Raw genomic sequence first — 70,844 nt, 5'->3', positions numbered from 1 at the left:
TGTCTCCCATGACTTCCAGCCTCTTCTGGGTCCCAGCATCCTCCAGGTGTCTGACCACTTGACACTGCTATGTGTTTGCACTGTGTTCCCCACCTCCGCCCTTACCCTCTCCCCCCCCCGCAAGGTTAATTCTTACACATCCTCGGGTCTACTAAAAACTTCTACAAAATGCCCGCGTTTTCCCAGCTACTACAGTCAAACCTTCCGGGTCAAGATTGCTACTTTGTCTACTGTCCCACTCCTCTCAAGTGTGGACGTAACTGGATCCCAATTATCTATCCCCCAAAGCCAGGGTGAGCAGGCAGGTTCTTAGGAGACCCTTGACGCAAAAGCGGAATGAATGGACGCATGGAAGACGCACTCGGCAGCCTCCAGACTGTTCAAAATGCAAAGTTTCTAACAGCCTAATCTTGTGTTTCTGACACAGCCCTTCTATTCCCAGCACACAGATGACCAAAAGGCAATGCTCCAAATCTGCCTTTCGCACTTTCACGAGTCCCGGACTCTCTCCCTCCCGGTGCCCCGCTCACCTGGCCGCCTGCATGAGCGCGCTCCAGCCATAGTGGTTGCGGCTGTTGACCGAGGCTCCGCGGCGCAGCAGGAACCGCACGAGTGGCTCATGGCCACCGGCCGCCGCCAGCTGCAGCGCCGAGTTGCCCGCCTCATCCGAGCAGTCCACCGGTACCGGCGCTCCGGCCTCCGCCGCCCGGGCCGCCTCGGGCCCTGCCTGCTCCCCTCCCGCCTCGGGTCCCACGGCCAGCTCTGCGCCGGGCTCCAGCAGGCGCCGCGCGGTGTCGGTGTCGCCCTGCTCGCAGGCGCGGAGCAGCAGCTGCAGGCCCGGGGCCAGGGCTCCCTCGCCCATCGCCGGCCGCCCGCCCGCTCAGCGCTCGGCGCCGCCGCCCGCTCCCACCCGCGTCCGCGCGCGCCCGCCGCCGTCCGCAGGCCCGCCCCCTGGGGGTGCGCGCGCGCCGCCGGGGCCGCGCCTGCTGGGTACGCGCGCGCAGGGCCCGCCTCTGGGCTTGGAGTGTGGGCCTGTGACTGTTCCGTCACTTCTCAGCCTTCCTGCCCTGTGCCAAGCCGACCTCTGGGCCTAGAGAACCTCGGAATCACCCCTGGATCACAACCCGCGGCTCCACCGACCCCAGATCACCCTGCACCTCCCTAGAACTTCCTAAACAGTCAGGGACTGAATCGGGACTATGGGTCCTCTCCTACCCTGTCTTTTGCCCCAGAAGCCCTGCAGTGCTGGGTTCTCTCTGTGCCAGGCTGTCCCTTGTCTTTGACGTGCGGCTCACATGGCAGCAGTAACTTTTACATGTTACAGATGGAGATTTTTCGAGCCACACCCCAGACCCACTGAGTCAGAAACCCAGTGTGGGGTCAGCAACTGTTATTTAACAAGCCCTCTGGTATGGACACCAAAGTTAGGACTCACTGAGTGATCTGCAGGGCAGTCCTGGCAGCCACCCTGGGGGTCCGGGTGATAATTCCAGTCTCCGGAAGAGTGGCCCAAGGAGACCGTATGTTGTATAGTCTGCACAGATCGGCAGATGCTGCTGTGGGTAGGACTCGGGCCTCCTGGCATCGAGTTCAGCTTCCTTTCCATGCTCAACAAGTATTTATTGGGCGCCTGCTCGTGCCAGGCACAGCTCCACATACTGAAAACATCTGAGAAGCAAGATAGCATCTCTGCCTTCCAGGAGCTGACACGCCCATTCCGGCTGCACAGATAGGGTGTGGAAATAACTTAGGTGCTGGATGGTAGTGAGTGCTGTTGGCACCGTGAACTGAACAGGAATCCAAGCAAACCAGGGCGGAGAGTGCAGTATTGTTTTACAGTTGAGCCGGCAAGGGAATCACTGCGAATGCAGCCCGTGCAAAAACCCGGAGGAAGGAAGGAAGTAAGCCGCGGTGACATTTGGGGAGACAGCCAGTCAAGCAGAGGGTCAGAGGCAGGCTCTAAGGAGCAGCCTGCCCACAAGCAGTTCATACTCTGCTTGTCAATACATCATGGACACTTCCATATGAAGGGACAACTGGTCTCCATAGATGGTTGGCAGAGGTGCCAAAGGCCAGCAAGAAGCCAGGCATACAGTCAGACAAGACCGTTACACCCCAAGTCCCACCGATGTATGACGGTAACAGCACAGCCGTGAGGTCTGGGTAAGCATGAGTCGCAGGTGCAGGTCACAGACAGGGGCAGGGTGTCCAGGCTGGAAGAAAAGGTGCTTTAGGTAAAGCATGAGGATGAGAAAATATCTTGAAGGTTTTCAGTGCCCTGTTGCAGACTGTGCAGTTTGTTCTGTGAGCAGGAAGCCTCGGGAAGTGTTTGGGCAGAGCTAACCACTCACGTACAAACAAACGTCCTAACTCATCCATATTCAACCCCAGCTACCGCAGTGGGATGGGGGTGGGAGACAACCCCCTTCGGAACGTCTAAGGAAGTAATTATTTCCCTGAAGATCTGAATAATTGCACCCCTGTCTTATTTTCTTTCTTGCCTTTCCTATGTTTTCACTAACAATTATCTCATTACGAAAGCAATATAAAAGTAAAAGATAAGACTAAGCTCAGTGGTATATGCCTGGCATCCCAGACCGTGTGAGACAGGGGAAGGAAGATCGTGAGTTCAAGGTCAGCCTGAGTTACTTAGTGAGATCTTGTCACCAAAAGCAAACAAATAGGGTCAAGAAACCGCTCTGTTGGTAAAGTGCCTGCCTTGTAAGTACAAGGACCTGAGTTCAGATCCCCAGCACCCACGTTAAAGCTGGGAGTTGTGGCGTGTGTGTGTGTGTGTGTGTGTGTGTGTGTGTGTGTGTGTGTGAGAGAGAGAGAGAGAGAGACAGAGAGAGAGAGAGACAGAGAGACAGAGAGACAGAGAGAGAGAGGAGAGAAGAGAGAGATGACCTCTGGTCTCCATGGACACATGTACATACACAAATGCCAGACAAACACACAGAATTTTAAAAAGAAAAAGGAATGGTAACGAGTAGAGGATAATCAACTCCAACAGTACATACAAGTGAAAGGCAGAAAGGAAAATGCCCTTTCCTGCTTTCCTTGATTTTCCAGGGCTATTCCCCACAAGTCACCGGTTTGCACATTCATCTCATTCCGAAAAGATTTCATGCTGTATTGTTTTACATCACTGTGACCAACACACCTGAGAGAGATGCCTCACAGGAAGGAAAGAGGTATGGGGTCATAACTTCAGAGCGTCACAGCCCCTCACAGCTTGGAGGGTACCCTTGAGTGGCTCCCTGTGTCAAAGCCAGAGCTGTCCAATCATGGTGGGCCAGGAAACAGAGTGGGCAGAGTCAGGGGCTAGCCAGTCACCTTCAAAAGCTTGGCTCGGGGGAGCTCCCTGGGCCAAGACCTAGCTGCTCCGACTGCAAGGACCTGAATTTGGATTTCCAGCACCCACGTAAGGAGTTGGGTGTGGCAGCACACACACGTAATCCCAGTACTAGATGATAGAAACATGAGCGAGCAGAGAGGCTGGCCGGCCAGCCAGTCTAGTTAGCCGATGAGCTCCCGCTTCAGTGAGAGAGCCTGTCTGAGAAAGGAAGAGCAAGGGCTGCTGAGATGGCTGAGTAACTAACTACACCTGCCCCAAGCCTGACGGAGGACCTGAGTTCAGGCTCTGGGACCCACGTAGAAAGAGAGAACCAGCTACTAAAAGTGTCCTCTGGCATGCCCCGCCCCCCAAATAAATATGTCAGGCATGGTGGAGCTTGCCTTTAATCCCAGTACTAGGGAGGCAGAGACAGGCAGATCTCTATGAGTTTGAGGTTACCATGGTCTGTATATTGAACTCCAGACCAGCCAAAACTACATAGTGAGACCCTGTCTCTGAAACAACAACAAAATAATAATAGTAAATATAATTTAAAATAAACGAAGTAGATTGCCATGGAGGAAGACATTCAACATTGATCTCTGGCTGCCACACACCCACATATAGTATATGCCTATAATCCCAGCACATAGTACATACGACACGCGCGCGCACATGCGCGCGCACACACACACACACACATATGCGTGCACGCACACACACACGAACAGAAAAATAATGCCAGCCTATAGCTGGATGTGGTGGGTCTGCCTATAATCTCAGCCCTGGAGTAGCAGAGGAAGGAGGAAGGTTAGGAGTTCAAGGTCATCTTTAGCTACATAGAAAGTTTGTGGCCAGCATAAAATAAACAAGCAAATAAAAGAATGGACTCCTAGTGACCTACTTCCTCCAGCTAGGGTTCATCTAAAAGTCCACAGCATCCTTAAATATTGCCATGCACTGAGAAACCAATATTCAACACACACACAAGGCTGTGGGGGAAATTTCTGATTAAAACCATGAATGTGCACGTATGTGTAGACATTGGCCAAGAATCTTGCTTTCAGGCACCAGAAACCAACCCTGGGGTCGCTGAAGCAGAAGGAGAATTTAGTAGAAGATTTTTTTTCCTAGTTCACAGTGGGTCCAAGTTTTAGAGACCTCAAACAAGGATGTCCAATCATGCCGTGGCTGTTCCCCACAACTCACTAGTATGCACTGGGACGGAGTATGCTTTTGTGTCACTGGCTTCAAAGTTAACAGCCTGCCACGGTAGTATCTGGCTGACCCGTCCTGGGTCACATGCTACACCTGAGGAAACAAGGAGGTTGGGAAGGCAAGTCATGGGTTTTCAGCATCTCGGGAGGGAGGAGCCTACGGTCCACAAGGGAGGGGCCACCCAGCATGGCAAAATGTTTCAGAGGCTTTGACATGTGGACTAACAAATGCTCACTGTACTCTATGCCTTCTCTATGCTTCTTCGGGAGTCTTCCTTGACTGACTCGATCCCTGGGGGCCAGTGGCCCAGCCAGGCTAATCGTCTTGGCTGGGGTGCTAACTTAATCAAAAGGGGCACCCCCCTCAGAAGGTTGACATTTGTCACACTGGAGTCACTCTGCCAGTACCTGAAGCCAGACTGCTTGCAAGTAAGGCTGTCACAAATGGCAGCAGGGCCGTCAGCAGCAAACGCTGCCCCTGCCTTTCTGGTGAGGGTTATTTTAGACAAGGCTGTCATCATAGTCAATCCAAACCTAGCGAGGGTAGCATTTACTGTTTTAAATACATAGGCTTGTATTTATGCTTTTTTTTTTCTTTTGTGACATTGGGCATTGGATCCAGGACCTTGCGCATGCTAGGTGACCATTCTCTCGCTGAGCTGCACCAAACCCATATTTATTTTTGCTAATTAGTGGCTTTGCTCAATGCAGGCTGTTCTGAGTTTTGCCTGGTTTTTGTTTTGTTTTTCCATTTGGCAAATGTCTTAGACACCATCCCATGTAGGTGAATGTAGATTAGAGACAACCTTTGCAATGGTTCATATATTGCCAACGAATAGGAAATGTAACATCACTCCATCTTTTTCTTTTTGTTTTATAAACAGGGTTTCTCTGTGTAGCCCTGGCTGTCCTGAAACTCTCTCTGTAGACCAGGCTGGCCTCGAACTCAGAGAGCTGCCTGCCTCTGCCATTTAACGCTGAGCCACTGTGCCTGCCCATTTAACTTTTCATTGAAAAAGGCACAGCTGGCTTGTTTCCAGTATTCTGCTAATATATACTAAATACATATTAATATATTATATGAAATGTATAACCATATATAGTTATATACAGATATATAATATATATACCTAATTGTAATACATACATTATACAATATAGTACACTAATATACAATTATATATAATAATGTAACTGTATATTGACCTTCAACTATATTAAATATATAGTTATATATTATAATACATACACACATATGTTATATATTTAGACATACATATATTTTATATATAAGTATGTATGTATAGTAAAGATGTATTGTCCAGGTATAGTGGAGTGCACCTGTAAATCCAGCACTCAGGACAAGACAGGAGAATCTTGAGCTCCAGGGCCAGCTTGGGCTATACAGTGAGACTCTTTTTGAAAAAAACACCACCAGGAAACCTTGTACTAAGCAATATTTATGGCTGCTGTCAGGGTCCTCACAGGGGACAGATGGCACACTTGGCTGACATTGACATACTGGACAAGCAGCTAGAGAGAAGACTCGGCAATTAAGAGCACTCACTGCTCTTGCAAAGGATTCTGATTTGGTTCCCAGCACCATTTGGGGCAGGTGATGGGCATTCACAACCACCTACAACTCCAGTTTCAGGTTTTTTGGCACCCTCTACTGGTCACAATGGGCACACACATACACACACACAGTAAGTAAATGAATGAATGAATAAACAAATAGATGTTTTTAAAAGCATTGATAACATTTAAAACAGATGCAGGATGCCAAAGCTGGTAACCCTCAGAGTAATTACCACCCCAGACCTGAAGGAGGAGGTGCAAGGCAGTTAAAAAATTCTGCTAAAGAGCAAAAGCAGGGAGCCACTTGACAGAGCTGTGGCGTTGAAGAGAAGGTCCACAGTCCATCACGGTTCAGCAGGAGATTCCTCCAGACGGTAACAAACACAAACTCCTCTGTCTCCTAGTCTCTGGCTGAACTTTTCTTCAGAACCCAGAGTCTAGGAGGGGTTGGTATTGTTCCCCTCTCACTCCAACTCAACCTCCCAACAGAGGGATGCCTTGCTGCCCAGCACGTGGCCCATGGGCACAGACACCAGCCGGGAGCCTGCTGGCAGGATGGCATCTTGGGCCCATGCCAGCTCTGCTAACCCAGAATCGCATGTCAACACAGACCTCAGGTGATTCCGACACGTATTAAAGTTCAAAGGGCAAAGACCAGCATCTCTTAGGCCAGGGTATCTACAGTCTTATCTATTTTTTATCACCTGTCTTTCAGAACTTTTTTTTTCCAGTTGTTCCCACTGTGTAGGAGTCTTCTAAAAAAATTAAATGTTTAAATATTTGCTCATGTGCTTCACTTCTAGGGAAAAATGCCTCCAAAGAATAAGAAAGGCAGAGAAACAAGGTGCTTCAGCCCACAGCCTAGCTCTGGGGAAACTCAGTCTGGTCTACCAGGAGTCCCAGCTGGCATTCCCACCACACGGAAGCCCTGCTGGGAAACTTGAGAACACCATCAAGGCCGGGCAGCTGTAGCATCTGGGAGCTCTCAGTCTCTGTTCCCCAATAGGCTGGGGTTACTGGCAGTTGTCAACCACTTGACATGGATGCCGGCAGCCAAACTCAGGTCCTCCGGAAAAGCAGGAAGTTCTCTCAACCACTGAGGAGCCTCTCCAGCCCTGTGCTTTAAGCTTCTGGTATGCCTCTTTTGAGAGCTTTTGGCTTATTTTTGGTGGCTAAATTCCTAGCTGTGGACTCACAGAATCAAAGGAATAGTAAGACTGATGTTGAAATAAACATTGCCTAAAAGCTGCACAAAGCTTACACCAGTCTGCCCACCCCAGGCACACAAGGACATGCTTAGTTAAAGCTTCATCAACAATAGTTACCATAGCAACCTTTTTAAAAATCACTGCCATTTTGACAGGTGAAAAATTAGGTGCTAGGAAGTTTAATTTGCCTGCATGTTGGGCAAAAAGATTGAGTTTCTCTTCTGTCTTCCTTAAACTATATCCTTTTGGGGAGGAATTGGCTATTCAAATCCTTCGACTCTTTTTATTTCTGTTTGTTCCTTGTATTTCCTTTTTGATGCACATACTGGGTAAATGTCACCTGAAGAAACCTTTTCTTGATTTGTCGTCTGACTCTGTGTTACCTTGGAGGCCTTATACTGATGGGAGATTTCATTCTGTAAATCTGTCTCTTATTGGTTGTTGAATAAAGCACTGTTGGCCAATAGGGAAGCAAGATAGGTGGGACTAGGAGTGGAGGAAGATTCTGGGAAAGAGAAACATAGGGAGTTACCATGTAGCCTCCAGAGGAGTAAAAGGTCTGGACCCTTTCTCTGGTAAGAGAAATACTTAGATTAACAATTATGGATTAAATACTTAAGTCAGAGATAGCCAGTAAGAAACCAAGCAAATGGCCAACAGCTTCATAATTAATATAGCATCTTGTGTGTTATTTGGGGACTGCAACTGTAGCAGGGCCAGGCAGATGGCGGGGGAGGCTACACTCAACATTATACAATATACACTTTTTTGTTGTCTTGTTTTTCTTGTTTTTTTAAATCAGGGTTTCTCTGTGTAGTTCTGGCTGTCCTGGAACTCTCTCTGTAGACCAGGCTAGCCTTGAACTCACAGAGATCCTCCTGTCTCTGTCTCCCGAGTGCTGGGATTAAAGATGTGTGCCACCATGCCCGACCTTCCATTCTTTTCTTTAAAGAGTTTTGTTTATCGACTTGTTTTGTGTGGATGGATGGGCGGGCATTTATGCGCCACAGCACCTGTGTGGAAGTCAGATGACAGCGTGTAGGAGGGGTCTCTCTTCCACCGTGTGGGTCTTGGGGTTTTGGGGACAGAGCTTGAGTCCACAGGACTGACAGTAAGTGCAGTTATTTGCTGAACCATTTTGCTGGCTTCTCCTCTACTCTTAATTTCTCTTTCCCTCTCCATCTTCTCTATTTCTGCCTCTCTCTCTCTCTCTCTCTCTTCTAAACTCCTCCCCCATTTCCCTCCTCCTTTCTTCCTTCCCTTCCTTTCCCATGTCCTTTACCCCCCAGAAGGCAGTTTCCTTTCTCTGTCTTTGCAAGATTACCATTAGGATGCAGAGGAGCAACGGGAAGAGTCAAGCCCAGCACTTTACAGCCCACACTGAGAGCCAATAACCATCTGCTGCTTTCTGCCAGTTATCAGGGCTCCAACCCCTGCCCCACCCCTCAAGCCTCTGCAGGGAAGCTTGGCAGTCAATCCAAGTCCTCACCAATTATAATCATTGTCTGTTCTCTAATCTAACCACAGATCTTAACTGTCTGGAGACTAGCCCAAAGGTGGGGCTCCAGGCTAGCCTACAGTACCAGGCTTTCCTGCACAGCTAAAGCCTTGGTACCTGGAGGCAGCAGGAGGCCCAGGGCACTGGGCGGAACCACCTGTAAGTTGTCCTTTGCAGGGTTCACCTGAGCCCTACACCCTCCTTGATTCTGGAGAGACTTCCTCCTCAGACTTTCTTCCAGAGCCTGCAAGTTGTTGGAGATCACCTTCTCACTCCGTGTCTGGAACTGGACCGCTTGTCTTGTGGTCCCCGAGAAAACAGTGGATAGAAAGCTGTGGACTGATTCCTTGATGGTTTATGACAAAGAAAGTCACAAATCAAAACACTTTCAAACACACGGGTGTGTACATCAGTTAAGCAGGTTTACAGTACAGTCAGAAAACCACAGCTGTAGACCTCAGATGCCAGGTGATGACATTCTTAGCTTTTAGATTTGTGGAAACAAGGGGTCTTTTTATACATTCCAAAAGGATTTACCTAACATTCACAAGGATTTTAGGCCACACACAGAAATGGGCATTAAATGGATGTTTAGGAGACTAAGACAGCCCCAGATAATTTGGCTTTGGAGCTGCATCATTCCAGCTCCCCATAATCACTGAAGTTCTTCAGTAAGCTGTGTAGAACAGTCAATGGCAGAGCAGCTACTTTCCAGGAACCTCAGTTAACAGTCTTGTGACAAAGCCTTGGGAGTTTGTGAATTAGACAGACTCTCTTGCCAGAGACAGACAGACAGACAGACAGACAGACAGACAGACAGACAGGAAGGGGGGACTAGGGCGACCCTCCAAGATGGCCGCCTTCTTTCTCACCCTCTTGATGTGAGACAAAAGCATGGCAGCTTACAACAAAGGCCTTACTGTAGGATGTCATCTCCCACAGGCAGGCCCCTGTTGATGGATAGATGAAACAAGTCCAAGGCTTGCTCCAGACATGTCACGCAGCGGTTCTGAGCCAGTCAACCATCCTAGCTTTCTTCAAACTGACCAAAACTAAATTGGTGGAGAAGAAAGTCTTCAGAGGCTTTCAAACCCCCAGCTCTTGGGAAGCTTCCCGAGTCCCTGCCCTGCTTCTCAGAGGGTCTTTTTCTCTGAGCGCCTGCTGCATGTGTGTGTTTCCGTGCCTCTAATAAACTCCTTTCTTCCACTGCTGATTCTGTGTGTGTGCACATGTGCGTGCGTGTGATTTTTTCCACTGCCCCCTGTTGCTCTGAGATTTTTCCTGCCTTTTAATTCTTTAACTGCAGAAAATCAGGACCCCTAGGCTATGTCAGCATCTCTCTCTGACCTAGCTTAGACAGGTATTAATTTCAAAGATGGAAGGAGAAAGACTACTGACCCAGATTATCATGGCCAAGTTAATTAAATCAAGAAATTAATTAAAGCAAGCTCTTTTATTTGGGGAGCTCTCTATGGGGAGCTGCCGCCCCATAAGGAGGGTTCGGGAGGTCATAATGGACATAGGGAAGATAAGAGTGTTATTCCCAGATCACAGAACCCCAAAAATCCACCACCAAGGAGGCAACACACCGAATGTGAAAACAAAGGTTTCTTTTTATTACAAGCTGCAGCTCGGATTCTGCCCATTTGGGAACAAGCAGAGTGCTACATTTTTGCTGAGGGGGTTTTTAAAGGGAAGTTCAAAAGACTGGATGTTTCAAGATTACAAAGCTTACATGGCTACACAGGACAAAACAATAACTGTATGTTATTATTAATTGCAGAATGCAATTAGGCAGGATGCTGTAGAGGAAGTAAGTTTGTTAATTATCTCCTGGGCCAGGGACTTTTACAATCATGAATTGACAGCTATCTGATCTTCTTTAGGACAGAGAAATGTTGACATAGCTGGGGTGTGTTATCTGTTCCCAAACTTCTGTACCTAGCTCTTTGTTTAGCCTTTATCTGTCCAGATGCCTTTTTGGGAACTCAGGGAGGCTTGAAAGTTTTTCTTTTTCTATTTGGGCTTTGTAGTCTAAGTTATTGGACATTTATTAATTTTTTCATTTCAAGATCTTTTATAGCTCAGGAATGTAAGTTTTCCAAATGGGGGATTTGGTGGACAAAATGTGCGGGGTTACAGGAGCAGAACATAAGCATAGCAAGTTAGTCCCTCCTGAAAAAAGGTGATTTCCAAGGTGGGCATAACAAGGTAGTCATGAGGGATAATATAGCCTTTTGAAACAAAGGTAGGGCTGCAAGATGGTTATGAACAACTTTTAAAAACAGACACAATCTCCATTCCTGGAACAGAACCACTTTTGTTAAGGTTACAGGTGGGGCATAGCCCGATCCTTGAGAAACACAGGTTTAATCATAAACAGGAATGAACCTAGTCTGTTTTCACCATCAGATGACTTTTCAGCCTAAGGTGGAGGCTGGTTGGTTCTTCACAGGCTCTTCTGAGTGTGTTTTTCAATCCGTGTCCCCAGGGTAGGGGGGCAGGTGGGTTGACACATTGCCCAAGCTGGTCTCAAACTCATGTTCCTCTTCACTCGGCCTCCAAGTGCTGGGGATTCAAGTATGTACAGATGCCCCACAGTGAGCATCATGCCTCCTGCTGAGCATCACCCTGGTCTGGGAACACTCCCTGCTTTGTCTCCCTGTCTCCTCCAAAGTTACATGACTAATGCCAGTACTAGCATAGTATCTAATAGGTAATACCCAGGCTAACCTGAGGAGCACCCTGACAAGTATCTGCCTAGGTTGCTGATGTAGCCAATTGGTCCTAAGTCCCCAACAAGACTTTCTCAGAGTATTTACTGCAAAAGTGTTCACACGCCTGAATCCTTCCTCTGTCCCTTTGAGATGTGTGTTTACTCCCGCAAATTAGGACAGATCATAGAGATATTCAGACCCAGACAGAGGGATTTAATGGAGAACCAATTTCAATGTTACATTATAAGGTTAGAGTGGAACAGCCTAAGGTTTTCAAACAACCAACTTTATTTATCTGGTCACCTTACAGGACTTGCCAAATGACAGATATCCCCAAAACTGTGCAAGAGTTAAATGAACTCCTGTGGAAATGTTAGATTTAAGGAGATTCAATGAAGTTATAGTCTCATATGGCATGAATTCTCCTTTTGTGAAGCAGATGTTAAACTTATGGTCAACTTGTAATAGAATTATCCCTAGAGACTGGAGAGACTTAGTTAATTCTGTTTTAGAGCCTTGTCCTCAATTACAATGGAGGACCTGGTTGAAAGATGAGGCTAAGACCATTAAACAACAAAGTAGGGCTAGAGGTATGGAAATCTTCCAAGACCAACTTCTTGGAGAGGGAGATTATGCTGATGTGCAAAGGCAATCTCTACATGATGACCACACCCTGAATTTATACTGCACAGCAGCTTTGAGTGCTTGGGACAGAATTGGAGAAGTAGAGAGTCATTTAATAAAGCTATACAGGGACCAAAGGAAGTCTTCACAGATTTCTTACAAAGACTGACTTCAGCAGTAAATAGAATGATACCAGACTCAGAAGCTAGACAAATAATAATTGAACATCTGACTTTTGAAAATGCTAATGAACAATGCAAAGGGATAATTAGGTCATTAAAGGCAAAGTCCACATCCTTGGAGGAAAGGGTCCGAGATTCAGTCAATATTGAATCTCATGACCACAATGATGCACAGATAGGAGAGGTGATTTCCAGAGGTTTGAAGAAAAATTGAAATGTCAGGTGTTTCAACTGTGGCAAACATGGTCACCTACCAAGGGATTGTAGGCAGGGCATTCCTAGAAACAATGTTTTTTCTAAGCATAATTCAAACAGAATGCCCTCCCTCATGGATTGCGTAGAAGGTGTGGCAAAGGCAGGCATTGTACACATGAATGTAGGGCAAAAAGGAACAGTAAAAGTAACTGCTTGCTGTCGGGAAACACCTTGAAGAGCCTCTGACAGGCTCCCATGTCAAATTTGGTTCAGTCATTTCCAGGTAATTGTGGAGGAAATTCCTTCCCAGAGCAATTAAAGAACTTAATGCCTAATATTAAAAAACCATACTGCCCTGGATAATAAAAAAGGAAACAAAAAATTCAGGAGAAACATAATGCAAATATTTCGGTAAACTTCTATAAATGAAAAATACAAATAAATGATGTCATTGAAGGCCTTATAGATACAGATATAGATGTCACAACAATTGCACCAGAATCTTGGCATCCAAACTGGCCTCTTCAGGAGATAAATGTTCAGCTTTTAGGGACTGGAAATTCATCTCATGTAAAACAGAGTGTGAGATGGGTCAAATGCATAAGGACAGAAGGACAGAGAGGAAAATTAAAGCCATGTGTGGCTGGCATACCAATGAACTTATGGGGATGTGATTGGTTACAGCAATGGAATACTCAGATTAACGTTCCTCCAATCTCAGAAACAAACCCTGAATTAACATGTCTCTGGGAAAAAGGTATTATAAAGAACAGTCACAAGCCATTTAGGTTGTATAAGAACAAGGCACAACAGCACTGATCTTTGGAAGGTATCAACAGCCCTATCTTTAAAATGGTTGATAAGCTTACCTGTATGGGTTAAGCAATGACCTTTAACAACAGAGAAACTACAGGCCTTAGAACAGCTGGTACAGGAGCAGGTAAATGCTCAACATATTGAGGAATCAACCAGCTCTTGGAATTTGTTATTAAAAAGGAATCTGGAGAATGGAGAATGGTATTAAGAGCTGCTAATAAGGTGATTTAACCATTGGGCTCTCTACAGTCTGGAATTCCTTTGTCTTCTTTATTACCTAAAGGATGGCCTCTTATAGTTATTGATTTATACCTTTACAAGAAAAAGACAGAAAAAAATTTGCCTTCATGTTGCCTATTTATAATAATTCTCAGCCTGTTAGGGGATATCAATGGAAGGTTCTCCCACAGACAATGTTAAATAGGTTCACACTGTGCCAATATTTTGTAAGTCAGCCATTGGAAATAATATGTAAGCAATTTCCTCAATCTATAGTTTATCATTATATGGATGATATTTTACTAGTTGACTCAAGTGTAGATACTTTAGAAAGAATGTTTGAAGAAGCATAGAAAATTTTGCCTTGTTGGGGATTACAAATTGCTCCTTAAAAAATACAAAAGGAGATTCTATTAATTATTTAGGATATAAAATAGGTCTAAAGAAAATTAGACTCCAAAAGGTGCAAATTAGAAGAGATCAATTGCTAACTCTTAATATCTTTCAAAGATTTCTAGAAGATATTTCCTATCTAAGGCCCACTATTGTAATAGAAAAAAAAATGAACTGAGGAAAATTTGATCAAAAGCTTAGGTGGTGACAAGGCTTAAATAGTCCATGAGAATTTTAAGCTGAAGCTGAGAGAGAATTGTCTTTGGTGAAAGAGAAATTACAGTATGCACATGTGGATCATTTGGATACAAAGCTTGATTGTATTTTGGTTACTTTACCTCCCAAGCATTCTTCTACAGGAATATTAATGCAGAGGGAAAACGTTACCTTAGAATGGATCTTTTTACCACATAAACCAAGTAAAAAATAAAAAATTTATGTGGAAAAGATCTCTGAGTTGATTCTAAAAGGAAAATCAAGACCTCCAGTTAGCAGGAATAGACCCAGGAGAACTTGTAGTACCTTTTACTAATGATGAAATTGACAAATTATGGGTAGACAGTGAACCCTGGCAAAAAGCTTACGGTAATCTTTTGGGAGAGATTAACAACAAATATCCTAAAAGCAAGAGAATTCAATTTATAAAGAGAACTAACTAGATCCTTCCTTACATTGTCCAGGGAACACCAATATCTGGATGCAAATAAATCAGGAACAGCAGGTTACAAATCAGAAAATGTAAGTAAAGTGGTTCAAAGTCCTCATGATTCTGTCCAAAAGTCAAAATTATATGCTATTCTCATGATATTAATAGATTTTATGGAAACTCTCAACATGGTTATTGATTTGCAATATGCAGAAAGAGTCGTTTTGCATATTGAAACTGCTGAATTTATACCAGATGATACAGAATTTAGTTTATTTATTATTTCTTCAGTTACAAGAAATAATCAGGAATATATATATCTACTTTGAAGAGAATAAAGGAGGACATAAAATATGATATATATATCACATCTGATCTCGTATGGGTCTGCCAGGCCCTCTAGCACTAGGTAATGATGAAATTAATAGGAAATGTGCTGGAGGCCTCAGAATTTCATTTATAAAAACCACCATGTCAATAGCAAAGGTTTGAAAAAGACTTTTCCATCACATGGTATCAAGTCAAGGAAATCATAAGGAAATATCTTACTCCACTACCTGCAGGAAGTAACCCAAAGGGTACCCAAAGGATTGAAAGCTGGCAGATGGATGTGTTTCATTTTGTAGAATTTGGAAAATTAAAATATGTGTACCACATCATTGATACCTATTAAGGATTTAAATAAGCAACTGCTTTGAGGTATGAAAAGACTGATTCTGTAATTACACATTTATTAAAAGTTATGGCCATCATGGGAATACCTGTACAAATTAAGACTGACAATGCTCCAGGATATGTCTCTAATAACATGAAACATTTTTTGATTGTTATAATATAAAGAATATTTCAGGCATACTGTAACATGAATAATTAAAACCCAGAGACAGATATTGGGGTTCAGCTGAAAGATCAGAAAAGCAAAGTAGCTACGCCACCAGAGAGCTCTCACTTCTACTAATGCTCAGACTGAAAGGGTGATCCACTGAACCTCAGATTACATCTCCAGATTGCACTGTTCTCCACCAAGCCTCAGAATCCCAGACTGCTGCTGAGACTGTACCGATCTCCTTATATACTCCCTAGTGATGGAATTAAAGGTGAGAGCTCTATTTCTCTTTTAGACTGACTCCCTCTCATTTACCCCTGGGTGGTCTTGAACTCAGAGAAATCCAACTGCCTCTGTCTCCTGAGTCCTGGGATTAAAGCTGTGTACCACCATTGCCTGGCCTCTATGGCTAACTAGTGTGGCTGACTTTGCATTCTGATCCCCAGGCAAGCTTTATTAAATCATAAATAATATACCCCCACAATATACCACACAATCCTACCGAGCAAGCAGTTATAAAAAGATCAAATAGAACGCTAAAGGATATGCTAAATAAACAGAAAGGGATAATGAAGACCCCCAGAAATCGATTGTATAATGGTTAATTAACTTTGAATTTTCTGAATGCTAATTAGAAAGGAACGACAGCTGTGGACAAACATTGGCTCATAGAAAAACTATGGAATTAAACCAGCCTGTATTCTTTAAAGATGTGCTGACCTCAGCATGGAAACCAGGATGTCTGTTACATTGGGGAAGGGTTTTGGGAAGAAGAACAGCGATGGATACCATCAAAATTGACTAAATTCTGATCCTTTAACCTCTTTGAAATCTGCTGTAAATGACATTTAAAATGTTGAAGTTTTCAATGAATCATGACCATGCATAACGGTGACCTTTGAAGTCTCAAAAGGATTATGGGGCCCCACAATGACGATTCCATCAGGACTGTGACATCTCCACTAAGCTGAAAACACCACCTAAAGATGGGATTTGGACTACAAACTGCTCAGGACAATTTCCAGGTGGCCAGCTGAGATGACCCAGCCTTGAAGACTACTCTAGCAGGACCTGAGACAGGTCCTACACTTTCCTGTTACACAGAGACTGGACAACAAATGATACAGCTACCTTACTAAGGACTTGGCAATTAACCCCAATTTTTCTTTTCAGGATCTCCTAAAGGTGCTGTCATCTCCAGACAGCAGGAAGTAAACTTAAAAATACTACTCCCACATTCCCTAAAGGTGGCTTTTTGTTGTTCAAAGGGTTATGGATATTTGGGTTGTTTAGGGGGGGTTTGTTGGTTACAAGTTGTTATTGGTAATGATCAGGAAAAAAGTTGAACAAAGGAGATCAGATTCAGTGTTCTTGTTTTGAAAAAAAAGGGGCGATATAGATATGATAGGATGTAAGGGTAGATTATTGAATCTACTTTGAAGAGAATAAAGGAGGATATAAAAATATGATAAAAAGGTAGGTTGTTGAATTTACTTTTAAATCAAAAAGCAATTACTAGTTTTAAATATGTTACATTGGCTTGGATTTGTTGTGTATTGATACAAATTTGAGATTTTTTTGTTAGAACATACTGTACACACATTTCTAATCTTATTCAGGGTATTGTACTTATGCAACTCATTTAATAATGTAATGCAAATTTCTAGCCCTTGAAAGTTATTAATACCAACTATTTAGGATAATAAGAAAATGCAGGTTAGCAAAGTCACTTATCGAACTTGTAGTCATATTAGGTATGTTTGCAAGGTCTAACATATGTATTTTAGATAGACAGATCATCTTCAAACACTTCAGAGATCTACAGAATAGGGCATTTAAGATGTTTTAATAACATAGGTTCTTTTTTTTTATTTTTCGAGTCAGTATTTCTCTGTGCAGCTTTGTAGACTATGTTGGTCTTGAACTCACAGAGATCCACCAGCCTGAGTGCTGGGATTAAATGTATGCGCCACCACTGCCTGTCTGGTTCTATCTTTTTTTATGACAATGAGACATGTCTGCTCCTGGCAGCACCAGTCTACTTCAGAGAGGATAATGGGCATCGAAGAAACTATACATGGAATTTACTTTCTTTGTGGCAAAATTTAGTCATTGGGCAAGAAAGTGGTCTTGCCTTGACTGATGACAGTATATTGTCCAAATGGGATAAGCAGGACACAAAAGATACCTACGTACCTTTTCCAAGACAAGGTAAGACAGTCCTTCAGAATATCCTGCTTCTCGGAAAAGTCTGTCAGATATGCTAGGCATGTAGTCCAAAGATGGATGCCCCATCATTGCAGAGGAACCTTGGGTGACTGTCCAGGCAGGCAGCTATCTCTGTCATTTCTCACATTTTTTGGAAGTCTCTTGTTTGCATTTTCTGCTTACTCAGGTAATATTATTTCCTTCTTGGGTTTCTGATGGAGTTGAAGACTTTATAGTTACGGTTTTCCTTGTTACCAGATTCAGGCAATAAATTCACTAGAGAAACATAAAGTGTATAAGGTTGCAATGCAAGTTAGAATAGAAAGTGAATGAATTATGTACAACTTTTTGGACTCACCAACATAGGCTAGATATGAAGTATTTTCTCTTGAGTTTTTCGATTGTTAATGGACTAGACATTGTTTATATATTTATTGCCTGTATATGTTACATATAATTATTGTACTTATATATAGTTTTTCTTACATTAGTTATAACCTTTTTGTTTTTAGACAGAAAAGGGGAAAATGTAGTGATATCTTGTTTATATTTTAACAGATAAAGCTTGCTTGAAGATCGGAGGGTGGAGCTAGCCACTAGTTAACCATAGAGGTCTGGAGGTCTGTACAGACAGACAGGAAGAAAGATGGTTGGGCAGAGAGAGGAAGTGATAAGGGGGGAGGAGACAGGAGCTCACTCTCCCTTTGGCTGGGAAGTTGAGTAGGTAAGGAGGCTTTTGCTCCTTCGTCTCTCTGACCGCTCAGCATTTCCGTTTGTATCAGACTTTGGGCTTTTATACCTAAGACCTATGAGAACTTGTGGTACAGGCACCGGCCCTTCCTAACGCAGTGTCACACTGACACGCTTTGCGCTTGCGTCTTAGTGCATGCTTAGATCTCAGCTTTGTGTCTGGAGCATAGCAGAAAGTCAGAGCGTTTTTTTTTCCGGGCTGTGAAAATGGTGCTTAAAATTGTTGTGGGATGTTTTACTTTTCTGGCTGTTTGAGCAGCCCGCCACATCTCCCAAGTGGATCACACACAGAGGCTTAGTCTTAGTTATAAACGCCCTGCCTTAGTTGTTTTTGTTTCTTCCCAGCTTTTCTTAACTTACTTTATCCATCTATCTTTGGCCTCGGGGATTTTATCTTTCTCTATTCATGTATATCATTTCTTCCCTTCTTACTCCACGTCTGGCTGTGTGGCTGACCCCTAAAGTCCTCCTTCCTCTCTCCTTCCCAGATCTCCTACTTAAACTCTCTGCTTGCAAGCCCTGCCTAGTTCTCTCTCCTGCCTCACTATTGGTCGTTCATCTCTTTATTAGACCATCAGGTGTTTTAGACAGGCACAGTAACACAGCTTCACAGAGTTAAACAAATGCAGCATAAACAAAAGTAACACACCTTAAAATAATATCATCAACATAAAACCTCTCATTTGTTCCAATTAACCATTGTATAACAAACAATTTCCAAATGCCACACCCACAGTCTCCTCAGGCTTTTGGGTCTGGGAATTTAAAAAGCTATCTTTCTTCTGCTTCTGTTTCTTCTCTTCGACTTCTCTTGGGCTCCTGGGGCAGCGAATCCTGCAGGCAACTGTCGCAGATGAGGAACAAAACTGCCTCCCCAAATGGGAATAATTACCAACAAGAGCCCACAGGTCGGGCCTTAGAACTAAATGGTCAACTAGACAAGCCCCACACACCTCCTGTTCTGACCTGGCCAGGGCCTAGTGGCCTGGCCCGGCTCCTCCTGTTGTCATAGCCTCAAAGACAGGGCTTTCTGGGTCTAGGGAGATGTCTTGTTCCAGGAAAGTGCTTGCATGAGCGCAACTGGCCGGTGCAAGTCTGTCCCTTTGGCTGTCAGATTACCGACACATGGACCAAGAAATTAGAATTTCCCTAGGATTCTCCCACTGGGCGAGGAGAAGGCTGGAGGCCTGGTGGCAGCCAGAGGACAAATTTGTCTCCTTGGGAGATTTATTACCTCAGGGGCCTTTCGGGAGAGCATGGCCTTGGGAACTGAGGCAATGATGTTATGTGACTCTCTGCTATGCTCCAGACACAAAGCTGAGATCTAAGCACGTGCTAAGACGCAAGCGGCAAAGATGTCAGTGTGACACCAGGAAGGGCTGGTGCCTGTATCACAAGTTCTCATAGGTCTTAATGCTGCTGTCTTAGGATGATGTCACTGGTGGGAGATTGAGGTCAGTGTGTTTTTCTGCTTGGGCTTTCCTGGGCAGGGCTCTGCTTAGGCATCATGGGGATAGTCCCCAGGACAGAAAATATGCTGGTAGCCATGAGGGGACTTTGTGTCTTAAATGCAAATGTCCCACAGGTGGCTCCTTTCTTTACCTAGATAGTGTAGATTTGGGAGGGATTTTCTTACTGCAATTAAGAACTATGCTTGGGGCTGGAGAGATGGCTCAGAGGTTAAGACTGCTCTTCCAGAGAATGTGGGTCAATTCCCATCACCCACGTGGTAGTTAACAGCTATCGGTAACTCCAAGATTTGGGGGAGTCACTGACTCTCTCTGTCCCTTCCCCTAATATGGCCATGTTTAATAAATCTCCTTTTTCTGCTTTTCACCATTAATTTGGTTCTTTTACTTATTAAGGAGAAGTGGTCTGAGCCTGGCTTGTTAAGGCAGCAGGAGCCTATCCACTGACTCTTAATTCTGGTAACATGAGGACCAGCGTTCAGACCCTATGACCCAAGTACAACCTAAGTGTGGACTGCAGAGATGGCTGGTGGGGAAGGTGCTTGCCGCTAAGCCTGATGTCCTGGTCAGCTTTGAGTCGCCCTGACACTCGGGAAGAGGGGTTTTCCTGTGGGCCAGTATGTGACACATTTTCTTGACTGGTGATTAAAGTGGGGAGGCCCAGCCCACTGTGGGTGGGGCCGCCTCTGGGCAGGTGTCCTGGGTGCTATACGAAAGCAGGCTGAGAAAGTCTTGAGGACCAGGCAGATAAGCAGTGTCCTCCACGGCTTCTGCAACAGTTCCTGCACGGAGTTTCTGCCTCGACTTAGAACGGACTGTGTTTGAGACTCGCAAGCCAAACAAACCCCCTTTCCAAGCTGCTTTTGTTCATGGTGTTTTATCACAGCAACAGAAGCCCTAAGACACCTGACGACCTGAGTTCCATCTCTGGGACCCACATAGTGGAAGAAAAGAATCAACTATAGCCAGCCATCTTCACATATGGTGTGGTACATGCATAGTCAGTCATCAATCAATCAATCAATCAATCAATCAAGTGTGACAGGACGGTTCAGTGGTTCCTTCATCTTGGTTTTTCTTTGTTTGTTTGTTTGTTTTTTTAGTCAGGTTTTCTCTGTGTAGCCCTGGCTGTCCTGGAACTCATCTGTAGACCAGGCTGGCCTTGAACTCACAGAGATTTGCCTCCCAGGTGCTGCGCTTAAAGGAGTATGCCACCACCACCTCGCTCATCATGTATTCTTGCTGCAATCACTTTAGGTTTAACTAGAATTTGATCTCCTTGATGAAGAATCCTGTGGGAAATGACCCGACTCTGTTCTAGGAACCCGAGGACAAGACACCCCTAGCTAACTTAGCTTCTGTTAAACTGCTTGCTTGTACAAAAACTCCTGCACCTGCCAAGTGAAATACAAGGATGTGGGTTTTGTCTTTAAAAACCCTTTACAATTGGGTGGTGGCAGCATACACCTTTAATCCCAGCACTCAGGAGACAGAGTCAGGCTGATCTCTGAGATCAAGGCTAGCCTCATCTACAGAGTGAGTTCCAGGACAGCCAAGGCTACACAAAGAAACCCTGCCTTGAAAAAAAAACAAATTAATTAATTAATTAACAAAATAAAAACCTCTTACCCTAAACACTTGGGGCTACCCTTGGGTTCTAAATGCCTTTGTGTACTCGCAGCTGGCTGGGATAAAGATTCTTAATTGGCTGTAAACTGTGAGTGTTCGTCTTTGACAAGTCCTCATCCCAGTAACATTTTGGAGACCCCCAGAGAGATCTCCAGACAATGGACCCCAACACTTAGGAGCCTCAAGATCATCCAGGATTGGGGAAGAGTATGCTGGCTCAAGATGGCTTCTAGGAGGCACACCAAAATGTAAGCATTACGACAGCTCAGATGGGATGGACAGGGATTCTGGCACTCGGGAGCCAAACAATACTGAGTGCTACAGCTCACATGGAAAGGTATTCTGGCACCCGGGAGCCAAAGAATATCACAGGTCACAATAAGCGTAGCAGCTTGCAGCTGCTTCATGGAAAGGCTTCCCTAGTGTAACAGCTCTGCTCCAGCAGGGGAGGGCTTCCCTGGCCAAGTTGCTGTAACAACTTCACTTTGCTGGAGGAAGGTTTCCCAGGTGAAAGTGTTAGAGTCCTGCTTGTCTCTGTCTTCTCGCTCACCCCCTATATTAGGCAACCCTTGACCCATCTTCTCGAACCGGTTACCAAGCCATTTTGCCAGCTTCAACAGGCCCTCCTAGAGGCCCGAGTCTTACACCTTCCAGACTTGTCCCTTCTCTATGTTACTGAAAAAGAGGGATAGTCCCTCGGGGTCCTGGGTCACCAACTGGGACCCTTTGCACCCATTGCATACTTATCAAAAATATTAGACCACACTATCCAAGGTTGGGCACCTTGTCTGCGGGCTCTGGCTGCAACTGAACTCCTCATATGTGACTCAAAGAAGTTAACCTTTGGGTCCCCTATTACTGTCCTCTCCCCTCGCCACCTGTCCCATCGTCTAACATACAAGGGTCTCCAAATGTTACCCCCCTGCAGAGTCCTCACCCTTCAGGAAGCATTGGTAGAGGATACAACACCTTTCAGCCATGTCCACCTCTTACACTGAGACCCTAAGGGGGTTACTACCTCATCCTACACATACATACGAGGGAGCTCTACCTCAGGCCACCCATACATGTACCTGGATGGCAGCTCCTTCCTACATGAAGTTGTATGAAAAGCAGGATATGCTATTGTATCAGACACCAAAGTGGTTGAGGCACAGGCCCTTCCAGCCCAAACCACAAACTAACAGACTGAGTTAATAGCTCTTACTTGTGCCTTTCAACTAGCAAAGGGACAGTCCCTAAACCTTTAGACAGACCCCAAATATGCTTTTCACCTTCTCTTGTCTCATGCAGCCATTTGGAAGGAGCATGGGCTACTAATCACAAAAGGGGGTTCGATAACCAATCCAAAGCAAATTATGAACTTGCTAGAGGCCTTGTGCCTTCCCACAGCCATAGGAACTGTCGACTGCCACTCAAACAATTCTATTATTTCCAAGAGAAATAACTGAGCTGACGAGGCAGCTACCGCTGCAGTTTCAGGGACCTAGGTCCCTCTTCCAAGCCTCAGGACACTCTCATTTTACAACCCACAACTTCATCACCACCTCCCAATATCCAACAGATCTTATCCTATCTACACCAGATCGTTCACCCTGACTCATTTTGTTAAAACCTATTTACAGCCTACCTCTGAAGATCTACCTAAGGCTATCACTGCTTCTTGTAAAATTTGTCAAACTTCAAACCCTATATCTGGGCCTTGGGGTCTCCCTTTCCCCACTCATAAAGCCAGGGGATCCCTCCCCGGATCAGACTGGCAACTTGACTTCACCCACATGCCCACAGTTAGACGCTTCAGATACCTTTTGGTCCCAGAGGATGCATTCTCAGGATGGGTAGAAGCTTTCCCCACCACCAATAAAAGATCACAGACAGTCTCTGATCCCCTTTTCGGGTAGACCATCCCTGTTTCAGAGATCCAACCTCCTTTCAATCAGGTAATGGTCCTGAATTTACCTTTCAAATTCTGAAAACTTTAACCAGAGCCCTTAACATTCCATGGCATTTCCATATCCCCTACCATTCCCAGTAATCATTCTCTCAAAAATATTCTTATCAAACTCTCCCAAGGACTACATTCAGATCGGCTAAAACTCCTTCCATGGGCTCTCCTGCAACTAAGATCCCTTCCAAAGAGGCTCCTCCTCATCTCTCATTTTGAGCTCATGTACGGACGGCCGATTATGCCTCCCGGCCTCACGTCTCAGCCGTCACCTCTCCCCGATCATCTTCGTAGCCCCCTTGTTACACTGTCTTCACACTCTTCTTTGGAATTGCACCCACTATCATTTGTCTCAGCCCCATCCTAATCCTGTTCCTTCTCCAATCAACACTGGAGACTTAGTTCTCTCCTCCAGGTCACACCCCACTCCTCTTTCTCCAAAATGGACAGGCCCTTCCAGGGTCATCCTTACCACCCCAACTGCTGCTAAACTCAAGGGATTCCCTCACTGGATTCGTCTTTCTCATCTCAAACTTTTTGTATCATCAACCCCAGATAATCCTTCTTACATTCCAACCCCAACAGGACCTTGTTCTCTTAAGTTTCAGAAGATACTAAGGTGGACCAGCCTCCCTCTGGTCTCAGAAGAATGAGACATTACACATCTTCCAAAACCCAAGACCAACCCTATTGGGTCATGCTTTCTCTTCTACTCCCCTTGCTCACATCCATCAGTAGTGAGCTCTAGATATGGAGATTTGAGGTTCGGGAACCTATACCCAGTGGTCCAACCAGACCACTCACATGGTGGGGTCTGGAGACTGCCTACTAGCTGGTTGCAAAAAGGAGGTACTTATCCTTATAGCACCTAAATCCATTTCTGAACCACCTGCCAACCATGCTTGTTTACTCTATGACCAGACTAGAGATTACTGTCGACGCTGGCCAGAAACTTATGGAGGCTGCCCTTATTGGTCCTGTAAGAGACACAATGCGTATTCAGGAGCACACTCTACCTTTTATGCAGAATGGAGAATTTTTTATATTCTGATTAAAGACCCATGGCACCCCAGAAGGGAGACAAACTTTACTATAGCAATTATTACATCCACTCATCAGGCACACTCAAAATACAGACAGTACACATCCCACTCTCTCAAACCCTAGGTTTTGACAACAGTAAAAGTGGTCCAAAGCCCCAGCTATTGAATAATGCCTTGCCTAACCACTTTGAAGAATGCTGGTTATGTGTCCCTCCTGGGTCAAACTCACAACCACCCTTTGTGGCCTCACCCATTGTCTTATCAGACTTTCCTACCTTGTCAGTCATAAACTGCTCCGAGTCAAACATTACTACTACCTCTTATCTCTCTCCTCGGCATCACAGACGGCTTTAACTCCACAGGAACACTTCTTGTGGACACTCTGGATTCTGCAGACTGCAACAATACCTTAACACTTAGTACTACCACACAGTCCCTATGTCCAAACATTCACCACACTTCAGTTCTCTGTTGCATACAAGTATACCACTGCCCACCTGCTGGGTGGTCTGGGACTTGTGCCCCGGTGGTCCTTTTCTCTAAATTAGGGGTGGTACCTGGTGAAGAGCCCTGGTCAATTCTCATCACTGAATTTACAGCAGCATGGCTTGACAAACGAGCAATCCAGGTCATACCCTTCTGGCAGCCCTGGTGTAACTGCAGGTATAGCCACTGGGGCAGCAGGACAGACTGCTTCCCCAAATATGCACCATAGGCTTTTCTCCTGATTCATCCAGGATTCCAACAGGTAGCACAGACTATCCTCACCCTTCAGTCTATCCAGAATGTTGCTTCTGTGTTAACCAGTCAGGTATAGTGAAAGATAAGATCCAACAACTTCAGAGAGACCTTCAAAAACATAAGGAACAACTTGATGGCTCTGGCCAGTGGATCCCTGATAGTCCAATATGGAACTGGACGCTACCTTTCTTAATCCCTCTTCTCTCTCTTTTCCTAATCCTACCAGTGGCATCCTGCCTTATAAACTTCTTGTCTAGATTACTTCAGCAACAAGCTCAAAGGATTTCTAACCAGACTTTCAGACAGTTGTTGTCGCAGGATTACCAGCCCCTCACTAAGAAACCAGAGGTCTGCAACCCCTGGACATATCTGGAGGAAGACTGTGAAGGCTGTCCCATGAATCTCAAAGCTCCAGTTCAACAGGATGTAGTCTAAATGGTAACGCCGCCTCCTTTCCAACCCCCAGTTGTTTTATTAATAAACAAAAGAGGGGGAATTCAGGGAAAAGGGTCCAGCCAAAGAAACACCCTGAGCAGAGCCAAAGGAACACACTTTGTCTCTGGAATCAGAGCCAGTGAAAGAAATGCACCCTAAAACTAGAGCCAAAAGGCTAAAAAGGACCAGAGAAAGAAACACACTTCAACCCTGAAACCAGAGCCAAATCTGACCCTAACCCTGTGCAGAAAACTGTCAATCCCTGAGCAGAAGATCTAGCCAGTTTGAGCTCAAGGATTGAAATCTGACCAATCGAGTCGCCGCAATGCTTACACACAACCTGAGATATTCCAGGATTTTTGAAAATCCTCTCTGATGGATCATTGCTGAGCATTCTGGAGGCACCCTGACACTGCTACCCGAAAGAAAAAAAAGGTAAATCGAAACTCATCTGGCCTGAACACCTCCAAAGGTATGTTTGATCTTGTAGGAGGGACTCTGTTTAGGACACAAGAGGGGAGGCCAGACGGACCATAGATCCTGTGTCAGGGATCTGTATAAGATAGCACCTGACTCCCCTGGGCTGTTCAGTGTATGAACGTGCAGTGGCCACCTCCGATTCTTTACTATGTGTCTCTCTGTATGTGTGTCCCTGTGTGTCCCTCTCAGATCTCCTGGTTACAGAGGCAGATCTAAAATGGAAGGGGAATGAGCCATTTCAAGCCCACAGCTGCCTGCCCACACCCTTCTGAGGACGACTGCGGCTAAGCTACCTGCCAGCTGCTGCTGCTGCAACGGCCAGCCATGGTGGCCACTGCAGTCACCAGTTTCCTGGTGATAATCAATGATTTTCTCTGATGTGAGAGCCCCCACCCCCTTGCTTGAGACCTGTGGCCTCATTTCTGGGAACCCACATCCTGTTGATCTGGCCAGGGCACCCAGTGAAACTTGAAACTTCTGACTGTTTTCCCATCTCTGTGACAGGTAGGAGGAAATAGTGAGTGTTCTCTCTCTGCTCCCTGCCCTGCCTACTCTAAGCAGTTGGTTAGGCCTGGGGAAGGAGGAAGTAGTTCTCTTGGTGTCACAGGGCACCTTTCATGGTTTATTACTTCACGTCACCTTCTCTACCAGTGTGTAATTGGAAGACTCCAAACCACCACCTCCTCCTATTTTTTTTTTTTTTTGAGAAGCCAGAAGCCCTTATTGACCTGTTGGGAACTGTTTTAAGCTAAGAGGGCCTTGGGTACTTTGTCACCGAACACTGGTAATATTAAAAGCGGCAGTCAGAAAACCTACCAACTCATCATATAAGGCAAGTCAGGTATTCAGAACCTGAAGAACTTCCCACTGGGCTTCTGGAACATCTCTGTGAGGTGTATCGGGTATTTGCTCCCATAGATCCAGATGCCCCACCCCCAACTGGTGAGACATTAATATTGCCTTTGTCCGCCCCAGACATAAAGAGAACGTCCCAGAAATTAGAGGGATTTGAAGGCTCAAGTGGGTCTCAACTTTTGGTAGTTGCTCAGAAAGTTTACAACACCCAAGATTCAGCTAAAGACAGACAGGGAAGGAATCTACCCTGGGCAGTAAGTGCTGCCCTTGGGGAAACAGACAGGAGGGGAAATGGGGGAGATGGGCCAGGAGACGGGATTCAGGGATCCTCCAGCATCGTTTGATGAAGCCCTGGGTGCAGATCTGCTAGAGTTTAGACAAAAATATCCACAAAGCACCCTGCTTCAGTGTTTAGATGGCCTCCCCCTGGCCTCAGCCATTGGGGAGTAATGTGGACGGGCAACAGAAAGCCTTCTGGAGGCCCTCCAAGCCCTGAGGTACAGAGTATCGTCCACAAAGCTCAACTATGTGTTCCTCCGGTCACATACCTAGGCTACAAGATAGAGGAAGGAAAGCAGATGATTTCTTGTGACCATATTTTGGCCATCCTGCAAATCCTCCTTCCATCATTGAAAAAAAAAAGTGTGGGAATTCCTGGGAGTGGCTGGGTACTGCCAGCTATGGTCAATGGGATTTATTGAGTCAGCCAAGGACTGCTATGCCAGCTGTAGGGGCAGGAAGCAGATAGCAGAGAGCTTTTAAAGCCTTGAAAAGGGTCCTAGTGTGTGCCCCAGCCTGGCCTTCCCAGACATTATTAACCATTCTACTTGTACATGGATGAGGTCAGAGGCATTGCCTAAGGGGTCCTCATGCAAACCTTGGGGCACTGGAAAAGACTAGTGGCATATCTGTCCAAAATACCTGAGCTGGTTGCAGCCAGATGGCTAACATGTATAAGCTTCCACCAACCAGCTGGTTAAAGAAGCTGACAAATTAACTTTAGGTCACAAACTATTCCTGACAGTCCCACACTTTGTTGAGATCCCCTTTAGGGTGCACCAGAGAAATGGGTGTTTCATTCCCAAGTGACCCAATACACTGTTTCTGGGTCAACCCCACATTCAGTTTCACAAGATGTCAACCCTCAGCCCATCCAGTCTCCTGCCAGATGACGACTCCACGTCTTGAGGTGACTGGCATGATCTAGTCTATCAGGCCAGATCTGACTGACATCCCATTGGTGGCACCAGGTGAGGAATTGTTCAGAGATGCGAGTAGTTTTATCTGAGATAGGATCAGGTATGTAGGTGCAGGATTGTGACCCAAGATTGTGACTATTGGGAACAATCTTTGACCAGGAGAACCTTAACTCAACGAGCTGAGCTTTTAGCTTTGACCCAAGAATGCTGCTGGGGAAAAGAGAAGGCTACCACCTGATAGTCAACATGCTCTCCCCATAGCCCATGTCCCTGTGGCTCTCCACAGGGACAGAAGATTGCTAACTTCAGCGGGAAAATAAACCAAAATTGGAGAAGAAATCTTAGTCCTATTGGGAACTATATGGTTACCCAAGAGAGTGGCCATTGTCCATTGCAAAGGACACCAAAAAGGTGATTTTCCAGAAGCCAGAATCAACAGAACAGCAGACTTGGTCACCTAGGAGGTGGCCCTAGAACCCGTGGAGCCTCTCAAGTTTTGGTGGCCCTGCCAGAGCCCAGCTTACCAGACCTTCTGGGACCCCAGTGAGACTGACGGGGGGGGGGGGCAGGAACTGACTACTCGGCATAAACAAGGGTGGCGGATGCTGTCAGCTGTGGGCCTGCCCTTCTGGTGAGTCTGGGGAGGTGGGCAGCTGTGGGCCTGCCCTTCTGGTGAGTCTGGGGAGGCGGCAGCTGGTTTTGGGTCTCCACCAAGCCACTCAGCTTGGGGCCACAAAACTGCTGAACTCTTCAAAACCAGGTATTATGCTCCAAATTCGGAAAGCCCAATTAAAGACACCACTTTTAGATATGTCACCTGTGCTCAGGTGTACCCCCAAAGGGAAACAAGATCCCACAAGGAATCCAGACTTGAGGAAGCGGGCCTGGAGTGGGGCCTTACTGAAATCAGGCCTCCTAGTTTTGGTTATGAGTATTTGTTGGTGTTTGCAGACATCTTCTCAGGATGGGTAGAGGCCTAACCCACTCCAATAGAGACTGCCCAATTGTTACTAAGAAACTTGTTCAGGAAATAATTCTTGGGTTTGGACTGTTGCTAGCTTGGGGTCTAACAATAGCCAAAATTTCTTAAAATCTGACAAAGGTATTAAATATGAATTGGAAGTTACATTGTGCATATAGGTCACAGAGCTCAGGGTAGGTAGAAAGAATGGAGAGAGCTCTTAAGGAGACTGACTAAATTGGTTCTGGAAACTGAAGAAAAATTGGGCCAGCCCTCCCCTGCCCCCAGCCCTGTTCAGGGCCTGATGTACTCCTCACTGGAAGGGTCTTAACCATTTGGAAGTTATATTTGGGGAGATCACCTCCCATCCTCCCCAAACTCTGAGATATTCTCCAGGCAGAATTGTCTCAACCTTGCTAATGCTATGACCCTTTAATACAGTTCCTCATGTTGTGGTGACCCCTAACCATTAAATTATTTTTGTTGTTATTTCATAACTGTGATTTTGCTACTGTTATGAATAGTAATGTAAACATCTGTGTTTTCCGGTGGTCTTAGGTGACCCCTGTAAAAGGGCCTCTTGTAATCATTCTTTTCTCAAGTCCCTGCAGGCTTTACAGGGAGCTTGCCAGGCCACTGAGGGGACTGTGCAGGGAATCCTGCCCTCTCCCACCTCAGGACCTACCCACCAGTTCCAGTCAGGAGACTTGGTTTAGATAAAGAATATCCCTGTCTCGACCCTGGAACCTGTCTGGAAGGGACTTGACCCTGTCATCCTCACCACCCCAACTGCTGTCAAAGAAGCCGGTGCCATCCCTTGGGGGAAAATGTTTCTGAGAACAGATGAACTGTCACTTTGACCCCAAACCCCTTAGAGATAAGACTTAGAGTTTGCTAACCCAGAACACACAGTCCCCATCAGCCCCAAACCTAGTCATGGGGATTTAGGAAAATTGGGGATGGGAAACTATCTTTTGGGTGGATCTCTGCTTTCTTATGGCACTTTCAGGGGAGGAACAATACAGGTCTAGGGGAGAGATGGGGGTCAGTAAATCAGGCTGTGGGAAGACTGTCGAGTAAAAGGCCTCAGGGATCACAGTTTTATGCATGCCCTGCCAACGGTGAGTCATCTTGCCAAGGGTAAGGGACCTGCATTGTGTCCTCTAATCATTGGCTTGCTTGTACTGATGGTTTGATTTTGGTTTTGTTTTGTTTTTTTTTTTTTGAGACAGGGTTTTTCTGTATGGCTTTGGAGTCTGTCCTAGAACTCACTATGTAGGCTGACCTCGAACTCCCAGAGATCCACCTGCTTCTGCCCCCCACCCCCACAAGTGCTGGGATTAAAGGTGTGTGCCACCACCACCTGGCTCTGTTTTTCTTTTTTGGGGTGCTAATGGTTTGAATTAATGTGCCCCCTCCAACTCACTGGACGCACACACCCCCTACTCAATGTGTATTGGTCTGTGTAGTCCCCTAGGTGTATGCCCAGAATGGAGAAGAGGAGAGCTCAAACTGGCTTTGACTCAATGTTGATGAAGGTTAAATGGCCCTGATCTGGTCCTGATCTCGTAGGGGCAGGAACAGCCAGTACAACTGCCATACACAATTCAGCCTTGATTGTTGGGAACCAATTGTTGGGGGACTCAGTTCCCATATAGACTTAGACCCAGGCCATTTGGAGAGCTCTGTTCCAAGGCTAGAGAGCCAAGTTGATCTAGCAGAGGAAGTCCTACAGAACTGAAGGGGGCTAGACTTCCTTTTTCTGAAACAGGGAGGACTTTACATGGGCTTAGGAGAAACTTGCTGTTTCTACACCAACCAATCAGTGGTAACTAGGGAAAACCTTTCCATGGTCATGGAAAATCTCAAAGAAAGAAAGGAGACTGTCAGAAAGGGATCAGTGTCTGGGTCAGTCTCTGTTTGCCTGGTCTCCGCGGCTGACCACCTTACAGCATCAGCCAGTTATTGGTTCTTATTCTGACTCTTCATCCTCAATTTCCTGGTCAACTAAACCACTGGTCTTTATGACCAACTATGTCTCCCTAGAACAGTACTAGTCATGGTTTGATCCATGCCCATAGAACCAGTGGGGAATGTGTCTGAGTGCCCAGCCCTGGTGAGCTCCCAATAACAAAATTTTAATACTGGACCAGGTAGTATAAATCCGCAACCCCAGCCCTTGAGGTTGTGAGGCTTATGGGCCAAACCAGCCTAGCTAATTTGGTGATCTTCAGATTCAATGAGGTATTATGACCCCCAAACGAAAGTAGAGCTCAACTGAGAAAGAAACACAGTCTCTGTCTCTCACACAGAGGGCCTTGGGCATGAGCCCTCATCCCTTCTGGCATCGGTTCACTGAAATTGGTTTCTTTCCTGTTTCTCCACCACTCCGTCCTTGCTTGGGACCTCTTGGTGTGAGGGTCAGGACCTGGTATGTGAGAACTCCCTTGAGGAAGACCTCTGGCTGAGGACTCTGGTGAGACCTGGCCACAGCTGAGACTTGAAAGCTGGAGTGACTGCAGAGCTAAGAGAAAGAAGGGAGGAGCCATGTCTGCAGAGAAAGAAGGGAGGAGCCATGTCTGCAGAGAAAGAAGGGAGGAGCCATGTCTGCAGAGAAAGAAGGGAGGAGCCATGTCTGCAACAGCTGCTTCACATGCTTGCCTGGTGCCCACAAGTCTGGGGCCACTGGCTGCAGGGAGGAGGCTCAGCCTCTCTGGAATGGCAGTAGCTGCGCAGATGGATGACTTGCCAGGTCATAAAGTAGACGCTTCCTTGCCTCTTATCACCAGCCTGGGACCTGCAGAGCTTAGCTTCTCCCATGCTCTATTGACTGAAGTAGTGAGGAGTCTGCTGGCTCAAAAGAAAGTCACCAAGAATTGGAAGCTCTTTTTTCTAAGTCACCACGCGACATGTCAGCGCACCAGATCCAGGGAAGTCCATGCTTCAGTGGCAGCTTGATGTATCTGCATGGGGCAGATAGCAGAGATAGAGTGACCCCGTGGAGCTGGGCATTCACTGCCCACCACTTAACTGAAGCCTGGAGAAGACAGTCCAGACGGCCTCACGATTCTCACAGACGACTTACCTCAGGATTCAAGGTAGCTGTTGGAGCTCCAGGCCTTACAGCCTCTCTGGCAGGGAGAAAGAAGACAAATACTCCTTTTCAGAACACTGCAGGTCATCTCTGTGAACAGCTGTGGGGAGGTAAAAGTATGACTAGCCTGTCTTACCAAGTTCCTCTAAGTGTGTGGGTGGCCATGTGGCTCCTGCACCAACCCCCTCAAATGCTACCAATGGTGTGTTCAGAAAGCCATAACGAGATTCCTGTTGAAGGGCAGGGTCTTCATCAGGGCCTTCACACAGAGAAGCTCGAGTGTCACTTCACACCAGGAAGGCTCATCAGCTAAGGTGTGAAGACAGAGAGCCCTGGGTTTGCTGAGCTGAGGTGGGGGCGTCTGTCTCCACTGTTGGCCTCCTCATTTCCATGTCACAGAGAGGCCCTGCCACTGCCACTGCCAGGGCCTTCTCCCTTTCTCTGCAGAGACCCAGTGTGCAAAACCTGAATGATTTATGGGGGCTGAGGTTGTGACACTTGATCTAGAATCAGCCCTGCCTGACTGTATCTTGCCTGTAAATAATGATAATTATTTATAATCATATATGTGATATGAATATATTGCAGTCAGGATGGTATGGGTTGCCTGGCCTCCTGGAACTTGCTGTGTAGACCAGGCTGTCCTAAGACTCACAGGAACGCAGCTGCTTCTGCCTCCCAAATTCTGGAGATGAAGGCGTGCATCACCATGCAGGGCAAATTTGGAATTTTATTTAAAATGGAAAGACACTCAAGGAAACAATAAAAGTATTATTGGGAACATGGTGCGGATTTATCAAAGCAAATTTGGTGTTCATCAGGGAATATTTGGGGCATGTATTTTAAGCATGGGGCTTAAGAGCAAGAGAGCTCCCAGGGAAAGAATAAGACATTGTCACTCATGGGTGTGGACTCATGAAAGGAGAGTCACAATTAAATGTCCTAGCTACATATACACCATTTGATGTCCCTGTCCCTTTCCCCCTCCTTTTTATATTTGTGAGACTATGGGGTGGCTCCAGAGGCACCTTGGGAGGGATCAAAATCTGATGGAGGACACAGACAAGATGGCTTTTCCCCCACAAGGTTGTTTGGTGACTGAGAGAGTGTGGCAGGGGAGGGAGGGGAGAGGGAACTTTCTGACTGGAAAGGTGGGGGAACCTACTTTCGGAGTTTAAGAAGAGGAGAGGAATGGCTTTGCTCTGTGGGGAAGAGAGGGAGGGCAGAGGAAGTGAGGGGGGTGGAGGAAGGCATTTTTGATGCCTTCATGGGTGGGTGACGCATGTACCTTAGCCCTTTGACGTGTGCAGTCTCTAAGTTTCAAAGTGCCTGCAGTGTGAGTACTTCTCCGGTCCTAGTACCTTGTAGGGAGCTTGCCCTACAAATTCAGATAGGCTGTCTTCTTCCACCTACAGCATCAGGGAAACCACAAGGGAAAAAAGCTGGAAGTTGTATTTACTGTATTTAAGAATTGCATCGACACTATCACTTGTTACCTATGGATGGCATGGGTGGCCACATGGCCAGACCTAGCTGCAAGAGAAGCTGGGAAACCAACTCTTTAGTCTTTTCAGAGAAACAAATAATCAAACATTAGCAATTAAAGGCTCTGTAGAACAGTAATCATAATTTTGGGGGGTGAGACAGAAAGTCCTCAAGTCTGAGACCAGCTTAGGTCAGAGAGTGACACTATGTTGTTTTTTTGTTTGTTTGTATGTTTGTTTGTTTTTTGGCTATATTGCTAAGAAGAAGAGAGGAGAATGGCTCTGGCCACCTATCACACCTCACTTTATCCTCCTTCCTGTTGTGTCACACACTGTGCCTGGTGCCTTGTTGTATTACCAGTTCTCAAGGAGGGCACTGATGTCTAACCAGGAAGCTCCAAGTATCATGCAGTAAATACCAGTGTTCTGGTTTGAGGAACTTGCCCAGGTGGGTGATTTGCTTGTCATCTTCCTGCTTGTTTTTTTAATTAATTAATTATTTTCAGGTTTTCAAGATAGGATTTCTCTGTGTAGCTTTGGAGCCTGTCCTGGAACTGGCTCTTGTAGACCAGGCTGGTCTCGAACTCATAGAGTGAGTTCTGGAATTAAAGATGTGTGCCACCACTGCCCAGCACTGTTTGGTCTTCTGGATACACACACACACACACACACACACACACACACACACACACACACCACACGCACGCACATTATCCCCTGACACAAGGTCTCTTATGTAGCTCAGTCTGTCCTCTCAAACTCACTATGCAGCCAAGAATGACCTGATCCTCTTGACACAGCTTCCCAACTGCTTGCATTCTAGGCAGGCTTCGCCACCCCTGGCTGCTCGTCATGCTTTGGAAGCAAAGCCTTCCTGCACTTGCCCAGGCTTCATCCTCCCCAGACACCTCCCACTGAATTAAAATCATTACCTAGGCCGGGCATGCCCTTAGGAGCCAGACAGCAGCTAAGCACTGGTTATCTCCATCTCAATTTCTAGCTTTTCTTGTTGTTTGCTTTACTTTGCTACAGAGTCTCAGGATGTACCTGTGCTCCCAGGCTGGCCTGGAACTTGTGACCCTCCTGCCTCAGCCTCCTGAGTCTGGACTCACAAGCACAGCTAGAGTCAATCTGCATCTCCAGAGCACCAGTGGCCCCACGGCAGCTCTCTCTTGTAAGGACAGGGTAAACGAGACATAGTAGCGTGCATCAGGTGCCATAGCAAGGTGGTACCGCTAAGTGCCAGTTGCGTTTACCTGAGTGAGCCTGAGCCAGGCCGGGCTTGCCTTGGAGAAGAAGGGATTCGCTTCTCTACCACAGATGTCTGACGCCCAGCAGTTCAGTCCATCCTTCCCGATGGCCCACTTCGTGGATGTATCGTGAATGACTTAGTCTCTCTTTTCCTGGTTCTGTTTCTCCAGTAGAATCCTAACACAAAGGGGTAATGCTGTCATGAAATACAACCGCCTAAAATTCAGTTTCTTAAAGTGTGGGTCTGCATCCCACATGGGTTGACATAACTAAACGTGAGGATCAGGAAAAATTTAATAATAGTAAAAAGCTTTTGAATCTAATGTAAGAAACCCCAAGTGTTTCTGGCAGCTCCTGTTATATCAAGGACTGCACTGCAGCCTCCTTTCTGAACACACAGCATGTGTACTTTGTACTGTGTGAGATGTACATAATTTGCAATGCCCGTGACCACTTCCTGGACCACCTCAACTCAGACTTAAGACAATTGTATTATGTGAACTGCAGTGTTGTGTTTTGTTCTTTTTATTCTTTTAAAACTGAACATACAGTTTTCACTCTTACAGAAATAAGGGTTTGATTATGGAAAACAGGGCATTTTACTGTCATTCCTCAACAGTGAACTGTTAAGTGGATTTTGCTGTTAGGTTATTTGATTTAAAAAAAATAGCTGGTTGAGTTGTTGGCACATAGGAAGAAAAATCATTAAGTAGAATTTGGCTTGGGGGACTGGAGAGGTGACTCAGTAGTTCACAGCACTTGCAGAGGACTAGAGTGGGGTTCTCAACACCTACATAGTTCACAACTACCCCAACTGCAGCTTCAGGGGATCCAGGGCTGTTTTCTGGCTTCTACTGATATTCCAGCATATGTAGTACACACACACACACACACACACACTCAAAATAAACATTAATTTTAAAAAATTGGGAGATTTTAGCTGTGCAGTGGTGGTGCACACCTTTAATCCCAGCACTCAGGAGGCAGAGGCAGGAGGATCTCTGTGAGTTAGTTGACAGCATGTTCTATAGAGTGAGTTCCAGGACAGCCAGAGCTACACAGAGAAACCCAGTCTCAAGAACAAACAAATTGAGCAGCTTGAGCCCAGGGAACAGTCTGGGGAAGCAGCTGGCAGTGCAAGCCTGGACTTCCTCATCCCCCACAGCTAAAGGAGGAGTTGCAGTTTGTGTAAATTACTGAGGATATTTTTATCCCTAAAAGTTAGAAGCTAGCCTGGGCTACATGGCAAGTTCAGAGTCAACCAGGACTCGAGTGAGACCCTATTTCAGAAAAATTCCGGGGTGGGGGGTAGGCTTGGTGCCACAGACCTGAGATCCCAGCACTCACGAGTGGAGGCAGGAGGAACAGGAGTTGGAGGCCAGCCTGGGTTACTTGAGACTGACTCCAATACATCAACAAAATAGTTCTAGTGGTACCCTCTCATCTTTTTTATTCCATTTAAAATTTTTGTATGTATGTATGTATGTATGTATGTATGTATGCATGTATGCAGGGGCATGCACAAGTGCTATATATCACCTGTGGAGGTCATGACTTGAGGAAGTCCTCCTACTGTGTGTGTTGTGGGATGGATGGAACTCTGTCCTTCAAGCTTGGAAGCAGAGGTCCTGCAGTTCCCTCTTTTATTTCATAAAAGGAAGCCCTACCCAAGACCCAGGATACTTTACAGGAAAGGATGGAATGGGGTTTGGGCCTACGCAGTGTAGGTGTCCCTGAAGCGAAGACTAAAAGACAATTTTGCAAAACATGGAACTCAAAGGGAAAAAAAGTTTGCTATGGGAGGCTTCACCGAGTTCCAGACTGCAGCAGCAGCAGCCGCCTTCCCCCGCCTCTGCAAACGCATCAGGAACAAGGAATAACTAGGGTTACAGACCCTCCATCTGTGACAGTGCTCTAGGGTCATGAGAGTTCAAGGAACTGGCCTCGCAGCGCCTGGAGCACTGGGCTCAGGATACACTCTGGCCGCGAGGTCTCCAGGCTCAGCGCTCACCCAAGTGGGTACCGGCAGGTGGGCGCGGGAGGCAGCAACCAGGAAGGGGGCGGAGCGCAGGTGGGGCGGGCCGGGGGGCGGGGCGAGTGAGGTTCCGGGATCCGGGTCCGGCCTCGGTCGAGGCCGCGGGGCTCCTCGGGCGCAGCTAGCGTGTGCATGTTGGGGCGTGCGGTCCGGAGGCGCTGCCCGCGGGGGCTGCGGCGCGGCCGGGAGGCGCTGCTGGCGCTCTTGGCGCTAGCTGGGCTGGGTGCGGTGCTGCGGGCTCGAAGCGGGTCTGGGACGGTGGAGACCCGGGCCACCGTGCACCCGGTGACTCCGCGCACTCCACGCCTCGGGCGTCGCGAGCCAGTGCTTTCCAGGCCGCCGCTGGCCGCCAATGCGCTGGGCGCGCAGGGGGAGGCAGTGCGGCTGCAGCTGCAGGGCGAGGAGCTGCGTCTGCAGGAGGAGAGCGTGAAACTGCACCAAATCAACATCTACCTGAGCGACCGCATCTCGCTGCACCGACGTCTCCCGGAGCGCTGGAACCCTCTGTGAGTGATTGCGGAGCTCGCGCGCGTGGGATGCTGCATCCTCCTCGGGAGGAGGCGGTACCGGAGGGGCCATCCAGGGGGCGGGGAGGTGGGAAAGTTAAAAAAAAATCAAAACGAACTCAAGAAAATCTCAGAAATCGAAGAGCTGGTAACTGGGTGGTCTCTTGAATCCGACGCCTCAGCCTCAAAGTTATCATTCTGTCCCGAGGGGCTGAGATTCCAGTTAAGCAGGCAGGCAGAGAGTCCCCGAGGTGGTGCAGTTAGGACTGTGCGGGTGTGGCTGTGACTCCAGGGAGCCGACGGCTCCATTCATTGGTGTGGGTGTGCCACAGCCCAGGGAGAGAGCAGAATCATCGAGATACCCAATGGCTGTGTCCGAGGCCCAGAGCCGCCTTCCTCTTTCTGGCAGTCTAATTCCTGGCTTTGGGTGCAGGGCGGTGGGAAGGAGAGGTTGGTGGGAAGGGTGCCCTTGGCCGCAGTCCAGCCCAGCTCACCTGTGTAGTCGGCCGGAGCCTAGTTCCTGTTGGAGCTGCTGGCTTTTCAGCAGGTGAGGTACAAGGAAGCTGGCGCAACAGCTGCTGTCTGTCACCTTTCAGCCTGCTCCTCCCAACCCCCTCTGCCTTCTAGTTCAGTAGAGAATTTCTAGTTCCACCTATGCTCTGCATACTGACTCAGAAAGGGGTCCTGGTTGGCGGCAGGCACCTGCCTCCTATTCGCCAGGTCATGCTGGCTTTTTTTTTTTTATGTTGGAAATGGACTCCGAGGGCATAAGTAACACTAAGCTGCAAAATGATGAAACTGGCCTTCTGGGATTGTAACCCCCCAGCAGCTGCTCTGACCGCTGTCCCCCGCCTCAGGGAAAGTTTGACTACAGACTGGACTTCACATCATACCTGGATCTGTTCACGCCTGCTGCTCTGCTTCTGTCCCGGGCCTTTCCTTTTTCACTGTTCAGTTTTCCGAGTAAAATTTCCTGGGTTTGGTAGCAATTTTCCACCTTTACCACAGTGCCTCAAGGCATGTTTAGCCCCTTGAAGCCCCAGAGTTGTTTTACCAGGTCAGGGGGTGATTTCGGGTTAGAGTCAGGATGAACACCGCAGTCCTGGGAGATACAGCCCCGGGTCCGCTCTGTGATCTCAGACAGCGGGTTCAGCTTCAGTTTCTTCCTCTGCAAACTAGGGTACTGATGATAGTCTGTACACTCTCCGTCTGTATACTCACACCTGGGGGTATACTTCTTTCTTGCTTCTCGTTTCCCTGTCCTCTGCTGCCCTGAGTATACTTAGGAGCTTCTCTTCCAGCCGTCTGGGATTGGTCATTTCTTCTCCAGATCCAATTTCCTTTATTGTTAGAAGTTGTGAATATCTCTTTGAAACATTTAGATGACCTGTGGGGCTTATGATATCCTGTCTCCATGGTGATGCAGCTGCCTTGTGTCCTATGGGGATTTGAGAATAGATCCTGCTGTGCCATTGACCCCAGGAATTAATCCAACCCAGCAGGATGGACCTTGCCTCTGACTCCTGTAAGAGAGCCTGTGCCATTAATTTTGTGTGTCCAGGAGAGACAGGCTGAGCTGGAGCTGTGTATGTCTCCGCCAGGACAGGCTTTGAGGCACAGCGTCCATGTGGTCAGGAGTGGCAAGGCCTTGCACGAGCCCACATCTGCCAAAGAAGAGTCTGCCCTCCTTACTCTCAGGGAAGGTTCCAGATCCCAGTAGCTCTCTGAGTTCTCAAATGGCATCAAACCTTACATACACTAAGCACTGATACCGTGACAGTCTATCTGGTAACAACATGATTGCTAAGGACAGGTGGGCTGGTAGTGTGTACAGTGTGGGTACCCTGGACAAAGGGATGGATTATTTGTGTCCTAGAAAGGGTAAGGTTTTACTGTACTATTTGAGGAGGTATACAATCTTAAACTTGTTAATTATTTGTTTCTAGAATTTTCCATGCAATATTTTTGGAATGTGCTTGAGTAACCAAAGCTACAGAAAGCGAATCCACACATAAGAGGGGGGGTGCTGGAACCTCTACGCAGTGATGAGCTTAACCAGGGTCTTGGTATTTGGGTTGAGAATTCAGATGGTATTATGAGTTCACAGTGTGGGGCCCTCAGGAGTCCAGTAATTTGCAGAGGGTACTCAAGGTCCCTGACTGTCAAGGAGGGAGAGTCTGCAAAGGGACTTCCAGATAACCCAAAGGAAAAGCCTAGATTACTCACGAGGTCTGGGGTTTTCCTTTTGGAGTGGGAAACATTGTTTACCTGTTTGTTTTTATTATAAAATCTTTTGCTTCAAAAAGTTTGCCATAGGAGAAGCAAAAACCCCAAACCCATGAAAAAAGCCAACACTAGAGCATTCAGCCAGGCAGGGTGGTGCATATCTGGTACCAGCCCAGCCAGGGCTACACAGCAAGACTCTCTCAAAAAGTTAAAGAAAAAAAATCAGCTTACAAACCCGGGAAAACTGTTATTAACATTTTGCTGTGTATCTGTCTAGACCTTTTCCAAGTACAGAACAGACTTCGGAAAATAGACACATAGGTGTGTGGGTGAGAAAATAGTGTGCACGTAAGTTCGCAGGTTTTTGCTGTCTCTGCATTGTCTTGCATATACTTGCTGCAAGAGACAAGGCATGGGTCAACCCAGGGACATCCGCTTCAGCTCTTGCGGCAAGAACAAGGTCTGGACAAGGCCAGAACGGTAAAGAGACTTTCAAAGCTGGCTTTGCTTCCTTGAGATGTGGTAAAGGATCTGACAATTGCAGGCACAGCTTTGGTTTGTTAGTTCAGTGCTGACTTGGGGAGGAGGAGGAGGAGGAGGAGGAGGAGGAGGAGGAGGAGGAGGAGGAGGAGACAAGTTAACTTAGATAGCAGTGCAGTAAATGCATGGCCCTCAACCCCTTTACCGTTGCCTTTCATTTGACGCTAATGGGAAGGATTTTCCACTCCTAGATAGCAGGCCAAAGAGGGGAGCTGTATAGCTGGCTCGGCAACCCTAGGGAGCTCTTAGAAACTGCCAGGGCCGGGACCTTCCCCAGAACAATGAAATCAGAATTTCTGTGGCTAGGTCCCAGGCTGACCTGGCTGAAAGCTGCTGACCTCGTCACTGTGGATTGCTGCCTCAGGAGTTATGGTAAGATGGAAGTTAGAGTAAGTAGTGGTTAATAATATGTGCAGTTGAAACTAGCAAGGGTGTATGTCACCAGCCAAGAGTTGCTAATATTACACTAAAAACATCGTGTTCGCTGAATACAGTCGTGAGATCAGATGACTGCTGCAATGCCATTGTCACTCACATTCTGACCCAGTGATCAGGAAGTGGAGTGATGGCCTTGTGGCTTCCCCAGACCTGATTATGGTCTCAGCCGGGCACGGCTGGTAGAAGAACATAATTCTTGACCTTGATGCTGCAGCTACCTGTGTGTCTGAGTTCACAACTCAGGACTGGGCATGTCAAAGAATCTCAGAGTAGTCACACTATCTGAAGGACCACCAGTGCCCTGCAACGGTGTGCAGGAGGAAACTGGTGGAATCTCTCTCTCTCTCTCTCTCTCTCTCTCTCTCTCTCTCTCTCTCTCTCTCTCTCTCTCTCTCTCTCTCTCTCTCTCTCTCAGAGAGATACCCAACTACTGTAGTAAAATCACCTTTGTAAAGCATCCCATAACCACGTGGATGTTAGACTGGTTTCCTGTGCTTTCCGAAGAGGCGTGTAGAGCGTAGGATGCTCTTTTAATCTTTGTGGGACCTTCCTGTGGTCCTTTCTTTAGTCATCACTTCAGATATCCATGGAACCTCTTCAGTTTGGGGTCCATCTTCCTGTCCTTTTCCTAACACACATCCTGGAACTGCATATTTTAGGTTTATCATTGAACAGCATGTCACCCATTTTGTATGTCAGTCAAAGGGGGGGCGGATCTGAGTTTGAATCCCCACGTAAAAGCTGTGTGTTCTTATGTGTCTCAGTTGCTGTGAAGAGACACCATGGCCGAGGCAACTTAGAACAGAAAGCATTTCATTAGGGCCTTGCTTACGGTTTCAGAGGGTGAGTCCATGAGTGCAGCAGCTGGCAGGCAGGCGTGGACCTGGAGCAGTAGCTGAGAGCTTATATCCTATCTGAAAGTTGGAGGTTGGGAGTGTGTGTGTGTGTGAGAGAGAGAGAGAAAGAGAGAGAGAGAGAGAGAGAGACAGAGAGACAGAGAGAGAGACAGAGAGAGAGAGAGAAACTGGACCTCATGTGGACTTTTGAAACCCCAAAGCCCACCCCCAGTAACACACCTCCTCCAACAAGGCCACACCTCCTAATCCTTCCCAAACAGTTCTACCACTGGGCACCGAGCATTCAAGTATATGAACCTATGCAGGCCATTGCCATTCAGATCACCAAATGGTGCATGCCCGTGGGTCAGGGAGTTGTTATCTGCTAACAGCCATCATCTTCTTCAGAAAAGTTATGCATACCTGCAGGAGAGCCTTCCCATAAGGCCTGTTGACTGGTCACATTCCCTCAAAGGAGAAGCAGGGGTAAGAGGGATCAGGGGACCTAGAACTGAGATTCTAGCTGCTCCCTCCTCCGCCTCCCAGACTAATAGCAAGTGGTCTTATGGTCTCCAGAGGCACTCGAGTTCACAGTACAGGGAAGGTAACTGAAGGGGAGACTCCATCATCTTTGCAGGGGTGAGACTTCTAGGTGGCTGTTTTGGAGTCACCCATGCTCCTCGAGTCATCCCTCACCCATGCTCTGTAACTAAGCCCAGTAAACATTGTTCACCAAGTTGGGCTTTGATGAAATCAAACTTGGATCTGTTGTTAGAGCCCAATAAGGAAGGGGTAGGGTTTTTTGTTTTTTGTTTTTTGTTTTTGTTTTTGTTTTTTGCATCGTCCTGGGGAAAGAGTTCCTATATTCTTGCTGAGACTGGATAGGGGGCAGAGACAAGTGGAAACAGGGCTTGCTAGCTGGCCAGTCTAGTTGATTCCACAAGCTACAGGTTCAGTGAGAGACCATCTCAAAACAGAGGGTGGAAGACATCCAACATCACCCTCTGTTCTCCATGCACATGCATACATATGTCTGCGTGCGCGCACACACAGACACACACACACACACACACACACACACACACACACACACACCACTCAGGTGTGATAGTATTCTGGAATCTGGGACAAGGAGATTCTCCAGTTCAAAGTCAGCCTGGGTGATATAGGATATAGCAAGATCCTAACATATATGCACTTTACCCCACCCCCCACATAGTCATTGACTTTTAAGCAGATGTTTATACCCATTTATATTTATTGTGCTCATTGACGCCTTTGGATTTGATTATACCATCTTATTTTATGTTACCTATTTGTTATGTTCTTTGTTTTGATTTTTCAAGCTGGGGTTTCTCTGTGCAGCCTTGGCTGTCCTGAACTCCTTCTCCAGGCTGGCCTTGATCTGCCTGCCTCTGCCTCTGCCTCTGCCTCTGCCTCTGCCTCTGCCTCTGCCTCTGCCTCTGCCTCTGCCTCTGCCTCTGCCCCTGCCCCTGCCCCTGCCCCTGCCCCTGCCCCTGCCCCTGCCCCTGCCCCTGCCCCTGCCCCTGCCCCTGCCCCTGCCCCTGCCCCTGCCCCTGCCCCTGCCCCTGCCCCTGCCCCTGCCCCTGCCCCTGCCCCTGCCTCCCAAGTGCTGGGATTAAAGGCATGCACCACCACTCTCTGTCTTCTGTTACTTGTTCATTTGTTTTTGTTTTATGACACGCCTCTCTACGTAGCTCAGGTTGCTCTGGAACTCACCATCCTCCTGTCTCAGCCTCTCAAGTGCTAGGATTACACATGTGAGTCACTGCACCTGGCTTGGTACAATGTTTTTGTTTAGCTGTGTTTTGAGTCAGGGCCTCACTATGCCGGTCTGAAACTTCCTGTGTGGCTGGTGGTGGCGTCCAACCGCCCATCCCCGAGCCTCCACCTCCCTAGTGTCTGAATCTCAGGCCAGCAGGCAACAGCTTTGTGTCCTGCTCTTCAGTCATCCCAGGCTGTAGCAGTTTTCCAACCTTTGATTGTCTCTGGCCCCTGACATGTTTTGCCGAGTACAGTGATGCTGGTTTGAAAGGACTCCTCAGCTTGGGCTTCCTTGTGGTTTATTTCACCGTATGGAATGCCACAAGATGTCATGATTTAAATAATGATAAGCATCTACTATTTCACGTTGTTTCTGTGGTCGGGGGTTCACGAATACCACAGATGGGTGGATCTGGTTCAGAAAGTCTTAGCCAACATGATGCCTGAGTCATTGTCATCTGAGCACGCAGGGGCTAGAGGCTCTGTCCCGGGGATGGCATGCTTAACCTGGTTGGTAATAGCCATGGGGCTGCTTGAGTGTCCTCACAGCATGGCAGCTGGCTTTCCTCATGGGACAGTCCACTGGGAAAGGAAGGAGACAAAGTCACCCACCATATCTTCTTTGATATTGTTCCTGCCAGAGTTGGATTGGATTCTCCCCTTGAATATGAACCAGACCCCCTCGTGCGGCTTGCTAGATTTTCCTGATGTTGGTGCTACTGTGTGTCCATGAATTACAGCCCACAGCATCTGAGGATGGAGCTCCTGCCTGGCTAGGCGCTGGCAGGGTGTCCGTGCCATCAGCCCAGGTGACGTTCCCTGGAGTCTGAGCAGGGCCTCTGGATGCAGCAGGAATGAGATTGTGGAGGCGGCTGAGAAGAGCAGCCCCTCCCACAGATCGGCCATTTGTGGTCCAGGAGAAGCCATCTCAGTGGCCATGGAGCCTTGTCACTCTCTGCAGAAGCAGCCATGGCATTTATACTGGGGACTTGGAATCTACTAGAAGAACCTGGGAAGGAGAAGGGAGACTTGTGCAGAGTTTGGTAGGAAGGAGCGCCATGTAGGGATAAGTGGTCCAGGCATCTTCATTTATATTCTTCAATAGGTGGTCCCCCAAGCCTCCTACTGAGTGCAAAGAACGAGTCAGGACCTCCTAAGAAGATCACTGACATAAACATCCTAGCCCGTGTACCCAGAGCCTCCTAAGAAGATCACTGACATAAGCATCCTACCCCGTGTACCCAGAGCCCTGTGCTCTGTGAGCTAAGCATGCCGTTTGGGCTCTCCCAGCTTCATCTTTTAAGAAAGCGCAGCAAGGCTGACATGGGATACTCAGTTTTATTTTTAATTGTATGTGTGTATACATGTGTGCTGGCAGGCCCAGAAGTGTTAGATCCCCTGGAGCTGGAGTTCTAGGGAGTTGTGATCCATCCATTGTGGGTGCTGGGAATCCAACCTGAGTCCTCTGTAAGAGCAATGACCACCTTTAACCACAGAACTCTCTCTCCAGCCCAGGAAGTGGCTTCAAAATAGTGATCAGATACTGATTTTTATCCATGAGGGGTTCAAGTCTTCTGGCGCCTCCACTCCCTTTTGACATCTCTAAAATGAATATGTTCTGTAAACTTCAGTTGGCAACATTTGCCTTTCTGGTTCATGAAACTCTGTCTCTAATCTGCGTAGCTTTGATGAACTACTACAGACTAGAGCTAGGATAGCCCCAAGGAGTCATTCCATTTTTAATGTTTGACAAAAACAAATATATGTTTGTTATATATTAAGAAACAAATCTTTACCTTGTAGGAAATACATTTAAAAATAATATGGTTGCTATGCAAGGCAGGGTTTTCTCTAAAAAGAATCTGAGGCTGGGTGGTGGTAGTGCACGCCTTTAATCCCAGCACTTGGGAGGCAGAGAACAGGCAGATGTCAGCGAGTTCAAGGCTAGCCTGGTCTACAAAGTGAGTTCCAGGACAGCCAGCCAGGACTGTTGCACAGAGAAATCCTGTCTCAACCCCGCCCCCCCACACACATTCCAGATGGGACAATGGGAGATAGCAATGACACATGGATTGAGATCGACTGTGTGTGGACAACTGTTGGTTATGGGAGTCACTGGAAGCTTATGATTCTCTCCGCCTTTTATGTTTGAAAACCTTCAAAGTGAAATAAAATGGAAACAATGCCAGAAATAAGTTAAGTTCCACGTGCAAAGCCACTTCGCAGGATCTGGGTTTCTAGTTTTTGTTTTTCATTTTTGTTTGTTTGTTTTGAGTCAGTGTCTTACGTAACCCAGCTGGCCTTAAATTCACCATGCGGATGAAGATGACTTTGAACGTGATTGTCCTATCTTTACATCCCAAGATGACAGGAATGCATCACCAATCCTCGTTTATGTTGCCCTTGGGTCAAACCCAGGATTTGGGGCTGCTTGACAAGCACTCTTGGCTACCTCCCCAGCCCTGAGTGCCATGGTAAATGTCACCTCCACAGGGCCCTCTACTTCACAGTTCTGTGGTTACCCCTCCCCCCATAGCTGTTCTCTCTCACGACCCTCCTTGACCTCATCTATAGCACAGGTCATCTTTGTGACCATTGATTTGCTTGCCTGGTTCCTGTCCCGTGAATGTAAGCCCCATGGGTCACAGCCCTTGCCTATTGGCACATGGCAGGCAGCCAGGGGACGCAGGAACAGTGCTAGACAGTCGGCAGTTGTGAGCTCTGCTCCTCTCTCTGTGTGCTCTGTGGCTCTCCAGGCCGTTGCTCACCTGTCTTCTGAGGCCTTCCCTCGGCTGCCGGGAAACCCGGAGCCTGGCTACTTTCAAGGCTTAGCTTCTCCTGTGTAGCTAGTGGCCTGACCCCAGTGTCTGAACTCTGATGCACCTGGCACCCTTCCATCTTGCCACCAGGCACTTCCTGTAGATAATATCCAGGCACTGCCCCGTGGCCAGTCCCGTGGCGCTGAGATTGTTTTGTCACTCTGAGGGTACATTGCTGTATTGAGCAGGAAGCTGTCGGTGCAAAGTGACAGCAAGCTCTTGAACAAACAGGGAGATCACTGATTCCCATGGGCGTTAATCGTGGCCCCACCCCTGGGACTGGGCAGTCTCAGTTCCACCCCCAGAGGCTGCCACCTCACATTTTAGCCACCCATCAAGCTTGTTTGTTCACCTTCCCACCTTTTTGAGGCATCATGACTCTGGATGCTGGGCGAGGCTGGCACAGTCCTTGGGTCACAGGGATTCTGTTAGCAGCACCTGCTGAAATGGAGGCTGTCGGGCGCTGGAGGGGCGCTGTGTGGCCGCCAACTCTCAGAACAGACACTTTCCTTCCTGGGAGAGACCGGGGGCTGAGCTGCCCTTGGTGGGCACAGGAAGTTTGCCGAGTACAGAGGGGAGGAAGCAGCAGTCTGAGAAAAGCCTGGGTTGGAGTAGGATGGACAGACAGCCCAGCTACAGATCGAATCCTTTGGATCTGTCTAGTTTGTTGCTCAAATCTTCATATTGCTTTTCCATTTACAACCAGTGCCCCTCGAGCAGATGTTATTATGCTTAGAACTTTTCTCAGGTGTCTTCTGGGCTCTTTGTGAGTGACTCTCTAGTAGATCGTTTCCCAGGAGAACCTGTGTTCCCATCCCCCCTCCAGTGCCAGCTGCTTCTGGATTCTCTGTCGTTGAAGTTGCGTTCCATTTACAGGTGCAGAGAGGAGAAGTACGATTATGAGAATTTGCCCAAGACGTCCGTCATCATAGCCTTTTATAATGAAGCCTGGTCAACACTCCTTCGAACAGTTTACAGTGTCCTTGAGACGTCCCCTGACATCCTGCTGGAGGAGGTTATTCTCGTAGATGACTACAGCGACAGAGGTGAGCCTGTGTAGGGGCTAGGATGTGAGGGTGAGGAGCGAGGGGTTAGAGTATGCCCAGTCATAATTTGGGACTTGCTGTCGGGTCTGCTATTGGCCAGAGGGGAGAGAAGGCTGTACAGGAGTTTGGCTAAGTCAGGGAGGTCACCATAAGGTGTTGGGGTTTCAAGAACCTGGTAGGGGCCACCCAGAGAGCTTTAGAGGGACAGATAGGTTTAGTAGACTAAGAGTTCACTGTGCTATGTGAGGAATGGCCAATGGCAGGAGCAGGGCTGGGCCAGGATGGAAGGGGAGGAGCATCACTTGCCCAAACACAGGACAGCCTTGGTTTAGCTGGAACTGGTATGTCCATGGCGTCTTAGCCAGTGGCTCTTGGGTGACTGGGTAAAGTAGGGGCTGCTGGGCTTAACTGAGGGGAAATGCCAAGACTCCAGCAGCAGATAGATAGCTTGGAGTGTCTTTACTGGACGCAGTTTCAAACCACATTGTCATCCTGGGCCATCATGAACTCAGCAGCTGCTGTCTATGGGCTGTGCTCTGGGCTATCTGACTGCACGACAGGGAGTGTGCTCTGACCTGCATATGTATTGGGCTATTCTCATAAGCATTTTAGTTACAGAGACTTATCCAGAGTAGAAACCGAGCTCTATCTTTGTAAAGGGAAACCTTTTCCTTGAGAGAAGCCTTCCCGCCAGCCTGGTTCCAGAGCCACATCAGTCCCAAATGAACACACAGGAGGCTATATTAATTATGAAGCTGTTGGCCTTGCTTGTTTCTTACTGGCTAGCTCTGACTTAAGTATTCATCCCATAATTGTTAATCTAAGTATTTCTCTTACCGGAGAGGTTTCTGGGCTTCCTACTCTATGGTGTTACATCTTGACTCTCTGTGTTTCTCCTTCCCAGAGTTCTCCTGGACTCCTAGTCTCACCTGTCTTTGTTTCCTATTGGCCAACAGTGCTTTATTGACAAATACACAGGACTTCCCCAACATCTCTTACGCTGGAAGTTTGTTGTGATAGGTCAAGATGATGCTGGACTTGTCTCCTGCTAACACATGCCTTCACCTTGGGAGGGTTTCTGTAGCTCCAGGCTGCCTGGCCCACCCTGGCTCCTCCCATCATGCTCATTCTAGTCTGCCAGAAAAATTAAAAGGGGCAAGGAATAAACCCTTGTTTTTCTGGAAGTTCCCTACCTCCATCCATCCAGAACATGGTGGCGCAGCTGCCCCTAGCTGCAAGGGAATTAGGAATTACAGTCTTTATCCTGGTGACTGTGAGCTCAGCTATAGTCTCCAGGCAGGGAGGAGACAGGGAACAAACGACAGTGTCCTTGCCAGTCAGGCTGGAGTTTGGTGCTCAGTGGAGCCCAGGGCCACTGGACTCCAGGATCAGTGAGTGTCCCTAGGTCTGAGGCAAACTCTACCATTATCTGGTCACACCATCATGGTACCTTGGGCAAGTCACTCATTTTCTCTGGGAGTCAGTTTCTTATCTGTGAGTGTATTTCTCCACGCCTTTGTCCTGTGAATGGATTTATCCACACCTCTGTCCTGTCCTGTCCTGTCCTGTGAATGGATTTATCCACACCTCTGTCCTGTCCTGTGAATGGATTTATCCACACCTCTGTCCTGTCCTGTGAATGGATTTATCCACATCTCTGTACTCAGGGAATTACAGTGAAAAATAAATGCAGTCATATACACCCTGCTCCTGTGTCACACTGAGTGGGTTTGGATCCCCACCCCTACCTCCAGGGACTCTATGGCTTTGAGCTCCGGCCTTAGCCAGTTCAGCCTCTATAAATGGGGTCGTAATAATAATAAACATTGTAGGATCACCGTGCGGGTTAAATGAGACGAGGCCAGGGGTGTGTGTTGTGTTAGCGCCTGGCCAATACTCAAGCCTTATTAAATGCTAATTTCTCTGTATGAAATGTCACAATCATAAACTTAGTTCTTGTCCACACACTAACTCAAAGTCAGCGTATGGGTAAAAGCCAGTATCAGATTGCTTTTATTATCTGTGTGGCTCTAGGCAGCTCCTGAGCAGGCAGAGGTGTGGGACACTGTGTCCTCCTTCACAGTGGGGGAGGGCAGGCCTCCCTCCTGATCCCAATGGAGAGCAGGGGAGGGGCTACAGAGAACAGGGGAGGGGCCACAGAGAGCAGGGGAGGAGCCATGGAGAGCAGGGGAGGAGCCAGAGAGAGCAGGGGAGGAGCCAGAGAGGGCAGGGGAAGAGCCAGAGAGGGCAGGGGAGGAGCCATAGAGAGCAGGGGAGGAGCCACAGAGAGCAGGGGAGGGGCCACAGAGAGAGAGAGAGAGAGAGAGAGACAGAGAGAGAGAGAGAGAGAGAGAGAGAGAAAGCAGGGGAGGAGCCAGAGAGAGCAGGGGAGGAGCCAGAGAGAGCAGGGGAGGAGCCAGAGAGGGCAGGGGAGGAGCCAGAGAGAGCAGGGGAGGAGCCATAGGGATCAGGGGAGGGGCTGCAGGACTTAGGGTACCTTTGGCAGCCCTGCCTTCCCTCCTTTTTGCTTATCTAAAGCGATTGCTTATCATTAGTGATTTGCTTATCTAAAGGGGTTGAGGGGTTGGGCTCCTTAGCCCAGGAGGACAGCACAGGCCCATCCAAAGTCAGCTCTGGCAAACCCACCCAAGTGTAGGCAGGCTGCTCCCATGTCTCATTGTGGTTAGCTGGCATGGCTTGAAAGTTACCGTCCTCATTTCTGCCACCAGCTCGCCGGCAGACATTCAGAGCCTAAAAGGAAAATCAGCCAAGAAGTGTTTCTAAGTCTTGAGGCAGTTTAGAGAAATGGTTTCATGAATTATGAAACCACTTAGAGCATTCTCTGATAGGTGAGAACATTGAGCCAAAATCTACATTGTGGTGAGGGAAATGCTCTTTCTTCCCTTTCTTTGGCCTGAGTGGGCTCCCACCTCCCTCCACCTGATCCTCTCAGGATGTGACTCCTTGTCCTGGAATTAGGAGACCTGGGGGCTAGTTGTAAGCCTGTCATTTCCATATATACCTCTGCTACAGCCTGGAATGTGCACGCCCCCCTGACAAGCTGTCGCTGCTATAGAGTGCTGCTTCTATATAAAGAAAATGTCTACTAATAGACTTACTGTTGTAATAAAAACGATGTCGTAGTCAGCTTTCTGTCTCTGTAACAAAGCACCTGATGCAGGACACTCAGGAGGAAGAGGAGGTTTCTGTGGCTTTGTAACTTTCGGAGTTCAGGGACCTGGTGCATGCTCAGCTCGGTTCTCAGCTTCAGCATGTTATAGCGGAAGGCATTGGCAGGAAGTTGTGTGAGAGCTAGAGATCGTACTTGGAGCCAGGAGCAGAGGGAGGGACAGGAGTCCTGTGTCCCCTAGGAGTGCACTGTTACAGCGACCTCAGGGCCTCCCCAAAGCCCTCACCTACAAAAGGTCCCACCATCTCCCATCAGCACCATCCTGGTAGTGAAACTTTAATCACAGTGTGCCCACAGAGGCAAGGGACCACATTCAGTATTCAATTCATGTTTAAGCATGCACAAGCCAACCTTTGAAGGGCTTTAAGTAAAGGTTCATTTAGGGACTGAAGAGAGGGCTCAGTGGTTAAGAGCAGTCACTTGCGCTTCTACCAGAGGATCTGGGTTTGGTTCCCAGCTCCTACATGATGGCTCACAATGGTCTCCAACTACAATTCCGGGGGATCTGATGCCCTCTTCTGGCCTCTTCAGGCACAAGACGTGCAAAGGGCGTGTGAATGTACATGTAGGCAAAACACCCATACACATCACGTTGATAAACGTGTGTGTGTGTGTGTGTGTGTGTGTGTGTGCATCATGTGTGTGCAGTGCTCTGAGAGGCCAGAAGAGGGTGCTGGATCCTCTAGAATTGGAGTTATAGACCATTATGAGCAGCCTGGTGTGGGTCTCGTCCTCTGGAACGGCAGCAAGTATTTTTAGCCCCTGATCCCTCTCTCCAGTCCCCTGTGAAATACTCTTAACACTGATTTTACTAAGTCATATTCAGGTACTATAACACTCCCCCATATAAAGCATATGACTGAGTGTGTCCACAGACAGATCTCCAGCCTGCCCTTGGTTCTGGGCGTCCTGGGTGACAAAGAAAAGGAGGCTTCTGTGTGTGTCATTTAAGGGGGGTCAAGGAAACGCTGTGTGGCGGGGGCCGGGATGAGCGCCCCACCAAGGGTGCAGGCCAGTGACTGCCGTTCTGTTTGCGTCCACAGAGCACCTGAAGGAGCGCTTGGCTAATGAACTGTCGCGGCTGCCCAAGGTGCGCCTGATCCGGGCCAGCAAGAGAGAGGGCCTAGTGCGAGCACGGCTGCTGGGAGCCTCCGTGGCCAAGGGTGAAGTGCTGACCTTCCTGGACTGTCACTGTGAATGCCATGAGGGGTGGCTGGAGCCTTTGCTGAGGAGGTGTGTGGTCACCCATGGGGGAAGGGCGCGTGGTGGAAACGGGGACAGATTCACTGCGGCTGCCGGAGGGGTGCCCGTGCCTGCATCAGACAGGACCCCTGTGGTGGCCGAGCGGCAAATGACACGTGGAAGGTGCTTGTGGGGAGCTGCGGTCGGAGCCAGCTCCTTATAGCATGCCTAGGGAGTATCGTCAAGCCAGGCTTACAGAGTTGTGGGCTAGAACCTCATGGGGATGTGCATTTGGACGTATTTGCTTCAAGCGTGGCTCATTTAGCCTTGGATATTGGAGTTACTCAGTATCCGTTAAGTATAAGGTTTGGGGTCCTTGAAACTCAGAGACCCTAAAAGAAGGTGTGTGTGTGTGTGTGTGTGTGTGTGTGTGTGTGTATGCATTCGTGTATTTGTGCTGGAGATTGAACCAAGGGCTTGTCTTATGTATGTAAGGCGTATCCTTAGAACCCACAATAAAAAAATTATTTCTTTAAAAAATTAGAACTAAAAATGCAAGTATACATGAGTATAATGAACCCACCTGTATTATTGTTATCTTTATGCTAGTTTAGTTGTAAAGTGTACTTTTTAGTAACACACACACACACCTTCAAGGTCATTCCCCTGTCACCCCAAGCCTGCTAACCTAGCCCTCTACACTGTGGACCTGGTTGTAGTTCTCGGTATGTATCTCTCTCCCAGTCTCTGTTCCCTCCATGTCCTCCCAACTGTCTACTTCTACAGGCAGGAGATGGCCAGCAAGCCAGGAGTTCCCCCAGAGGGAGCTCTGACTGGGTTCCCTCTGCAGACAGACCAAAGGTCAAAGGCCAGACAACCCTGCTACTGGGAAGCCGGCTACTCTTGGCTGCCCGTGTCTGTCTGGAGGAGTTGGGGACCCCCCTCTCTTCCTGCCCCCACCCTGCTGCTTCCTGTTCTCTGGCTCCTTGTCTCCTGCAGGTGTGACAGTAGCTCCTTTTCTCCCTTGCCACTGAGGAGTGTCCCCAGTGACAGGCTTGGGGTTTCCCTAGGCTATCTGAATCTGGCCAGTGACCTCCCTTGTCCCCCTCCCCTGTGGTGCTCATAGATGGTTACCCTCGGGCCAGTGCGAAGTCTGAGGATGCTGCCCTTCCTCCTGAGCCAGGGAGCTGATTGATCCTAGACTATCAGGGCAGCCCCTCCCTGGAGCCAGGAGCTGTCCACCCTGCAGGTCCGTTGGGAATCCCTGGGGACATTTGCATCTGACTCTTAGGGTTTTACTAGGCTTCTGGATGTTTTCAAAGTTCACCAGGTCTTTGGCGTACACTGGAGTGAGGCTCACAGGCCTGTGGGCTAGCCACCAAGGCAATGTCAAGTCTGTCACGGCCCCTCCCTCTGGGGGCCTGTGAAGATAGAGTTGTCTGGGATGCCACGGCAGGCTTTGCTCCTGGCACACTGCAGGCTGAGGATGCTGAGTAATCCATGTTGTGAAAATTGAGGGTTCAGCTCCTGATTCTGGAAACTTCTCCACGAATGCATTGTCCACTTCCAAGTCAGAGTCCTGCACCCAAGTGTCAGCCTGACACTCCCCAAGTTCTCCTTCGTATGAAGTTGTGATCTCTGGTTCCTGCCCCTGGATGGCAGGTCATGAGTTCCTGAGGGATGTGAGCCTTGCCCGTGTCCAGCAGCCAGGCAGGGCTGTCCTCCGTCTGCTAACAATCCCTCGGTTTGTTTGAAGAGGTGGCGTTGGCGGATGTCTCATCTGCAGACTCGTCATTTCGTGAGCTCCTGTTTGATCCTGTGTCTGACCTGGCTAGTCTCGCCTCAGTGTGGCACCTTCGGTCTCTGACTTTCTTCCGCTAGTCTAGAACACGGGTGACTCCAATCAGCTCCTCTGTTTCATCTCCATGCCCTGACTCTTAGATCCGAAAGTCTTACATTTGAGACAGCCCCCCCTCCCCACACACACCCCAAATAAAGGAGTCCTCAGGAGGGGTCCCCTCAGCTCCTCCCCCATGTGGTGTCATAGGTGATGACATCATTGAGGAACATGCTGATAGACAGTTGGGTTTGGAGTAGTGTTTGTGGATAGCAAGGCCAAGATGCATGCAGACTGGTTCATGCAGACGGAAATGACAGTATTTCTGTTTTTCACTGCATGTTTCACTGTAACAAGAAAAGCACTGGCTCTGGGTTCTCTGCCAGGGAGCTTGCAAACCAGCGCCCGGGAATCCTCGCTTTAGCCCTATGAGGACTCTTGTTACCATAGAGGCGATGGATCTGGGACATCAGCTGACTTGGCTAAGGCAACACAGCACATAAGGAGCATTGAGAGTCCATATGTAACCCTGACCCGTTGGTCTCGGGCCACCTCCTTCCCCCCTTCCTCCTCCCCCTCCTCCTTCCCCTCCCCTTCACCCTTATCTTCCTCCTGGAATTCACTACGTAGACCACACTGGCTTCAAGCTCTCAGAGATCCATCTCTGTCTCCAGAGTGCTGGGATTAAAGGCATGCACTACCATGCCTGGTATATCTTCTGTTCTTAGGATAATCACTTTTATTAAAAAATCAATTATATTGGAGAGGGGGAGGGAGGGAGAGAGAGAGAGAGAGAGAGAGAGAGAGAGAGAGAGAGAGAGAGAGAGAGAGAGAGAGAGAGAGAGAGAGCTCCATGTGGCAGTCAGAGGACACTTTGGAGGAGTCATTCTCTCCTTCCACCGTGTGGGTCCCGGGGATCGAACTTGGTTCATCAAGTTTGGCATCAGGCACCTTTACCCACTGGAGAGCCATCTTGCTGGTCAGAGATAAGTAATTCTTGATGTCAAGGTGTTTCATTGTAACGGAACCTCTTGCACATGCAAGAAATTGAACACATACTTTGTTTTAAAAGTCACCTTTGATTTTTACACACCTTGGCCCTCTGAAAGTAATTGGAGTTTAGCCAGAGCCTCCATGGACGGGGTCAGAGAAGATGGAAACCGTGGAGCTCTTCCTACTCCAGCTCCTCTCTGCCTTCTCAGCCTGCCCCGTGGTGGCCCCTGACATGGCCCCGACCCCCGAGTAAGGGAGGCTGGCCTTCTCTCTCTGGACTGGTTCTTTTCTGCCAGAAGTTCATTCTGGAACTCCTGGCCATCCCGCCGTCTGGGGTGGAGACAGATGACGGATGTGTGGGGTATTTGCAGGATCCACGAGAAGGAGTCTGCAGTGGTGTGCCCCGTGATTGATGTCATCGACTGGAACACCTTTGAGTACCTGGGCAACTCCGGGGAGCCCCAGATTGGAGGTTTTGACTGGCGGCTGGTATTCACGTGGCATGTGGTTCCCCAGAGAGAGCGGGAGCTGATGAGGTCCCCTATTGATGTCATCAGGTAGGGTCTGCCTTCCTGGCCACCCTGAGCGAGGGAGGGCGGGCTGTCGACCTCATTTCCTACTATTGTTTCCCCAGAGCATCTCTCTTATTAAACATCTTTGCTAGACAAGTAGATTTTATATTGGTATGTTTTAGCTAATTGATTAAAAATTCTAAAGGGGACATATGCATAAGCTAATAGTTTCTTTTTCCCCTGGTGGTGCTGAGGGTTCAATTCTGGGCCTCACACTAGTTTCCCCAGCCTCTCTAATATTCTGAAAGCACAGGGGTTCCCCTCCACACCATGACCTGTCCCCCGCCATTATTCACGTCAGGGGGTGGGGCCTCCTCTTCTTCAGCTGACTTCTTCCTACAGACCTTGCCTCCTCCAGGAGGCCTGGTTCTACACACTGTGCCCTTGCCCCTGCCTTACAGAGCTCTAGGTGGCCTTTGTTGAAGTGTGTCACGAGCAGGGGACTTGCCTGTTGAGCGGTCTGCGAACTTCAGTGCAAGGGCTGTGGGGTGTGGCTGTGCCTCCGGGCTTAGCCTGGTGCAGGGCACAGAGTGTGAGTTCAGTGTGCTTACGGGTGGATGGGTGCACGAAAGGGCTCAGCTTCCGGGGACCTAGGCTCCAGGCAGGGAGGGGTGTAGCTTTCAGGAGGGCTTCGGCCTCTCCCATTGAAATATGGGTACCACTGTTTTCTAGGTCTCCAACAATGGCCGGGGGACTGTTTGCTGTGAGTAAGAGATATTTTGAATATCTGGGGTCTTATGATACAGGAATGGAAGTCTGGGGAGGAGAAAACCTCGAATTCTCCTTTAGGGTAAGTCGTCCTGTTTTCTGTTTGGACTCATTCTCCCTCCCTCCCTCCCTCCCTCCCTCCCTCCCTCCCTCCCTCCCTCCCTCCCTCCCTCCCTTCCTCCCTCCCTCCCTCCCATTATTCTGTAAGACAGTGACATGCACTCTTATTGACATGCTTGACTTTTTACTTAGCTAGTTTACAAGTGTACTTTTACACTTCCATAAGACTTGGGCTGGAAAAGACATCACAAGTCTCTTAGCTTCTCACTCTGCAGATGGGGGAAACTGAGGCTGGGACGGGGCTGTGATTTGTGCATGGTCACTCAGCTCTGCAGATGGGGGAAACTGAGGCTGGGACGGGGCTGTGATTTGTGCGTGGTCACTCAGCTCTGCAGATGGGGGAAACTGAGGCTGGGACGGGGCTGTGATTTGTGCGTGGTCACTCAGCGTCAGTGGTAGAGCTTGGACTAAAATACCAGAGCCAGAGTCCTGTGCCCACCTGGAGCTGCTGTCTGGCCAGACGCTTAGGAGGCAGCCTCTGTGTGTAGCACACCTGATAACTTGGGGGAACTGTCTTAAAAAGGCCGGTTCCCAGGTGCCTGCAGCAAGTCAGAAGGAAGAGATTCGGTGTGAGGTCAGGGAGGGGCCTTCTGCGGCAGGCCCTGGAGCCCCTCCATACAGCCTCTGTGTCATGGTGACTTCATCGTCAACAGTCTTACGTGTTTAAGAATCAAAGCTTAGACTTTTTTTTTTTTTTTTTTTGGTTTTACGAGACAGGGTTTCTCTGTATTGTTTTGGAGGCTGTCGGTCCAGCCTGGCCTCGGACTCACAGAGATCCGCCTGCCTCTGCCTCCCGAGTGCTGGGATTAAAGGTGTGTGCCACCACCACCCGGCTCAAAGCTTAGACATTTAGCAGTGCTTCCTCTGCTGTTCTGAAGACGGTTAACGGAGAAGACTGTGGCCTCCTTCCTCACCCAGCACTCACACCCTGCCTTATAAACACCAGATGCTTGTTCAGGGAAAATGAGGCCCAAATGACCCTGCCTATGGAACTTTGGGTGTAATTCTAACAGCTTTTCTGCCTCTTCCCTAGGTGTCAGGACACTCTGCCTCTTCTAGAAGCTTCCTCTCTACCTTTCCAACCTCTCTCCTCCCTTGCTGCTTTCTTCTCCTCTGTGGCATCAGGTAATGAAGACATGTCTGACTCGCTGAGGACATAGGTTGCCCGAGAGGTCTCTCTGGCCCTCCCCAGTCAACTGCATGAGCTTTATTGCCTGGGCTTTGGGGCTCTTAGCTCCTGTGACTTGTCTGACTCGGGGCTGCTTTCCTGCTCTTTCCCTTGGTGTCAAGTGCAGGCTGGTAAGTGGCCTCTGACCCTGTGGAGGCTGAGCTCCCGGCAGATGCCACCTCCTGGCTGCTCTCCATCGACCAGCAGCCACGCCTTGCTCACCGTGTGGCCTCTCTCCACCTCCCTTGCAGATCTGGCAGTGTGGTGGCACTCTGGAGACACACCCCTGCTCCCACGTCGGCCATGTTTTCCCTAAGCAAGCTCCCTATTCGCGCAGCAAGGCCCTGGCCAACAGCGTTCGCGCTGCTGAAGTGTGGATGGATGAATTTAAAGAACTCTACTACCACCGCAACCCCCGAGCCCGCCTGGTGAGTCTGCCCACCTACAGCCTCCTGGAAAGCAAGCCCCACAGTCTGGCTTCCCCAGAAAAGTAGGTCTGGTCCTGAGAACAGGGCCCAACTGGGCCTTTCTGACCCAGCATGGGAACCCTGTTCTTCACTCTTGCTAACACCCAGTTGATTCCCACTGCCCACAGAGCCGTGTTATAAAGCCACTGCAAATACTGAATTAGTGATTTCTGTGCCATTGCTCCTAGCAGGATTAGGTTCCAGTGAAACTCAGACACAACAGTTTTCCAGCCAATCGGGACTATTGTTATATGTATTTCTGCTTCAGGGCACTTTATTTAATATACATTGTTGGTCCATCGACACTGACCTCATTAGGGTGCTGTAACCTGTGTCTAAACAGCTCTTACCTAACAGACATTTTCACAACTTTCTGTTTTTCTTTTACCTTTATTTATTGATGTGTATGTGTGTCCCCATGTTCATGTGTGTTCATGTGTGTTATTGTGTGTGTTTATGTTTAGGCACATGCTTGACATGACACATGTGTTGAAATCAGAGGATAACACTGGAGAGTTGCTTCTCTCCTACTACCATGTGGGTTCCAGGAATCGAACTCGTGCTGTCAGGCTTGGTGGCAAGTGCCCTTAACAGCTGAACCATGTTGTTGGCCCCACTTGACTTTCTTAGGTTTAGGAATGATTGGGGGTTCAGTTTTGTTGGCCAGTAAAGTCAGCAACACACGGTGAAAAACAATGTCCCAGTAGATGGTGAAAAAGACACACATTTACTGTGTGAGTGCAAAACAGGAAGGCGTGGCATGGCCTCGTTAGAGCTTCCTGGGAGCATGCGTGTTGCGTAACTTGAAGGAATTGTGTGTGAGTGTCCGTGACTGAAAGTACCACAAGCATTGATGCAGGGTCACAAACCAGCCTCAGTATAGAGGTGAACGTCCAGTGCAGAATCAGGGAGTAGCCAGGATGGCATAGCCAGGCTGGGTTGGGCAGTGCCATCTGTCGGCCGTGGTGCCGTGGCTTTCCTCTTCATAACCATCTTGGTTGGGTCCATGTACTTATTCTTCTGCAGCTTACACCATTGCTCCCGTGGGCTCCAGCCACGCACTGAGCTGAGCTGAGCCGTACACCTTGTGCTGACTGAGGGTCTGTGACAGTGAGCCGGCATCTCTCCTTAGGCACATAGCTTAGGGATGCTTATTGTCTCAGAGGGACCTACGGGTCAACCCACAAGGCTTTGGGCCCACGGTCTCTGTATCAGCAAGCTCTATACATCAGATGCCAGCTTTGCACACCAGAGGGCCACTTGGTGACACAAGGAAGTCTTCTCCAAGACGCTTGTCCTGGCCCTTGACGGAACTTTCTCCTGATGCCTCCCAGCAGCCCTGCAGGGTAGCTACCAAATCCTCATCTGATGTATGAGAGATCTGAAGTGCAGGAGGTTGGGGAGAAGGAGGAGGAAGAGGGAAGGGACACTGACAAACTAAAGGAACCTACCCAAGGCCTGCTAGCTCATCGGAGGTGGAGGCAGGCCTGGGACCTATGTGCTCCAGATGCTTCTCTCTCTGCTCGGATGAACTCAGCTCAATCTCCTGCATGCTCCTGTGCCTCAAGAACTCCACGGTCATCTGCCTCAGCTTCCTCGGTCTTGCCTAGTGCAACAGACTAAAACATCTGCTCCTCACTGACAGCCAGCCTGGAACTCTAGGTTGCTGTTTTCAAAGTGCACCCCTCCACAGGACATGAGAGAGCGGTGTTGAATGCACCTGTAGGCTCGATGCCTGTTGGGCTGTGTTTGAAGATGGGCTTTGGTCAAAGCTGGGGCACAGTGACTCATAAAGGAAAGGACTTCTGGGGTCAGCGAGACAGCTCAGTGGATAAGGGGGCTTGCCACCAAGTCAGAAGACCCGAGTCCAATCCCTGGGATCCACATGGTGGAAGGAGAGAGCTCACTATCACAAATTGTCCTCTGGTCTCCTATGTGCACCGTGGGGTGTCATGTGCACACACACTCACACAAAATAAATTAAACACTATTTTAAAAAGAACTGGGGAGTAGAGATTGGACACCCAGACACTAACTGCCCTTCCTTGTTGTCAGTCTTCAACAGGACAGCACATTAGAGCAAGGACTTTCATATCTCAGCCCTCACCTTGTTCTTGGTTGAACAGTTGAGCCTCATGGTGGCAGGCTTCATAGAATTGCAGGGGGTTTGCCTGTGAAGTCAAACTTCCAGAGGTTTGCTTACCCACCGTTGATCTCTTGCTAATAAGTGTTCAGCACACACTTGTATTTCACTGTGTTGATCATGCAGATCACTCGTGGTGATGTCTAGGACCCACTGTCTTTGAGAGTGAACTTTCAGACATCAGTAATAAGTAGGGCACAGCCTAAGTCACGGCTTTCCTCTGGCTGGACATAAGAATGGCCTGTGGTCACAGAGTCCACAAGGGTCTAGGATGCTGATGTAGTCTTCACGTTTGGCTCCCAGCCTCTGTCTGCAGGTACCTTGTCTCCAAATCACATTCTCCTACCTAGGTTACCCATAGCTCTGCCAGTGTGACAATCTCTTCTGCTGTTGCCTGTGATGTGACTGTCCCTGATCTAATGTGTTACCCTGTTGAAGACTGACATGTGATTCCCCACAAAGGGCAACAAGTTATGTATCTGAGTTACTTCACATTTCTGTCCCCTGGCTCATTCTTTAAAGTAAACTCCATGTAGTTTGTTCCGCGTCAGTGTATGTGAGCATGCCGTGGTGTGCATGTGGAGGATGGAGTTCAATTTGTGGTATTCGGTTTTCTCTTCACAAGCCGAGCACTATGGCACATTCTGTGCCCAGTATCCAGCTCAGTAAAAGCCCATGGTTATACATTAGCTAGTGAGGTCAGTGAGGATGGCTTCAGGGCCCGTAGGACTCAACCGTTTGTTTTCTCAGGAACCCTTTGGGGACGTGACAGAGAGGAAGAAGCTTCGGACCAAGCTCCAGTGTAAAGACTTCCGGTGGTTCCTGGAGACAGTGTACCCAGAACTTCATGTGCCAGAGGACAGGCCCGGCTTCTTCGGGATGGTAAGCAGTGTGTTGTGGCAGATTGGATGCTTCCACATCTTGGGTCTAAACAATGATTCTGGGGAAAGAAAATCCCCATTTATGGGGATCACAGACCTCCCTCATTGCACCCTCCGTGTGTTGGTACACTGTCTTTATTCTCCCCTGGAACATCTGATCTGGGTACAGAGTGTCAGGGAGGCCCCTGGAAATTGGCAAGGATGAGCTACTGTTTGCTGTTGTTGTTTAATAAGTGGGGCGTGGGGTGTCATGGTACATGTGGAGGGTCAAACTTGAGGTCGTTAAATGTGAGTGGAAGTTCTTGTGCCCACTGAGCATCTCTCTAGTTGTCAATTACTCCTCTGGGAATAGAAAGTGAGTCTTAATTTTTACTAGTATCTTCAGGTTCCTTTTAGTCTTAATGGTCCTGACCCACAAGAATGGTGGAAGCACAGGACTCACTTCCAGTGCTCCTGACAACCTCAAAGAAATGTCTGTAGAACGAGGCCAGCTAAGACAGGAACCTTGCTTTCACTAGGAGCAAGACCATCTCATGTGGGCTTCTCCACTGTTGCTTGTCCGAAGTGCTGGTGCTCAATTTTGGATAACTACACAGCTAGGATTTAGTGTTCAATTATGTTTTCAATGTGAAAATGTTCAAATGTCCCAGAAATGATGAGTCTTGTCCCTGTGATTCTAGAGTAGTCGAGACTGTTCCTCATGCTTCCTGCTCCTTGTCCCACCCTTGGCGATTTTGTCTACTGGGTCATGTCTTTCAGGCCTGTGCACTTGAGGGTGCATCTCTGTAAATGCGGCGCTGTCCTGGGACTCAGACCATCGCCATGGCCCGTCACAGAACCCCTAAGCCTGGCTACTGCCTCCTCTCATTCTAATGCACACGCCTCCAGTGTCTCAGGCTGCTCTTTGGGTGTTGTAGATTCTGTTAGCCTGAGTCACACCTCATTAGTAATTGCTTTTACCATGTTGAGAAGAAAAAAAAACAGACTTGGCTGTCTATGGAATGTTTCACTCATGGCACTGTCTTAAGTTGACTGTCTATGGAATGTTTCACTCATGGTACTGTCTGTAAGTTGACTGTCTATGGAATGTTTCACTCATGGTACTGTCTGTAAGTTGACTGTCTATGGAATGTTTCACTCATGGTACTGTCTTAAGTTGACTGTCTGTGGAATGTTTCACTCATGGTACTGTCTGTAAGTTGACTGTCTGTGGAATGTTTCACTCATGGTACTGTCTGTAAGTTGACTGTCTGTGGAATGTTTCACTCATGGTACTGTCTGTAAGTTGACTGTCTATGGAATGTTTCACTCATGGTACTGTCTGTAAGTTGACTGTCTGTGGAATGTTTCACTCATGGTACTGTCTGTAAGTTGGCTGTCTGGAGTGTTTCACTCATGGTACTGTCTGTAAGTTGGCTGTCTGGAGTGTTTCACTCATGGTACTGTCTGTAAGTTGCACCTCTCTCCTCCATGTTTCTTTACAATGGAAGTGAGTTCACGACCCAGAGATGCTTGGGCCAGAGCAGCCATAAGGCTGTGGCTGACAAATAGAAATGTAGGCTTTCAGGCCAGGTTTGTCATCTTAAAGCAGGGTCAAGTTCCCGCCTGTGGTCAACACGGGAAAACATTATTATAATGACGAGAAAGAGCTGGATGGAGGGAAAGGGCTCATCTCCCTGGGGTGGCCACTGGGACCTCTATTCTCATTGTGTTTTCCCACTGACCCTCGTGTGAAATCTCTTGGTGTATGGGAATCTAGACCTAGGTGTCACCTTTGTGTCTCGTTTAGTTCCAGAACAAAGGACTCAGAGGGTACTGCCTTGACTACAACCCTCCTAATGAAAACCAAATCGATGGCCACCAAGTCCTTTTGTACCTCTGCCATGGGATGGGGCAGAACCAGGTAGGTGTGGGCCTCAGCAGGGAAGGGACAAGCTTTGTCACGCTTCTTTTTTCATTATATTTATTTACTTATTTATCTGTGTATGCGTGGATAGGTGTGGGAGTCAGAGGGCAATCATCGGAGTCTGCTCTCTCCTTCCCCCGTCAGAGTCTTCATTAGCTGACCCACCTCACCGGCCTCTGTGTGTTCTTTAGGAAATTAGATATTTGGGTTTGTCTTGTTTTATTTTCCTGTTGGAGGACAACTCAGTGGCAGCACACTAGCCTAGTGTGTGGGACTCGCTGGTGTCTGTTCCTTTGGAACACCGCTACAGAAAGAATCCAAGGGCGTAAGGCCTTACTTGGGCTCACGGTTGCAGAGGGCTCAGCTGATGGTGGCTTGGCCCTGTGTGCCCGGGTAGAGCATCATGGTAGCAGGAATGTGAGGGGGAGCCCAGCCATTCACACCACGGGATCAAGATAGAGAAGAGGGACACAAGATCCAGTCCCAGGGACACACCCCAAGCCTCGCTTCCTCCAGCGAAGCCCCTCTTACTCCTCACCACCTGCCAACTGTGCATAACTTAACGAATCCATCAGAGGGTTATAATATAAAAAGGAAAACGGGAGGGAACAAGGCTCAGAAGGACAATAAAATGAACGGATGTTCAGGAGATTCCTCCTAGCCTGAACTTCTAAACTTCCCACCATTCCAACCCTGCCACCCAGCCTTAGATTATTTGGGCTCTTCAATACTTCTTGGTGCCCTGCGCATCCAAGCTTAGGGTATCCATCTAGGACTCCCAGAGTTTAGGCCCATCTCGCCCCAGATCCTAGCCTCCTATTTGGTGAGCTCTTAGGATGTGGATGAGAAGCATCGCACCATGTGTCCTGGAGCCCCCCCCCCCATGTTAGAAGCAGGGGAAGGTGCCTTGTCTGAAGTATTAACAAGTACAGCTTCTTGGGCCCTTCTGGGAGACAAAGAACCCTTATTCCTACGCTGCAGTGGAACCAGGGACCAGGATCTTTCACAAGAATTGCAGGGAGTTGCCAAGCACACCAGAGTAGGAAACACGTTGCCTGGGATGAGAGAAGTCTTTCTTTTGGGGTGGTGGTGGTGTTAAGCAAAGGACTTGGCCCTCACCAAACAAATGCTCTACCGCTGAGCTCTGCCCCATCCCCCAAATCTTCTAGGCCCTTTTTATAGCCGGTTAATGGAAGAGAAGGAGACTGAGGCCAAGGAGACGCGGCTGCTTGAGGTTGCAGATGACCCCTGAGACAGGTCCATTTTCTTTCTCAACCAACACCCACCCATCCTCCAGACACCTGGAGGCCTAACACGGCCATGCCAGTGGTGGTGTGGGGTAGTGGTTGTCCAATCCGCCCCACTTATTCCCCCTAGATCAGCGGTTCTCAACCTTCTGAATGCTGAGACCCTTTAATACAGCTCCTCATGTTGCGGTGACCCCCAACCATAACGTTATTACCACTGCTACTTCATAGCTGTGACGCTGCCACTGTTGTGACTCGTGATGTAAAGTCTGATACGCAGGTTGAGAACTGCTGCCCTAGACGACCTTGTCCAGGGCATCTTCCTCCATATCACAAGGTAAACTGACGCATGTTGGTCCCCCTGTTGTTAGTTTTTCGAGTATACATCCCAGAAAGAAATACGCTACAACACCCGCCAGCCTGAGGCCTGCATAGCTGTGGAGGAAGGGAAGGATGTTCTTATCATGCATCTCTGCAGAGACACCGTCCCGGAGAATCAGGAGTTCATCCTGCACGAGGTCAGTGAGACAGTGTGGAAGCCAGGCGTCCTCTCCAGCCTGGTCCCGGTGGGTCTCAGACACTGGAAACGTCACTGGCACTGGGAGGTGGCTGTAAGGTCAGAGTCGGCTTCTGCTGACAGTGGGGTTTTCTTCTAATTCAGTCTTCTACACCGTGAGCTACAGCAGGTTGTAACAGGAGGGAGAGTTGTCACAAATGTATGGGAGTGAGGGGGAGCTGTTAATACAAGTGTCACAGTGCTGTAAGTGCTGGGACAGGAGCTGAGACCCGACCATGAGTCACCCTGCTCCTCTGAGCCTCATTTCACCCCTGCTCTGAAATGGGCTTGTTAATACCAGCCCTGTCCTGCTCCAGGGGGCGTTCACGGATATCACCAAGCAGACTCGGGGGATGGAGCTGGCTTTCCAGATACTGCCGATTGAGAGTTTGGTGTCATTGCATACCTAGAAGGCCCAGGCCCCTAGCTCGCTTGCAGCAGGCCCATGGCAAGACTTTACAAGGTGCTGGGGGAAATGAGTCCCAACAAAAATGAGATCTCCTTCAGTGTCTCTTCCCAGCTAGCCTCAGGGATGGACAGAGATTGCTCTGCAGTGTGTAAATCCAAATTCCCAATGGAAGCTGAAAATATACACCAATAAGCAGTAGAGTTTACAGGCTTTCCTGGAGGAGTTGAGCCTTGTTGTGTTGCCTGTTTGACAGAAGAAAATAAGAGCTAGACATGGTGGCAAACTCCTATGATTCCAGCACTCAGGAGCTGAGGCAGGGGGATTGTGAGTTCCAGGCCAGCGAAGCCCTGTCTTAAAGTACAATAAGTTAGGGGGACTAATCCACACACCCCACAATCTGTTGTCCTCCTCCCTTTACACTTGTCTTCCATATGTAAACTGAGTCAAACCCCAGAGAGCAGCGTTACCGTGTGGAAACACGGTTGGTCTTGCACTGCATTAAGAACTTCACTGCAGTGCTGGAGAGATGACTCAGTGCATAATAAAGCGCGTGCACGTGAGCGAGAGGACAGGAGCTCAGCTTTCCAGCCCACGTAAAGACCAGACAGGCGTGACAGCCACCTGGGAGGCAGCGCTTGGGAGTCAGGGATAGGAGCACCCCAGAACAAGGTGGTCAGCTGAATCGGTGACCTTGAGATTCAGGAGAGACCCTGTCTCATGCAAAGAAGGTAGAGGTGACACCATGTCTTCTGGTCCTGCATGCACATATGCCTATGTGTACACACACACACCCATGCACACACACACGCACACCCATGCACACACGCACATGCACACACACACAAATACTTGTACCCTAAAGTTCAGCAATCACTTAAGAGGAAGTAAGTTTATGTAGAATGCTGGGCAGAGAGATACAGTGGTGAGTCTCTGACTTTTAGCTTCCTCAGAAGGCCACTTGGGGGCAGACAGGGCTGGAAGGGTTGGGGTTAGTAGTATCTAGCTGTTTACAAGGCTCTCCCTCAGAACTGGAGGGTAAACATTCTTTATAGAAGTGCAGCTTATACCACAGAGAGAGGGAGGGAAAGACACAACACAGAGAGGCTCCCCGTGTTCTAGGCGAGGCGGAGAGAGGGAAGCAGGGCCACGAAAGATTGCCACAGCCTGTGAGACTGGGTCTAGCAGAGAACCCAGGGCCTGTTTCCCAGGCTGGGCACGGGTGACCAGGGGACTCAGGTCCCTCACCCACTGCAGCCAAGTTAGGAGTGTGGCCAGGTCCCCTGACTCTGTTAAAAAGCTCAGAAGGAAGTCATCGTGCATGGAGTTAGGTAATGGAGAGGCATGTGGGAGGTAAGTAGATCTTGGTTGTGGTTTCACTGGAGAAAGGAGTAGGGGCAGGCTAGGGGCTCAGAGCCATCCTCTTGAGTAGACAGCAGGTGGCGCTGTGTTGCATAGCTGACACATTTCTGAAATGCTAAAGATCACGTCATGGAGTCTTCAAAAATCTGCCTTACAGGAAATAAGGCTTTTCTAAGGAACCATTGAAATCGTCTTGAACATGCAACATCTGTTATCCTTTGTAGGACGGCACTTTAGTTCACAAGCAGACCAGGAAATGCGTGAAAGCCACGAAGAAGGAGCTCGGCCACGGCTTTGCACCACTCTTAGGGGAGTGCACCAACTCAGATAGCGAGAGATGGTTCTTCAAGGAACACGTGTCATAGTGCATCCCTTGTCAAGGAAGGAGCCCATCATGGCACGGACTCTGCGCCAGTGAGGTGGAGGAAGCTCATGGCTGCCATTTGTGAATGTTTGGATTTCACACGGATGTGAACAAGCCTTGTTCAGGTTTTAAGAGTGTCTCCCAGAAATCCTAAGATGTTACTTTTGGTATGTGGAAAGGTTAATTAGGATTTTTTTCTATCAAGATGTGCATTTCACAATGGTGCCTTTTATTCTCACTAGCAAAAGAAAAGGTAAATATTTTATTTTGGTACTTACAAAGACCCCAGGTATTTAAATATTTTATTTTGGTACTTACAAAGGTCCCAGGTATTTGCAGAGTACTTTGCACAAACTGATACCTCAGATGTCCCATTAGCATCTTCTCAGTGGGATGAGATGGACATTAGAAGCCTCATATTGATTCTTCAGGTGTGAGTTAGATGAGGTGGTCTAGATTTACATAATAAAGAATGCTTTTTGCTTAAATGTTGCTAATACAGTCAAAGCTCTACCACAATGTCCATATTAACCAAAACACACTAACCAAATCTAAAATTTCCAAGAGTCAGTATGGCTTGCCAGGATCATCCAAACTTGAGAGTGTATTTCCAACAATGCCTAGTGGGAGGGGCAGTGGCTTTTAGCAGTGTTTAGCCCCTGTGACTTTAAAACATGTTTGTGTACCTTATAGTTTTTATCACAAGATAGTGCCAGGGAGAAATGCAAGATTCACACGAAACTCAATTTTCAGGTTGGTTCTTAAATAGTATTTGATGATTTAAATCAGTGTGAGTGTTTGTGATGTAACAGGTGCTGTGACTATTATTACTCAATAATTCAGATGTCTGAGTGGTCCTAGGTCAGTTCCCAGAACTCGCCGTCTTGTTAAAGCCAACAGGGACGATTAAAAATGCCGTCGGTGAACTAGGAGTGTAGACCAGCTGGTGGAGTGTCTGCGTAGCATGCACGAGGCCTGGGTTCAATCCCCAGCACCTCACTTTTAAGAATGGGCTTGGTGGCACACCCCTGATTCCAACATTTAGGAGGCAGAGGCAGAAGGATAAGTTCAGGGTTATCACTGGCTACACAGAGAGTTTGAACTCAGCCTGGGCTACAGGAGACCCTGTCTCAAGAAAACGTCAGTGAGAAGGTAGACTCTGGATCTTATTTTTGTCCCGGTCATTTGTGAAAAGATACGTATGATGCATTAAAAAGTGTCCCCTCACGTCTCCATCTCTTCTCTCAAGCATTCTTCCCTGAGGAGATCTTTCTAGAACGATGCTAACAGCTCCCTAGAAACAGATCTGCTCTGCCCGGGCCCACCTGATGCACCTTCACTGCCCTGTACTTCAGGTTCTTGTGAGCGAGACGGAGGTCATGAAGGAGCAGAAGAGGGCTCAGCCTGGTTTGGGGCATGTGGGAGGGGCTCTGAGGTGTCTCTGGGATCCCTTCCCTGCTCTTTCCTTTTTCTCCTTTCTTGTTTGCGTGTGTCTGTAGCATGTGCATATGCATGCTCACATACATGTGTGTAGAGGTCACTGTCACTTAAGGTATCTTCCTGGATCATCGTCTGCAGACCTCCATGTTGGCCAGGCCTTTTGGTGGATACTGGGGATCCATCCTCTGATCCTCACTCTTTGCGGTCAAGCACCTTGTCCGTTGAACCGTCCTACCACTTTAGAGTCTCATAAACACCCGGTATAAAATGAAAAGCACAGTGCATGCCAGCAGGTGTTCACCCAGAAGCAACCACGGAATAATGCAGGTCTCTTCACGGACTAGGCAGCTCTTGAGCAGGCATGGGCTGGGGCAGCTCCTACGTGGCTTAGCTCTCAGGCTAAGGGGGCTAAGGGCAGGGCGGGCCTGGCCTTCCCCTGGTCCTGCTGTGGAGCCCTGTAGGTCAGGGGAGGGACCACTGTTCTGCTTCCCCTGCCTTCTGTACTGAAGGGTCGGGCAGCCTGACGTAGGAAACACAGGAAAACGGCCTGGGTGGGCCAGACATGAAGCTGATGAAGCTAGCGTCCACAAGTGCGCCCCGAGTGTGGGAGGCCGCACCTGTGTCTGTGCATTACAGGCGTGGCGGCCAACTGGCTCAGCCTGAGGCGTCAGCTCATTTACTCCTTCCACCAGGAGCAGTGAGCTTTCATGCATGGGAAGATCAGGAAAATAATCTCTTATTTTTGGACACATTGCAATACTTGAGGAGGCTTTGCGAGGGGTGGAGAGTCTGAAAAAGGCCACGTAGATGTGAGGAGGCGCCCCAGATGTCTGGCCTCTGGGTTCCCCTGCAGATGCAGTGCCGGTGTGCAGTTTGCCTTGGGTCCTAGGATTCCATTTTATTTTCCTCTTTGGAGCTCTCAGGAGAGTGTCACGCCTAGTCTGGCCTTGCTGGGGAATCTGGGTGTTTGATGGTGGGTGTTTATGGTATGTCTTGCATGGGTGACTTCTGTATCTTGCAGCCTGATACCCAAGTGAGAAAGTGTTCCTTTCACAGACTTTGTTTATACTGGCAGGTAGCTGTGGCTCTTCTCTCCCCAGGTCTAATATAACCTACCGAGACTGCCATTCTCCAGGAGAGACGAGTGAGTGTTAGGAGTGTCAGCCAGCATGCTGAGGGAGGAAAAGAAATGCACCATTACTGCTTTAATAAAAGAAGAGTGTATACACAGTCCTTCAGTTTCCTGGCATATTACCAGTTCTCATGCTCTTTGCTTTCTGAGGCTCCAGAAAGTTTGCTTGCTTTGTAAGGACATTGGTGTTTCTAGGGGTAGGTATATCCATTTGTAGCAGATTCTTTCTGCCTGTTTGGGAATGTCTTTATCCTACCTTCCCTGTTTGTGAGATAGTTTAGCTGGGTATAGGACCATCCCTGGAAGGTCCTTGTTTATTCTTGGACTGCGGTAACTACACCAGTGAGTTTTGTGGAGCTTTCTACTGTGACAAGGATGCCTGCCCTCCCTCCAGTTTCCACTACACGGCCCTCACTTCCTTCTGTACCTATACTGCCAGCGGCTCCAACAGCCATGGCTTTGCCAAAGGTCTATTTAAGGAGCCACAAGCCTTCTCTGTCAGGCTTCTCAAAATCTGCCCCACCCCGCCATGCTGTAGGTCTGTGTTATAGCAGTGGCCCCCTTCCAGATGTTGGTTGGTATTTCCTGTTGCAGTCCCATGTAGGTCATAGGGCAGGCTGTGCTCCCCTTTACTTGTTTCTCAGCTCTGGGTCTCCGAATGAAATCATGGCATGGCCTGCTGCCGTCTCCTCTGAGACGTGGTCTTTGCTTCCCAGCTTGCTGATCACAGCCAGTGCCTGTGGCTGTGGGACTGAAGCTCGCTGAGGTCACTGCTGAGAACATGCTGTTGGCTTTGAAGAAGTCAGCTGCCATGTTGTGGTGTGGTGTGGCTGGGACCCAGGACAGCCACCGGGAGCCAGGTTCAGACTGAGGGTCTAGGAGCAGAGACCCATCAGTGGTTTTCTTCCATTGGTAGGAACGTAGACCCTGTATAAAGGGTGGGATTGGGGTACCAGGGATGACTGCTTCTGTTGCCTCTACCGACCATTTTAGAAGATTCCGTTTTGAAGGTTGATTAAAAATTTCTAAGGAGTAAAATTTCCTCACGTGACAAACACCTTGCTGCTCAAGAAGAGACTTGTTTTACTTATAAGGTTAACCATTGTGTTTATATTTTATATATAATTATATATAAACTAAAATATAAATTATCTTTATTTGTAATTATGGTGTTCCTTTATGGACTGAGTATCTGCTCAGCTGAAGTGTCCTGTCTTAGAAGCTTCCTGTTCCCTTCCAGTTAGAACATCTCCTCACACATTCCCGTGCCACGTGGACAGCAGGCACACTGGGCTCAGCAGGTCTCAGGCGGGTAGGACGGTCTTCACACCTTGCCAAGTCGTAGGGGATACAGCTGCTTCTGGGTTGTGGGTTTTCTCCACCTCCTGTCTCCTTCTTCCTTCTATTCCTTTTCTTCGTTCCTCCCCCTGTGTCCTCCATATCTTTCCTTTCTTCCCCTTTGTCTGCCCCCCCTTTCCTGGATCTCAAGTGTACCCCAGATTGGCCTCGAATCCTCCATGTAGCCCAGGCTGCCTCAGGCTCCCGGTGCTGAGTTTGCAGGTATGCGATGCTGTCTGCTGCATGGGCTGCAATCCTCCATGTAGCCCAGGCTGCCTCAGGCTCCTGGTTCTGAGTTTGCAGGTATGCACTGCTGTCTGCTGCGTGGGCTGCATATTCAGCAGCACAGACCTTAGGAAGTAAGGCTGAGAAGGGAGCAGAGCTGTGGTGAGACCCTGCATGAAGAGAAAGAAAGGCAGAGGGCAGGCGAGGGCCAGCCCGACGGGCGTGCCTTCCTTGTGTGACACACTAGGTGGTGGTGTCAGCTTGGAGATGGGACAGTGACAGACCAGTCAGTCGGTTTTCTAAATCCTGCAAATCTAAGGTCCATGAGATGAATGGGTGTCTGGGAGACGCCCAGAGACCAATCAGGGCCAAATAG

At 48.3% G+C, this 70,844-nt stretch overlaps 2 protein-coding genes and 1 long non-coding RNA gene across 11 annotated transcripts in view; 1 reads left to right on the top strand and 2 right to left on the bottom strand.

Annotated features, from left to right (window-relative positions):
* Positions 1 to 898, bottom strand: part of Anks6 (ankyrin repeat and sterile alpha motif domain containing 6) — a 42,979-nt gene extending 42,081 nt beyond the window's left edge. For all 9 annotated transcript variants that reach the window (XR_005874183.1, XR_005874187.1, XR_005874185.1 and 6 more), the window contains exon 1: positions 531 to 898. Coding sequence is in view for 4 of the 9 variants with exons in the window: in XM_021232210.2 (XP_021087869.1) it covers positions 531 to 862 (332 nt within the window). In the remaining 5 variants the exon portion in view is untranslated. The remainder of the gene's footprint in view (positions 1 to 530) is intronic.
* Positions 899 to 31,288: 30,390 nt separating this feature from the next.
* On the bottom strand, positions 31,289 to 38,125 carry LOC121136977. Its single transcript, XR_005874178.1, has 4 exons — positions 37,489 to 38,125; positions 35,006 to 35,177; positions 32,257 to 32,302; positions 31,289 to 32,134 (listed from the first exon to the last, which is right to left on the bottom strand). It is a non-coding gene; the product is annotated as an uncharacterized LOC121136977 (long non-coding RNA).
* Positions 37,126 to 67,560, top strand: Galnt12 (polypeptide N-acetylgalactosaminyltransferase 12). Its single transcript, XM_005078731.4, has 10 exons — positions 37,126 to 37,541; positions 47,062 to 47,231; positions 51,465 to 51,654; positions 54,805 to 54,990; positions 55,678 to 55,795; positions 57,253 to 57,429; positions 60,362 to 60,493; positions 62,282 to 62,395; positions 64,017 to 64,163; positions 66,194 to 67,560. The coding sequence occupies exons 1-10, from the start codon at positions 37,168 to 37,170 to the stop codon at positions 66,332 to 66,334; spliced, it is 1,749 nt and encodes a 582-aa protein (XP_005078788.1). The 5' UTR covers positions 37,126 to 37,167; the 3' UTR covers positions 66,335 to 67,560.
* The last annotated feature ends 3,284 nt before the right edge of the window (positions 67,561 to 70,844 follow it).

The sequence above is a fragment of the Mesocricetus auratus genome, unplaced genomic scaffold (genome assembly GCF_017639785.1).
Source record: "Mesocricetus auratus isolate SY011 unplaced genomic scaffold, BCM_Maur_2.0 Super-Scaffold_6730, whole genome shotgun sequence".
Lineage (NCBI taxonomy): Eukaryota > Metazoa > Chordata > Mammalia > Rodentia > Cricetidae > Mesocricetus > Mesocricetus auratus.
Note: the sequence above shows the minus strand (reverse complement) of the source record. Positions and strands in the feature narration are given on the sequence as shown.

What these genes read in the sequence shown, in the direction of transcription:
- Galnt12 (XM_005078731.4), top strand. Translation starts at nt 37,168, where the DNA reads ATGTTGGGGCGTGCGGTCCGGAGGCGCTGCCCGCGGGGGCTGCGGCGC. An exon ending in ACCTCGAATTCTCCTTTAGG is followed by an intron (nt 55,796 to 57,252) that starts GTAAGTCGTCCT and finishes CCTCCCTTGCAG; the next exon opens with ATCTGGCAGTGTGGTGGCAC. An exon ending in GCAACCCCCGAGCCCGCCTG is followed by an intron (nt 57,430 to 60,361) that starts GTGAGTCTGCCC and finishes TTGTTTTCTCAG; the next exon opens with GAACCCTTTGGGGACGTGAC.